The sequence below is a fragment of the Cynocephalus volans genome, chromosome 2 (genome assembly GCF_027409185.1).
Source record: "Cynocephalus volans isolate mCynVol1 chromosome 2, mCynVol1.pri, whole genome shotgun sequence".
In the NCBI taxonomy this organism is placed as follows: domain Eukaryota; kingdom Metazoa; phylum Chordata; class Mammalia; order Dermoptera; family Cynocephalidae; genus Cynocephalus; species Cynocephalus volans.
This window is the reverse complement of record NC_084461.1, coordinates 36,888,109-36,938,793: the sequence shown is the minus strand read 5'-3', so window position 1 is coordinate 36,938,793 and position 50,685 is coordinate 36,888,109. Positions and strand designations below refer to the sequence as shown.

The following is a 50,685-nucleotide window of genomic DNA, read 5'->3' as shown; positions in this document are numbered from 1 at the left end:
TGATTGCCTAACAAACACATTCTCTTTTTAACTCTGAAAGAGTGTCTTATTTTTGTTTTCTTGAGGTGGCACCTTTCTACAGCTCCCATAGTAGGGAATCTTTGCTTTAACATAGTTAGTAGGCTAAAGCACACTGGTTAAGATCAGACACTGTGCCTTAGAACACAACCCAGCATAGCCTAGTTAATTATACAATAAGGCTGACCCAAGTGGGTGTGGACCTGAAACTAGACCCAACTACTAGGGGGAAATTTTGGGAAACGTAGAACCAGCATTCCCAATTCTAAACATGTATCCTACACAAGCAGTATAACAGGGCACAAAATTATATGCCCATGGGCATTTCTTGTTTTATTATTTGTAATATAAGAAAGTAGAAACAACTAAATCCCCTAAGTAGAAGTTGAGTTAAATAAATTATGGTACATCCTTACAGTGAAATAGTAATGCAGCTATTAAAACAAGCAAACAAACCAAAACAACCAAGGTCTTACTGTAAAGCTGTAGTAGTTAAAATAGTGTAGTATTGTTTAAGAATATACATATAAATCAGTAGAACATAACAGAGTCCAGAAATAGGCTCACACATACATAGTCAATTGATTTTTAACAAAGGTGACAAGGTAATTCAATTGAGAAAATATAGTCTTTTCAATGAATGGTGCTGGAACAATTGGACATCCATATGCAAACACTAAAAAAAAAAAAAAAAAGAATCTCAAACCTTGCCTCATACTATTAAGTCAAGATGAATCAAAGATCTAAATATAAAACCTAAAACTAGCTGGCCTGTTAGCTCAGTTGGTGGTGCTGATAACACTGAGGTCCAGGGTTTGATCCCTGTACCAGCCAGCTGCCAAAAATAAACAAACAAACAAAAACCAAAAATCTATGACAAGAACATAAGTAAGTCTTTGTGACCCTGGGTTAAGCTAAGATTTCTTTTTCTTTCATTTTTTTTTTTTTTTTTTAAAGGTGACCTGTAAGGGAATCTTAACCCTTGACTTGGTGTTGTCAGCACCATGCTCTCACAAGTGAGCCAACTGGCCATCCCTATATATGGATCTGAACCCATGGCCTTGGTGTTATCAGCACCACACTCTCCCAAGTGAGCCATGGGCTGGCCCTTAAGATTTCTTAGATATGACATGAAAAGCATAACTTATAAAAGAAAAAATTGATACACTGTATTTCATCTAAAGTAAACATTCTGTTTTTCAAAAGATAAAATTAGGTAAATAAGACAAGACAGGTTTGGAGAAAATATATGCAAAATATATATGATAAATGACTAGTATTTGGAAGAACTAAATAATTCAAAAATAAACCAAATTTTTAAAATGGGCAACAAATTTGAACAGATAGTTCACCAAAGAATAAATATGTATGGTAAATAAACACATGAAGGCTGGACAGTTAGCTCAGAAAGAAGTGTCACAACACCAGGGTCAAAGGTTTGGATCCCCATACTTGCCAGCCACCACCAACAACAAAAAGAAAGCTCCAGGAGAGTTGTCTTCAAGATCAAACTGATAATATGCCTCATGCATTTCAATGTCATTAGAGATGATTTTAGACAATTGGTCGTGATTTGGGTTTAATTAATAAGTACATAGAAATCTAAAGCAAGTAAAAAACATGAGAAAGTATTCCAGACAAAACATAAAGTCTTTTAGGAAAGATCAATTATAATAATTGACCAAGAAGATCCTCTGTGCTAAACTTTCATAGTTAAGACTCATTTCGATAAAAAAAGAAAAAAATTGGAACAAATTCCTAAAACAAAGTAAATTCCCATATAAAACCTACTTAATTTCTGAAATTAAATCTCTATACATTTCACAATGTACTTGAATTTAATTGTCTTACTCTATGTAAGAGAAATAGATACAAAAAGTATGAGAATTAAATTAGTAATTCCATGTACTAATTACATATGTGTCTCAGTCTGTTCAGGCTGCTATAACAAAATACCTCAGACTGGGTAGTGTAGAAACAGCAGAAATTTATTGCTCATAGTTCCAGAGGCTGGCAAATTTAAGATCAATCCAGCAACAGGTTCAGTTTTTTTTTCAAAGATGACACCTTTTTGCTGTGCCCTCACATAGTGTAGTGGATTGAATTATATTCTCGCAAAACTCATTGGAGCTTGAACTGTGTCCCCTAAGTTTTACGTATTAGAAACTTAGCCCCCACTGTGACTGTTAAGAGGGTGGGAAATCCTATTATGGTAATTGAAAGGTGGAGCTTTGAAGAGGTGATTGGATTGTAGGACTGTGCAGAAGTGAATGGGTTAAAAATGGTGGTCAGGTGTGTGGTTATAAGGGCTTTAAAAGAAGAGGAGAGTCTGTCTTGCTCTCTCTCAGTTTTCTCTGCTTCCACCATCTTGCAATGTGAGGTCCCTGGGTCACTGTCACCACCATCAGATGGACTTTGGACTTCCTATCCTTAGAAAATGTAAGCAATACATTTTGTTTTTCTTTATAATTACCCAGTTCCGTGTGTTTTGTTATAAGAAACACAAACAGACTAATACACATAGCAAAAGAGAAAAGCAGCTCTATGGAGCCTCTTTAAAAGGGCATTAAGGGGCCGGCCCGTGGCTCACTCGGGAGAGTGCGGTGCTGAGAACACCAAGGCCTCGGGTTCGGATCCCATATACAGATGGCCGGTTCGCTCATTGGCTGAGCGTGGTGCTCACAACACCAAGTCAAGGGTTAAGATCCCCTTACCGGTCATCTTTTAAAAAATAAATAAATAAATAAATAAATAAATAAATAAATAAATAAATAAATAAAAGGGCATTAAATCCCATTCACAAGGGCAAAGTCCTCAGGACCTAACTTCCCAAAGGCCTTACCTCTTAATACCATTGGGGTTAGGTCTCAGCATATGAATTTTGGGGAGACACAAACATTCAGACCCCAGCACTATGTAAGAAATAATATTCCTTATGGAGAAAGGGGGAAAAGATCAGGTCTTCATCTCTTTTCTCTCTTTCATAATTTAGTTATTGAAGAAGCCACCAAAACCATGTAATTGTTCAGTTCTTCAGAGTATTTTCTCTTGAAATATACATTTAATGTAACTTTTAACAAAGCAGTACCATTGTAAGATTTTTTTAGAAAGTACAAAATATTTTTTTAACATTTGAGAAAATATATTTGAGTGAAGACCAGTATTTCTTAAATTTTTAAGTATTTTACATTTTGTTTGTTTGGAAAGCATTTAAGGGCAACAGAAAAGATATGGATGAAACAAATGCAAATTGCTAAGGGAAAAAAGTCAATCTGAAAAGACTACATACTATATGTTTTCAATTATATGACATTCTGAAAATTATAAAAATAGGAAAAAGAAAAGAAGGGTGGAATAGGAGAAACAGAATTGATTAGGGCAGCGAAGTATGATAATGTGATAGTGGATAAATGACATTATGCAGTTGTCAAAATCTATAGAACTTTATAGCACAGAGTTAACCTTAATAAATACAAATTTTTTTAAAAAAATTATTTATTTTTAGATTGGCATGTATTTATTATACACATTTATAGGGTACAGAGTTATATTTCAATATATGTATACAATGTGTGAGGATCAAATTTTGGAGGTTGTGATGTATGGCCTAAAATTAAGACTCAGTATTATGTGTTGCCTTGACATCTAGTGAAATCGAGAGGGTCCTAAATGGCTAACTGTAAGTTCTCCTCCCCACCTTGCTCTCATGTGTATGTTCCTCTAACCAAACAAATCTCCTTATCAAAGGGACGAGGCACAGTTCCTGCTAATCCCTGAGTAGTGGGTCTCAGTTCCCTGTTAGCTCATGGAATTATTTAATAACCAATCACATTCTCCACAGGAAAAAACCAGGGGGCACTCTACCATCTTGATACCACAAAGCCTGCCTCCCACAGCTTCTAGGTGTTTGTGCTATTCCTGACTGTAGAATGTGGCCCTAAGTGGTATGCAGTGGCCTCCTTTCCTGGACTATGAATATATGTGACTAATGGACTGCTGTTGATATCATCTGTTCTGTGTTGGCTGTTGTATTAGTCTGTTTCTGTCGGTTATAACAAAATACATGGAACTGGGTATTTTGTAAAGAAAACAAAATTTTATTGCTTACAGTTTCAGAGGCTGGAAGTCCAAAGTCCAGGGAACACATCTGGTGAAGGCTTTCTTTGGTGGTGACTTCAGTGATGCCAAGTATCACATTGCAAAAATGGTGGAGCAGAGGGAAACCTCCTCTCATGTGCTCTTCTTTTAAAGCTCTCAGAACCACACCCCTGACCACCATTTTTAATCCATTCATTAGGCCTGGTCCTCAGAATCTAATCACCTCTTCAAGGCCCCACCTTTCAATTACCATAATAGGATCTCCCACCCTCAATAGTTATAGACGGGGTTCAAACTTCAGTGAAATTGGGAGGGCATCCAATCTATAGCACGTGTTATGTGTTTCTCCATCCCCATTACCCTAAGGCAGGAATCCCTCCCTCATCAACAGAGTAAATAGAAAGCAATTAAAATGGGGTTGGGGGGACCCCAAGATGGAATGCAGATTGTGACAACATCACCAATCTGTATTTTACAGATATGAAACAATCTCACTGAAAAGGGTAAAGGGAATAGGTGCTTACCTAAGGAAATGGTGGAGTCCAATATTATCACATAGAAATGAATGGAGTCTATAAGAGGAAAAGCAAAAGTAATTGCACACAAGCACTGGACTCAAGTTAATAAAATCATTATCCACAGGGGTAAGGGTTAACAATTCTCATATTTCTATAAACGTATACTTGAATTAAACAAATAAGTAAATGGATGGTAGATGACGGAAGCTAGGTTTCCCATTGTTGGAGTGGGAATTTACACATACGCAAAGAGAGGAGGCTAGAATAATTCATGTGATAATGGATTAGAGTTGATTGTATGTATCAGTATGAAGTTATAGTTAGCTTAATATAGTTATAAAGGTCTTATGGTCTGAATGTTTGTGTCCCCCTCCAAACTCTTATGTTGAAACTTAATCGCCAATATGATATTAGGAGGTGGGGCCTTTGGGAGATGATTAGATCATGAAGGCAAAGCCTTCATGAATGGGATTAATATCCTTATAAAAGAGGCACAAGAGAGCTGCCTTGCCCTTTCCACCATGTGAATATGCAGCAAGAAGTCACCATCTATAAACCAAGAAACAGCCCTCGCCAGATACCAAATTTGCCAGCACCTTGATTTTGTACATCCCACCCTCTGGAACTGTTAGAAATAAATTTCTGTTGTTTATAAGCTACCCAGTTTATGGTATTTTGTTATAGCAGCCCAAATGAACTAAGATCATTTCCACATATAGAAATATTTATTTTTATTTTATTTTTGGCAGCTTGCCAGTATGGGGTTTTGAACCCTTGACCTTGGTGTTCTAACACTGGGCTGTAACCAACTAAGCTAACTGGCCAGCCCTCATGTACAGAAATATTTAGAGATATAAATATATTTATTTGTTAGTATACACAAATTTATTTCCTTGCTCTGTCAGGAGAGAGGGTCTAGAAGTGATGACACTCCAGAAACAATGAGCACATCCTACCACCGAATCTTGGTTTCTAATACCATTCTCTAATAATAGTAACCAGGACTCCTTGAAAAAATTGATTATTCTAAGACTGGAAATATACAAGATGAGCCTGGAGCATTTTGCAGTGGCAGAAAGTAAGGAAGTGCTAAACAAACAAACAACAAAAACTACATTGATGGAGGTATGTCAAAGGGATATAGGAGCCAACTGAAAGAGTTCCCAAAGACCAAAGTTGGAACAATTTGAGCAATAACATGAAGAGGTATTGGTTTATAACCCAGTGTTAAAATAAATGTCCATCAGTTTACATTGCCATAAATAAATGATTGATTGAATACATAAATGAGAGAGAAGAGACAAATCTCTCACGAAGAATTTTTAATAATTTATGTAGATACGCCACCCTAAAGGAGAGGGAGCATAAATCCTCAATGCTTAAGTGTAAGCTGTGTTTAGTGACTTTCTTCTAAAGATTACAGAATGGAAAGGGGGAAAAATAGTAACTTTATAGTAGAAAAACCTGACAAACACAACTTTAGCCAGAAAACCAAGGTCAACATCAACAGTGATAAATCATGTTGACATTATGTACCCCGATATGATGTGATGAAAATGGACCATTTTCTTCATATTCTTTCTCCCTAAAACCTGTAACACCGGTCTAGCCTTGAGAAAAACATGAGAAAAGATGAATTCTGATAGAGGGATATTCTACAAAATTCCTGACCAGTACAACACAATACTGTCAAGGTCGCAAAAAACAAGGAATTTCTGAAAAACTGTCATAGCCAAGAAGTGCCTAAGGAGACATGGAAACTATCTCAGGCTGCTGTGATATTGTGATATGATAAGAAATATATCTTTGGTATCTGTCTGTGGTTCCTGGCACACAGCTCCTAAAGCCCGTGTAGTTGGGGCACTAGGAAAAACTTTTCTTCTAATATTTGATCTTTGTCCTCAGTTCCTGACACAGAACTCCTAAGAACTTTGTAATTTCCTGAATGATAGGAGTGTCTGACACAGAGCTCTTAAATCCCTTGGAATTTCCTAGGTGGTAGGAGCATCTTTTGTTTGTCATCTAATAAGGCAATACTTGGTGGGCTCCTGGATAGCTTCATGATAAGGGCTGGTCACCAAGAAAACCAACCATGTGACTAGAGAATTGAAACTTTCAGTCCAACCCCCCAACCTCTGGGGAGGGGAGAGGGGCTGAAAGTTAAGTTGATCACCAATAGCCAATGATGTAATCACTCATGTTGATGTAATGATGCCTCCATAAAAACCAAAAAGGACAGGGTTTGGAGAGTTTCCAGATTGCTGAACACATGGAGGTTATTGAAGGGTGGTGTGCCTAGAGAGAACATGGAATCTCTGAGCACCTTCCCACATACTTTGTTCTATGCATATACTCCATCTGGATGTTTAAAACAGCTTCAGATTTACAAAAAATTGTGAAGCTAGTACAGAATTCTTACATATCCCATACCCACTTCCCCCTATTATCAATATCTTACATTATGTGGTACCTGTGTTACAATTAATCAACCAATATTAATATGTCATCAGTAACTAAAGTCCACAGTTTATTCTGATTTCCTTAGTTTTTACCTAGAGTACTTTTTCTGTTCTAGGATTCCATCCAGGATACCACACTACATTTAGATGTTATTATGCACTGAATGTTTGTATCCCTCCCAAAATTCATATGTTAAATTTGAACACTCAATGTGATAATATTAGGAGGTAAAGCCTTTGGAAGGTAATTAGGTCATGAGGGCAGAGCTGCCATGAATGGGTTTAGTGCCCTTATAAAACAGACAACAGAGAGCTCTCTTGCTCTCTTTCCACCATGTGAAGATACAATAAGATGTCAGCAGTCTGCAAACAAAGGAGGTCCCTCACCAGAACCTGACCATGCTGATACCGTGATATAGAACTTTCATCTTTCAGAACTGTAAGAAATATACATTCTGTTGTTTATAAGCCACTCTGTCTATGGTATTCTGTTTAACAGCTGAATAAGGTAAGAAAAAAAACCAAACTGCTTTTCATACTGTCACTCACCACTCAATGCAACAGTTTTGACACCAGATTCTCCAGCACACAGACAGAGTGTCCTGTAATTTAATTCAATTTGGACACCACCTTCCTGGAGATATCAGATCCCATAGGTTAAGGGCTCAGTCCCATAGGACTGCCCCCCTCCTTCAGTGCCAATAACAAGTCCCAGGTTGTGAGCTGTGCTTCTGAATGATCAGCTATAAATTGGGATTTCCACAACCCCCTCCTCAGGTTCAATTAAATTGGTAGAGTGGCTCACAGAACCCAGGGGAACAGTTTACTTACATGTACTGGTTTATTATAAAGGTTATTAAAAAGGATACAGATGAACATCCAGATGGAATATATGCATAGAACAAAGTATTTGGGAAGGTGCTCAGAGATTCCATGTTCTCTCTAGGCACACCACCCTTCAATAACCTCCATGTGTTCAGCAATCTGGCAGCTCTCCAAACCCTGTCCTTTTTGGTTTTTATGGAGGCATCATTACATCGACATGAGTGATTACATCATTGGCTATTGGTGATCAACTTAACTTTCAGCCCCTCTCCCCTCTCTAGAGGTCGGGGGGTTGGACTGAAAGTTTCAATTCTCTAGTCACATGGTTGGTTTTCTTGGTGACCAGTCCTTATCATGAGGCTATCCAGAAGCCCACCAAGTATTGCCTTATTAGATGACAAACAAAAGATGCTCCTACCACCTAGGAAATTCCAAGGGATTTAAGAGCTCTGTGTCAGACACTCCTATCATTCAGGAAATTACAAAGTTCTTAGGAGTTCTGTGTCAGGAACTGAGGACAAAGATCAAATATTAGAAGAAAAGTTTTTCCTAGTGCCCCGTCTACACTGGCTTTAGGAGCTGTGTGCCAGGAACCACAGGCAGATACCAAAGATATATTTCTTATCATATCGCAATATCACAGCAGCCTGAGATAGTTTCTGTGTCTCCTTAGGCACTTCTTAGCTATGACAGTTTTTCAGAAATTCCTTGTTTTTTGCGACCTTGACAGTATTGTGTTGTACCGGTCAGGAATTTTGTAGAATATCCCTCTATCAGAATTCATCTTTTCTCATGTTTTTCTCAAGGCTAGACTGGTGTTACAGGCTTTAGGGAGAAAGAACAAAGTCTATTTAGAAAAAGCATTTAGGAAGCTGCTGTGGATTGAATGTCCCCCCACAAAACTCATTGAAGCTTAATCCCCACTGTAACTGTTAAGAGGGTGGGAAATCCTATTATGATAATGCAAAGATGGGGCCTTGAACAGGTGATTAGATTGTGATGAGTATGTCCCTGTGAGTGGATTGATTCATTCACAGAGTATGGGTGTGGTTCTGATGACTTTAAAAGGACAGCGAGTGACAAACTTAGTTCTCTCTTGCTCAGCCATTTTTCCATGTAATATACCCTGTGTCACTGTAGAGTCACCACCAAGAAGGCTCTTACCAGATGTGTTTCCTGGACTTTGGACTTCCCACCTTCTGAAACTTGAAATAATATTAAATATTGTTTCTTTACAAATTATCCACTTTCAGGTATTTCTGTTATAAGCAACAGGAACAATCTAATACAAAAGATTAGAGAATAATAATATCTAACAAAACAAATAACACATAGGTCACTGGCCCATGCCCAAGCCCCAGAGAGGCCCATCCACCACTGAGCAGGAGCAGAGGCAGCGAACCACACACTCAACTGCACTGATACAAGAAGAGTCACCATCAGAGCCTACAAATAGAGGAGGAAGTCTTTCCCCTCTTATCCCACTCCAGAGTAATAGAAGAAACAAGTGTCACACTAGATGACCAAACACCAATGAAAAAATACTAGAATTATAAATAAACAAGAAGATGTGATACCACCAAAGCAATATGGTAATTTTCAAGTACCAGCCCCATAGAGCAGGAAGCCCTTGAAATGTCTGAAACGGAAATGATCTTAAGAAAACCCAAAGAGATAAGAGAAGAATCAATTACAGAACACAATCAAACAAGAAAAAAATATTCAGGATATGAAGGAGGAAATTTAAAGAGATTAATACCTTACAAAACAGTGTGGCAAAACTCCTAGAAATGAAGAATTCACTCAATGAAATAAAAAAGACAAAACAGAAATCTTGAGCTGCAGGCTAGAGCAAGCAGAAGAACACATTTCTGACCTTGAAGGTTGTCTTTTTGAAATAATCCAGCCGGACAAAAAACAAAAACAGAGAATTTTAAAAAATGAAGAAAATCCAAGAGAGCTAGAAGACAACCTCAAGTGCAAAAATATTTGAATCACAGATATTCTAGAAGGGGAGGAAAAAGGAAAAGGCATTGAAAACCTATTCAAGAAAATAATAACAGAAAACTTCCCAGGTGTAGGGAGAGATGCAGGCCTTCAGATACAGAAAGCTCAAAGATCCCCAAACAGATTCAATCCAAAAAGATCCTCTCAGACACATTATAGTCAAAATGGCAAAGCTCAAAGACAAAAGAGAGAATTCTAAAAGCAGCAAGAGAAAAGTGTCAACTCAACTATAAGGGTGTCCTCATCAGACTAACAGCAGACTTCTCAACTGAAACCTTCCAAGTCAGAAGAAAATGGGATGATATATTTAAAATACTAAAAGAAAAAAATTGCCAGCCAAGAAGGATACCCAGAAAGGTTATCCTTCAGAAATGAGGGAGAAATGGTGTATTCCCCAGACAAACAAAAGTTATGTGAGTTCACTACCACACGGCCAGCCCTGCAAGAAATTCTCAAAGGAATCCAGCATCCTGAATCTGAAATATGATAATCGCTATCACAGATTCACAAGAAAGAGAAAAACCCACCATTAAAACCAAAATGTAGATGAGAAAGATAAAGAAGCTAAATCATGTCACCTTGAAAATCCAACTAACATTGAAGATGAAAAATAAAAGGGGAAGAAATGAAGAAATGATATTTAAAACATCTAAATAAAAAGCAGTATAATGACAGGAGTAAAGCAATACTTGTCAATAACCACCCTAAATATAAATGGATTAAACTCCACATTCATTGGACACAGACTGAGTGATTGGATTAAAAAGCTAGACCCAACTATATGCCCTCTTCAAGAGACCCACCTCACCTATAAAGACACACACAGACTAAAAGTATAGGGATGGAAAAAGATACACCATGCAAATGGAAAGCAAAAATGAGCAAGAGTAGCTATTCTAATATCAGATAAAACAAACTTTAAACTAAAAATCATAAATAGAGATGAAGAAGGCCATTACATAGTGATAAAGGGATCTGTCCAAATAACAATGACAAATATGTATGTACCGAACACTGGAGCAACCATATGGTTAAAGTAAACACTCCTTCAATTAAAAAAAGTGATAAACCCTAATACAATAATAGTGTGTGACATGACCACCCTACTTTTAGCATTGGACAGATCTTTCAGGCAACAAATCAACAAAGAAACACAGGATTTAAACTACACCTTAGACCAATTGGACCTGGCAGACTCCTACAGAACATTTCATCCAACAACTACAGGATACACATTCTTCTCATCAACATTCTCCAGGAGAGACCACATGTTAGGTTACAAATCAAGTCTCAGCAAACTTTAAAACAACTGAAATCATTCCAAGTATCTTTTCAAACAATGGGTTAAAACTGGAAATCACTAACAAGCAAAACTCTGGAAACTACAGAAGTGCATGGAAACTAAACAAAAGACTCCTGAATGACCTATGGGTCCAAAAGGATATTAAAGAGGAAACCAAAATATTTTTTGAAACTAATGAAAATAAAGACACATCACACCAAAACCTATGGGACACTGCAAAAGCAGTACTAAGAGGGAAGTTTATTGCAATAAATGCTTACATCAAAAGAATGAAAAGACTTCAAATAAATGACCTAACACTACACCTCAAAGAACTAGGAACACAACGACAATCCAATCCTACAAGTAGTAGATTGAAAGAAATAATTAAGTTCAGAGGAGAAGTAAATGAAATAGAGACCCAAAAATGATACAAAAGATCAATGAAACCAAAAGTTGCTTTTTTGAGAAGGTAAATAAAATAGACAAACCATTCACTAGGTTAACAAAAAAAGTAGAGAGAAGATGCAAATAACAAAAATCAGGAATGAGAAGGGAGACATTACAACTAATACCACAAAAATACAAAGAAACATCAGAAAATATTATAAACAACTGTACATCAACAATTATGAAAACCTGGAGGAAATGGATAAATTTCTGGACACATACAAACTACCAAGACTAAACCAAGAAGAAATAGAGAATCTGAACAGACCAATAACAAGCAATGAAATTGAAGCAGTAATTAGCAATCTTCCAACAAAGAAAAGCCCAGAATCAGATGGCTTTACAGCTGCATTCTACCAAACCTTTAAAGAAGAATTAACACCAATTCTCTTCAAACTATTCCAAAAAACTGAAACAGAAGCCATTCTCCCAAACACATTCTATGAGACCAGCATCACCTTGACACCAAAACCAGGTAAAAATACAACAAAAAAGAAAATTACAGGCCAATATCCTTGATGAACATAGATGCAAAAACCCTCAACAAAATATTAGCAATCAGAATACAGCAACACATCAAAAAAATTATACACCATCATCAAGTGGATTCATCCCAGTTATGCAAGGATGTTTCAACATATGCAAGTCAATAAATGTGATACACCACATCAACAAAATCAAGGACAAAAACCATATGATTATCTCAATAGATGCAGGAAAAGCATTCAACATCCATTCATGATGAGGACTCTCAGCAAATTAGGTATAGAAGGGAATTATCTCAACACAATGAAAGCCATTTATGACAAACCAATTGCCAAAAATATCCTGGAACAAGACAAGGATGTCCACTCTCACCACTCCTATTTAATGTAGTATTGGAAGTACTAGCCAGAGCAATCAGGCAAGAGAAAGAAATAAAGGGCATCCAAATTGGAAAGAATGAAGTCAAACTGTCCCTGTTTGCAGATGACCTGACGTTATATATAGAAAAACCTAAAGACTCTACGAACAAGTTCTTAGAGCTGATTAACAATTTCAGTAATGTTGCACAATAAAAAGCCAAGGCCCCAAATCAGTTGTTTATACTTGCCAATAATGAACTAAGATAAATCAAGAAAGTAAGCCCATTTACAACAGTCACCCAAAAAATAAAATACCTAGGAATCAATTTAACCAAGGAGGTGAAAGATCTCTACAATGAGAACTACAAAACCTACTGAAAGAAATTAAAGAAGACACAAAAAGATGGAAGGACATTCCATGCTTTGGATTGGATGAATCAAAATTGTGAAAATGCCCATACTACCTAAAGCAATCTACAGATTCAATGCAATCCCTATCAAAATACCAATGGCATCCTTCACAGAAATAGAAAAAACAACCCTAATATTCATATAGAACAAGAAAAGACTCCAAATGCCAAAGCAATCCCGAGCAAAGACAATAAAGCCAGAGGCATAACACTACCTGACTTCAAATTATATTATAAAGCTGTAGTAAACAAAACAGCATGGTACTGGCATAAAAATAGACACTTGGACCAGCAGAATAGAATAGAGAACCCAGACATCAATCCAAAGATTTACAGCCAACTAATATTTGACAAAGGCAACACAAAAAAACAAAGGGGAAAAGAGTGCCTCTTCACTAAGTGGTGCTAGGAAAATTGGATATCCATATGCAGAAGAATGAAACCAGACCTGCACCTCTCACCATATACCAAAATCAACTCAAAATGGATTAAAACTTTAAGTATAAGACCTGAAACTGTAAAAGTACTAAGGGAAAATGCAGAGGAAGCACTTCAGGAACTAGGACTGGGCACAGACTTTATGAACAAGAACGCAAAAGCACAAGCAACAAAAGAAAAGTTAAATAAATGGGATTATCTCAAACTAAATTGCTTTTGCACACTAAAGAAAACAATCAACTGTTATGACAACATACAGAATGGGAGAAAATATTTGCAAACTATACATCTGACAAGGAACTAATATCCAGAATATACCAGGAACTCAAGCACCTATATAGTAAAAACACCAAATAATCCAATTTAAAAAATGGGCAAAGGAGCCGAATAGACATTTTTGCAGGAAGACATACAAATGGCCAACAGGCCACTTAAAAAATGGTCACATCACTAATCATCAGGGAATTGCAAATTAAAAACACATTGAGATGTCTCCTCACCCTAGTAAGACTGGCTATAATATAGAAAGACAGAGAACAACAAATGTTAGCGAGGGTGTGGAGAGAAGGCATGTTCCTACAGTCTTGGTGGGACTGTAAATTTGTATAGCCACAATGGAAAATGGTATGGAGGTTTCTCAGACAACTACTGATAGATCTTCCATATGATCCAGCAATCACACCTCTAGGTATATACCCAGAGGAAATGGAAATCATCATGTCGAAGGAATACCTGCACTCCATGTTCTTTGCAGCTCTATTTCCAATAGCCAAAATATGGAACCAACATAAATGTCCATCGATGGAAGACTGGATAAGAAAAATGTTGTATACATACAACATGGAATACTATTCCACCATAAAAAATTATGAATTTCTGCCATTCACAGCAACATAGATGAGCCTGGAGAAAATTATGTTGGGTGAAATAAGCCAGGCACAGAGGGAAAAATACTACATGTGCTCGCTCATAAGTGGGAGCTAAGAGAGAAAGAAGGAAGGAAAGACCACAGTGGTGCTGGCAGAGGGAGAGAGCACACCTAGGGTTGCAGGATGGGATGGGGGAAGATGGGAGGGGGAGAGAAGTCAGGGATTATTTGAGTGGGGAACACAGGGAATAATCACAATTTGTGGTAACGGGCATGCTGACATTAATGATCTGGCCATCACATCCTGGGCACTGGGGGTGACTTGTACCCTATGGATATACATAATAATAATGGTAATAATAATAATAATAATAATAATAATAATAATAATAATAATAATAATAAAGAAACTTTGGGGAAGGAAAATGTGATAAATTCAGGGAGTAGGTTAGAATACTAAAATGCATGCCATTAGCAACTACATCTTTGTTGGAGGGCTGTAAATATGGGTCAGCTGAATTGAAGAAGCTTTGCATGTTTGTTTCTTATAGCATCCATGAGCGCATTCCTGCACTGAGAACAGTGGACAACAGCAAAAAATTAGCCAGAACTGACCTGGGCAGCTGCACAGGAGCCAATCTGTAAGGTATATTACACATCTCTGGGATGCTAAAACATCATAGGAGGTTCTATTCATCTGAGCTTTTTTTTTTTTTTAAACTGAGTTCTTCTCAGAAGAATTTTGACAAACCTCTTGGGGGAGGGGAGATAAAACTTCTTCCTCCCCTCATAAAATGCATGCTTGAGCAAGTTAGGGTCTGCTTACTACAGGATCTTCCCTGGGACACCGTTCCAGCAATCCTCTTTCTTTGCCTTTCCACTTAAATAAATGCTGAACAAATTTTTAAAGAATACTGTTTTGGAAGGGGACCAAATTAGTAGCCTGAATGGATAGTCAAATAATTAGCTTTCATAAGGCATTCACAAATTTATCAGCCTGTTATATTTCCCAAGTATAATTCAGTAAAAGCAATTGTAAGCGTAACCAAAAACAGGACAGTTGATTTGTATTTCCCTCTCTCATGGTCTCAAATGATCCAAGGATAAAATTTAGACTATCAGCATATCCTTCAGGCAGCCATCCAAGGATATTATTTTTCTTAACTGATAAGAATAGGGCAGTAAATAGTTTGGAGTTACATCTTCTGGCAAATGAATATACATTGTATTGCTGATTATGAACAGATCCAAATGCCTGATAATCAGCAAATCAATTGAGGAGTGGGTAGAATTAACATCTTCTTAACACTAAAGAACCCAGTCAGGACCAACAAATCACCTCCTACTTGGAGACGGGCCAAGAGAGTCCTTGTGAACAGTACCAAGATTTCCCCCAGAAAACAGTTCTGGGCCTATTTCTACAAAGATAATTGAAACTTAAAATTCATCATGAGGGGGGTTGCAAACACTTAGCCTAAAAAAGTTTCAAACCAGGAATTAGAAATCATCTCCCTTAGCTAAGGGGAAAAAGTTATCCACAATCTAATTTTAATTACTATAACTTCTTGAGGGAGCTTCTAATATAAACTGACTGTTGTTCTGTCACTCCCATAAGTTTGTGTTGCTTCGGGATCATCTTAATTATCCATGTTTTTGAAGTAAGTGCTTTGTCCTGGGATCCCTTAACTCTACAAACTGGGCAGACTTCATCCATACTCACTGCTCTACTTCATCTGCCATCTGTTCAGTAATGACACCCAATCTGTATCTCTGGACTGACTTTTCTTTGGAGCTATAGACCTGTGTTACCAGTATCATCAAGGATATATCTTTACCTGAATGTCTTTCAGATGCCTTAGTGTTACAAATAGTACTCATCATTTCAGTTGAACCTCTATTCCCCACTTCCCCCAAATCCCACCAGCAACCTGAGAGATAACTAAGATTCTTTCCTTTCCCTCTCTCTCCACAGCAATTTCTGTGCCTTGCTAATTCCATGTTCTAAATAGGTCTTGAGTTTTTCCATTTCCTACATGGTGCCTGTCTCATTTCTTCACAGGTGATTGCAAGTCTCCTGTTTCACCACTGCTTTGGTCTTGCTCTTCTCCAGTCTATCCTCTACCCTGAAGTCAGAGTTTAAAAAATTTTTTCTAGGGCTGGCTTGTGGCTTACTCAGGAGAGTGGTGCTGATAACACCAAGGCCATGGGTTTGGATCCCACATAGGGATGGCTGGTTCACTCGCTTCGGAGAGTGTGGTGCTGACAACACCAAGTCAAGGGTTAAGATCCCTTTACCGGTCATCTTTTAAAAAAAAAAAAAATTTTTTTTTCTAAAACTTATTTTTTTTTGACTTTGTAATATATGCATAAGGTTCAAAATCAAAAAAGTTACAAAGGGGTATACAGGGAAAAGTCTGCCTCTGATTCCTAGTCACCTGGTCTCCCTTCCCAAGGCACCCATAGCTACCACTTTCTCGGGAAAAGAATGTATTTCTTTTTCTTTTCTCTCTTTTTTTTTTCTTGTGATGGCTGGCCAGTATGGAGATCTGCACCATTGAACTTGGTGTTACAAGGTGGCGCTCTAACCAGCTGAGATAACCAGCCAGTCCAAGAATGTATTTCTAAACTATTCACTTCATATCTTTTCATAGCTTATCACCCTCTACAAGATAATGTCCAAACTGAGAAGTACATGACGCCTTTCAGGACTGAGTCCTGTTTACCTCTCATTTCTTCTAACAAGGCCCTCTGAACATCCAGGTTCCATCCACTGCAAACACTAGGTCTTCCTGAAACAGCTTAAGGCTATTTCCCTTCATACTTTTGCATATACTCTTGACCTTTTCTGATATGCCTTCTCCAAGTTCCCTGCATCCTTCATGCCACTCTTTGAGTAGAGAACATCATCTCTTAATACTTCTCTGCAAACATATTCAAGATAAAGCCTTGGCAAACCTCCACAGATAAAGGTTATACCCTCCTCTCATGATGCCTGTATTAGTCCATTTCTGTTGCTTATAACAAAATCCATGCAACTGGGTATTTATAAAAAAACCAAAATTTATTGCTTAGTTTTGGAAGCTAGGGAGTCAAAAATCCAGGGAACACATCTGGTGAGAGCCTTGGTGGTGGCAACAGTGACGGCAGAGTATCACATTGCAAAAATGGTGGAGTGGAGAGAGCAAGAGACACAGACTCTCCTCTCTCTTCTTTTAACCCCCTCAGAACCATGCCCCTGACCACCATTTTTAATCCCTTCAGTACAGCACGGTTCTACAATCTAATCATCTCTTCAAGGCCCCACCTTTCAATTACCATAATAGAATTTCCCACCCTCTTAACAGCCACAGGGGTGCCAAGTTTCTAATACATAAAACTTGGGGAAATAATTCAAGCTTCAGTGAGTTTTGGGGGGACATAATTAATCCACTACAATGCCCTTAAGACCATACAGGTGTTTTTATTATAACACCTATCACATTGCTTTCTTTGCCACTAAAAGGCAGATACTGTATTCCTTTGTTTTTTTACGTCCCAAGGACCTAGCAAACTGTCCAATAAAGTTTTTGTTTAATAATTATAGAATTAGTTACAATATTACTGCAAGCTAATGAAATATTAGGCTGCATTAATAGTTTTGTAGTACTCAGAATTTTTAGTTCTGACCACCATATTTAGAGATAGACATTGAGGAAGTGTAATACCTCCCTGATCGTGTAGAGTCTAGTAATGCTGCAATGGCCTTAAGAGGAAAAGACTAAATGAAGGTTCAGCTCTCTCAGAATCTCTAAAGGGCTAAACAGGAAGCAGCTGACAACTGACTGCACAGACCGGAGGTTCTCCACTGCATTGTTGGGTCATTGTGATGTTTTATCAGTGCTGAGATGTACGGTATCCTAACTTATTTGCAATAATAAAAGTTGAAGTATTGAAGTTTGCAAACAATTTACTTTTCTCCTAGAGTGGATTCAGGTTACTTCTATAGAAGTGGACTTCCTGTCCACTTCTATTCCAATATACTTTGCTGCAAGGCGCAGAGTTACAGTAAACTGGGTGTAAGCCGTAGTATACCTTATCTTTGCCTTTGCTCTGGAAGAATGTTGAGCACGCGAACATTATCTAGCCTCCTTGGGGAGGAAATATAGGGGGCTGCCACTGTAGACCATGAACTCCTCCAGGGCAGGGACAGTGACTTTTCATTATTTTGAAAATGAAATTTGCCACAGTGTTTGACAGTTAACAAACACTTGAAGAAAAAGGGGAGTGAAGGTTTGGGGATGGATCAATGGAAAATGGAAGGAATAGAGTGTGAAGAAAAATGTGACAAAAATTTTTAAAAAGGAAAGAGTAAAAAGCAAAGGAATACAGAAGGCTTTTTATTTACTCTCTTAGAAAGTTAATCAAATTCACTATTTTTCTCTATACTATTCTCTCCCCCCCACACACATACACTATCAACCCTTCCTGTCTCCCCCCTTCCCCTGTCTGGATTTGCTTTTTAACTCAATTTAAGAAAACAAAAACAAAAAGAACCAAGCAGTTAAAGCTGCCTAAACAAAGACTACAGGAAACTGGATAAGATAACCTTTAATAGTTCCTATCCAATTTTTGATTTATGATTCTAGGTTTTATTTCCTCAATAATGCTTTTAAGTGAAAATGGCATTTAATGACTATTTATTAAATAGAATTATAATCTACAATAGTTCAAAAGAGAAACAAACTGATGTATCTGCTAAAAAAAAAGTCTGTATTAGTCTCTGAGTCTTCATAATTTCATGAAGAGATTGGCAAATGGATTTGCAAAGTTCAGCTGTAGTTTGCTTCCCTGCAAGATGCTCAGTGGCTTAACTGGCGCTGCACAGAGCTGAAGTACCTTGTGATCTTTTTCTTTTATGTTAAAAACCAAAACAAAACAAAAAAACCCAGCAGACCCTACCTGGCCTGAATTCTAAACATGATACAAATTTAAAGTAATTTAAGATGATATTTCTGCCAGAGGGAGGGAGTTAGTTTTTTGTTTTTGTTTTTGTTTATTTTTTCCCTAAGAGAATCCAGAGAGCTATTTCTGCTTTGGAGAGATCCAAAAAGCCTAAGCTGCAGAGTTTCACAAGGCAAACAGGTAAAGGTGAAGAACCAGACAGCAAAAGTTACAACAGTAACCACTGCCTGTCCCCCAAATATACACATATCAATAGTCAAAGATTTCCTAACTTCTTGCTCTTCAGAATTTGTGCAGTTCATAATACAGTAGGAACTTGATTATCCAACAGTAGTTGGGATTGTTCTCTGATTATCTGATGTAATTCTGACCTTAAAGGCAGGGACTTTTGCTTCCCCTGCAATACTTTCCTTGGAACAAAAGTGCTTATTGCACGTTATTTTGATTTCATAATTAAAAAGAGGAAAAATCAAGAGAGTTGGGTAACTGATTTCCATTGGGGAAAAACCCGACATTTTTAGTCTTTTATTTTGTTATGCAATTTTCATGGAGTCGATTTTTTTTGGCCATTGACAGTGGCCCAAATACAAAATTGAGAACATATAAACAGTTTTTTGCCTACTGTTATAGAAGTGGAACTGAGTAACAAACTCACTTAAAAATTCTATTATAAATAACTATACTTTCTTTACTCTCCTCTGTGATATGGTATGGTCGCATTTATATAGATAATACAAGTCTTAACTCATGGCAAGTACAATAAATATTTGTCAATTGATGTGATTGATGTAACTGTAAGCCTTGTTTTTGGTCCAGTGAGAGTGTAGGAGCTGTCTTCAAAAAGTTCGTGGAAAAATTAATATCTTTTAATTACATTTTTCCACGAACTTTTAAAAGTACTCTCCTACATTTTACTGATAATTTAAAACTATTAATTCCTAAACATCAAAAAGTCTGGGTAATATCTCCCTTCTCGAAGATACATACATTCACACACATCCCCAGCCTACTCCCTGCAACACAGCTTGCTTTGGGGAAGACATCTCAAGGTAGTATCCTGGAGAAAAGAGCAAGGCTGCTTGATTTGTTGGGGTGCCCAACAGCAACTTACTGCTCAAAGTTAAAAAAGAGCTGGGGGCGGGGGATAGGACTCCATCAAAGACGCAGGTGAAAGCTCCCTCCGTCTTGTAGGTTCCATCTGAGCAGGAAAGATGAAAATCAAGGTTAGAAAACATTGGCAGGGCGGTGTCCCCTGCCATGTTTCAATTCACGCTGCATAGGAACAAGCCACCTATCTGCTTTACCCGAGTGGGCTTCCCCACCGTCAACCTCCCCCTTGGAATCACAAGGAGAGTGGGACTTTCCGACCGAGGAGTGGTAATTAGAGAAACCCACTCTAGGCAGAAACTCCGTCAGAGGAGAGAGGAGCCGAGGGGCTACCACTCTACTCAGCACCCAGGAAGCCCCCTGCCGCCTAAAGGTGGGCGGGCGCCGGGGCCGAAAGGATGCGGATCAAGGAAGCGGGTACCGGTGCCCCTCTCAGCGACCCCCGCTCGCCCCGCCAGGGGGAGCGTTTGTGCCCGACGGCCAGCTGCAGGAACTGGGCAGGCGGCGCAGGGCGGCGGCTCCGCACCACGGCTGCCCTCCCGCGTCCCCACCCCCTCCCTGGCCGCCCGCCCGCCCCCGGCGCGGCCCTGCCCGCCCCCTCCGCCCCCTCCCGCGGCGCCCTGCGCAGACTCAGTTCCTGGAGAAAGATGGCGACAACCGAGAAGCAGAAACACGACGGGCGAGTGAAGATCGGCCACTACATCCTGGGAGACACGCTGGGGGTCGGCACCTTCGGCAAAGTGAAGGGTGAGACTCCCCAGGGCAAGGCTCGGACCCAGCCCCGGAGCCGGACGACTTCCGCTTTTCGCACCTCTTCATCCTCCCCCGCCCCCTGCGTTCTAGTCTCCCGGCTCTGCAGCCACTGTCCCCGCTCCGGCGGGAGCGAAGCCCGAGGCCGCCGTGGGACTGCGGCGCGGCCCTCCCAGGCGGATGGGGGTGGGCTGGGGACCGGTCGCCATGGCGACGGCGCCGCGGCTGGAGGGGCTGGTCGGTGCGAGGGGCGACGATGCGTAGGTGCAAAGTTTCCCAAATGGGGGAGTCCGGGACTGCGCCTCGCGCTCCCCGTGCTGGGTGGGGGAGCCGGGGTCTCGGGCGGTAGCCCCGGGAAGGCGACCTCTAGTTCGCCCCGATTGTGCTCCCTCGGCTCAGGGCCAGCCCATCGCTTCCCTGGCGGTCCTGGCGTTGTCCGTATTTCCTTCCTCTTTAGGAGGCTGTCGGCTTACCTGACCCTGCAGTTTCCCGAGTGTGAAATGTGTTCTCCGAAAGTAAGGTTGCTTTGAGGGTAACCTACAAAATTAAAAAAAAAAAAAAAAGGCCAACTCGTTGGAAGGGATTTCCTTCAGAGCAGTTAGTCAATATAAACTGGTCATATCTTTGCGATGCATGGTTTATATATTCTGAATGAGTCTCCGTGCCTTCAGTGTTTCTGAATTATCAGTTTTGCAGTCTCTGTGTGCCAACTTCGTAGTGCAGATGTTACTATCAGATAGTATTTATTAGTTTATGAATACAGTTCATTTCCATTTATTTTCACAGGATATTTGTATTTTAATAAACAATTTAGTACACTTTATTTGAACTTTTTTAAAAGGAAAAGTAGAATCGCTTATCCTTGTGTTTCAACACAGTATTCTGGAAATAATAAACGTACTCTCCAGTCCACCAATTATGGCACAAAAAGTTTGATTGCAAACTTTGTGAAGCATAAATTTATTTTCTTTAAAATATTTGACTTTGTTATTAGGGATGTAGAGGAAGGAAGTTTAGAATTGATAAAAATAATTCATGCATTGGCTTTGGATAAACAAGAGACTATGACTCACATATACTAAGCTCTTGGTAAATATTTGACTTGAAAGAAAAAAAGTTATGAAAGTCTGTACAATGAATTAATTAACTGAGCCTTGCTCTCCCAGAGCTAAATAAACATTTTCTGATTTTATCTAGGGTTGGAAGAGGAGAACCCTTCTTTCTCTTGCCCTTTCTGAGTCATAGAACTGGAAAATTGCTGTATAGCCCACAGGGAAGCAACTGCCTAAGCCTTCTTATGAAAATCAGCAAGGCCATCAATGTAAGGAAGTAAGAAGCAAATGCCAGAATAGGGTAATAAGCTGTTAGGGTGGGTCCATATTAGGCCAGTAAGTCCTTGAAGTTTTTTACTTATTTTTTGCTAAGCGCTTTCTTTGTTAGTGATTATAAACTGCTTTTTAGTTTCCATGTATTGGTAAGAAATGTACATTAATGCCCCCAAAATAGTGATAAGACAGTCTTGATGCCCTCATCCCTTGCCAGAAGTTCTGCTTGGTTTAGGGTGTTCATTTACCTAACGTAGACCTCAGTGGAATCACTTCTATTTTCTTATTTGCTAAGTGGCTTTTGGCATGGCAGATAGGAAAGCAAGAAGAGGTTTTTCATCTTCTGGATTTGATCTGTGATGTGGCTTTGACATGAATCACTCCAGTAACTTCACTCTTCCTTAACCTTCACTTCTCTACCCACATGTGCCTCTCTTGAAATACCATACTCTTGTCAAAGTCGACAGTCTCCCAAATATTGAAAGGCCAGTGTTAGCCAAAGCTTTTATGAACTTGGATAAATTTGTTTGTAAACAAATTGGTTGATGTTGGTCAGAATCTTCAACCACTTTATTAAATTGTTAAAACATTTGGGATGCTTTTTGCCACAAGTAATAGAAAAATCCAACCTCGCCTAGCCAAGAACATCTGTGGTTCTCTCTCCAAAGCAAGGAAGCCCAGCATACCTCTCATGAATCTCATGGGCTCATCCAGTCCCTCTGGCCAGGGATGCCATGTGCCAATTGGCTTAGGCTCGTGTTCCTAAGTAGGCACTAGCAAAGGGGATGGCATTGCCCTTGGAGGAATATGGCCCCCCCTTGGATATGTGTGTGGGGGGTCATCTTCTTCTGAAGTACTTAGTGTGGGGGAGGGCAGGGTAGACACCTACACAGAAATGGGTATTGTTAGGAGAGGGAAAGGGGGACATGGATGCTCAGTGAGCAGGCAAAAGTAGCCACTATAGTGGTGATATTGGTAACTAACACCACCCTTAATTTGACAAGAATTCTTATAAATAAGAGGATTAGCCACATATTTCAATGGAGATTATTTGGAGTAGATAGAGCTTTTAAAGTTATACACATTGGTAAATATAACATGGAAACAAGATCTAAGAGAAGATGTGATATTGATATGCAGAAAAATTTCCAATATGATATTCCATGCCTACAGGAAATTTAATTTTTAGGGGGTAGTGGGCTGTATATTCAAAGTGATTATTTTGTTTCCAGGCTAAAAACAATCCTCTGGTTACTTAATGGTAGCACTTTGAGGGGAAAGTTTAAACAGAAAACTAGGGTTAATTTGGGATTTTGCTTGGATTATCTTAATTATTTCCAAGGGTATCTTTCTTTTTTCAGGTTGTCAAGATGTTAATCTCCATGTCCTTATAGTGGGGTCTCTTCCCACCTCCTGAACAATTAAAACCATGAACAAAGAGTCATGTTACTATTACAAAAATTAAAATGGCATTTTGTTAGTTTTCCTAGAGAAGATGGTCTCTTTAGTGGGATGGGTGTGTTTTTAGCAAATGAGTTGTTTATACATATAAACTAAGTTGGTGAGTATTTCTGCATAAAACTGCAGTTTCAGGTTAATAGGTAACTGTCCTCTAGGTGACTGGATGAAACAGAAGTTATTTGAAAATTCCTTTAAATTATGTATATCCAAAACATAAATTCCTTTAAGTAAAAAAAAAAAAAAAAAAAATCTGTGTATGAACTAAAGCTGTATATATCAGCATGAATGACTCTCAAGAATATAAGGTTAGGCCTCCTTCAAAAGCAAGTTGCAGAACAATACAGTCCGATGTTATTTATGTATATTTTTAAAACACGCAAAACCACTCATATATCGCTGGTGGGAGTATAAATTGGTATCATCTCTATAAAGTGTTAGAGTACTTATTAAAATTAACCCAGCAATTCAACTTCTAGGAACTTACTCTATGGATGTGCTCATGTGTACAAAAAACTGCTTATTCATTTGCCATATTGCTTGTATATACAAATGATTGGAAGTAACCTTTCTAACAGGATAATAGTTTAGTTATGGTTTATTCATACGGTAAAATACCTTGTGAACATTAAGGAAAAAAAGTGAGGAACTTTATATAATCTAGAGAACAATTTTCAAAGTGTGTTTTTAGTGTAAAAATAGAACAGTTTGTATAGTATGCTTAACATTTATGTATAAAAGGCAGGGGCAAATATGTACCTAAGTGTGACTGCTTGTATATGTATAATGTATCTCTTTATACATACAAAACCGGGGAAGTATGTAGCTGGGGATATTGCACTATGTATCTTTTTGTACTTATGAATTGTGTGTGTAGTGGAGGTATTGTGTATTCAAAATATATAAAATAAACATGAAAAACAATGTTACTATATTGTTTATGGATTCATATATATGTAGAAAAAAATATATGAATGTCTGGGAAAGAAAAACAACAAATTCAGGGTAGTGGTTACCTCTGGGGAGAGATGATGGACAAGGGAGTCTGGGAGGAGTCATAGAGGGCTTCGATTCTATCTGTAATGTTTTCTTGCTTAAGATGGTGGTGATACATGGATATTTGGTACATCTTTTGGTATGCTTGAAATGTTTTGTTCATTTTTTCAAATTTCTATCTATAGTTTTCAGAGCTTACCCCTCTCCAAAATTAAGCTATTTTCCTAACACTTTTAGTAGTGACATTTTTATTCTTTTAATTTTAAAGTGGGAATGAAATGGTTAGATGGTTAGAATATCTTCAGTAGATGTTTGTCTTTGTGTCATCTTTAGCCTGTTAAAATCCTCTTCCAAAGTATGATCTTGTTTCACTTTAGGATTATATATCTGATAAGAAGAGCGTTTTTTACAGTGTTCTGCAGTTAGATAAAGTTCCTTTTAGAGAGCAATAACATTGATAATAACACAGCTTGCTAGCTAATGTTTAGTTGACTAATCTGCTGTTTTTGTGAAGGAGACATTGTGAACGCTGGTTAACCTTTACTGTGGGTAATGTGCAAGTCTTCCATGTCCAAAATGCCTGTCTTCTACTTCATTTAAAAGCAAAACTTTACTTTTTGAATTTAGCACTGTTGTAAAACAGTGACAGTCTGAAGAATGAAGTTTTGAGCTTTGAAAAAGGGGAGAAATCTCTTAGTAATGCATATACCTGACAGTCCCTTTACTACATTCATTGATTGACTAGGGAGCATCAATTTGGCTGCAACTGCATTTACTCAATGGAGAATCTTTAGCCCAAATTTGAGAAAACAGTTCAGGTTCTGATATTGTGCCCTTTTCCCCCTCCTACTGCACAGTGATGGTAAGGTAGAGTGAATAGATAAAAAGACTTGAAGTAAGATGTATCCCAGCTTGATCACAATAGCTTTACTTTGACAAATAACAGAATCTCTCAGAGCCTCTGTTTCTTTGTCTGTAAAATAAAATAATATCTGCATCATAGATTTATTGTGAGGCTCGAATGTGATAATGTGGGTGTTTCCTAAGCTATAAGATACTATATATTTAAAAGCATTATGCTACTGAAATTTTAATATTGAAGCATGTTGGTAATTGGGTTCAAAACAAATGTTTCTCTTCCTATAAATAAGGAAATCTTAATAGATTATAATATGATGGCCTTAAATTATCAAGGGGGAGGGAAAGAATGGGTAAGCTGGAGGGGATATTGCCTACCCTGAAAGAGAAAATATTGTAGAGTCATCAGTGTTGGAACATTACTTCAAAATCTTGGAGGAAAAAAACGTGTATCAAATTAAGATTGGGAAATACCAAGTTAAACAAAGTTTAACAGGTTTCTTTATTATAGGACTTTACAGAGTCTTCACTCTATCATAAGCATAGCGCATCTCCAAAAGGGAGAGTATATATGCTTTCCCTGACTTACTGGATTATGAAATCTTTTTCCGTGGAGAGTCTTTAGTCCTGGTTGTAGAGCATACTTTAGGAAATCTATTCTGATAATTTTAGTTTTGTGATTTTTCTAGCCCGTAGAAAATTAGAATCCCCAAAGTAGAACATTGGAGAGGGGGCTCTTAAGAGTTGATTTTGATAGGCTGTGAAGGTTAGGATGCAACTTCAAGAAAGCAGAAAATCCACAGGAGCTGGAACAGAATAGACTAGGAGCAAGAAGTCCTATCCTGCTAAATAACTCCTACTGATATCATTGTGGGAGGGCACAAGGGAGTAACTGGTTCTCATGCAAGTTGAACATTTGCTTGGTTCCCAGTCACCATGCACACTGTGTTCCATTTAAGAAATCTTGGGCTTGTTTACTACAGTTTAGAAAACCTGTTTTCAAAAAAGATTGTTGTTTATTTACTTGTTAATAAGTTTAATGCTGAATATTATATTTTAGTAAAATCACTTCTTAAAAGTTTTATTAATTGACAAATAATAATTGTATATATTTCTGGGGCACAGTGTGGTGTTTTGATAGATGTACACATTATGGACTGTTCAAAAAGGCCGATTAGCATATCCATCACCTCAAATATGAGTACTTACCATTTTTTTGTGGTGAGAACATTTAAAATCCTCCCTCTTAGCTATTTTGAAATATACAATAATTATTAACCCTAGTCACTGTATTGCACAACAGAACACCAGAACTTATTCCTTTCATCTAACTGTAATTTTGTACCCATTGATCAACTCCCACACCCCCCAACCTCTGGTAACCACCATCTGCTCTCTAATTCTGTTAAGTTTGACATATTTATTTCTTTTATTTTTATTTTTTATCATTCTTGCTCTCATCTTATGGTTTGACAATGTCCTCTAGGTTCATACATGTTGTTGCAAATGACAGAATTTCCTATTTTTTTAAGGCACAAAGGAATAATATTCCATTGTGTATATGTAATACATTTTAAAAATCCATTCATCCATTGACGGACACTTAGATTGTTTCCATATCTTGGCTGTTATAGTGCTGCAATGAACATGAAAGGGCAGACATCCCTTTAACATATTGATTTCAGTTCATGGAGGTATATACCCAGTAGTGAGACTGCTTGATCATATTGTAATTCTATTTTTAGTTTTTTGAGGAACCTCCATACTGTTTTCCAAAATGGCTGTACTAATTTAAAGTACCACCAATGGTGTGTAAGCGTTCCCTTTTCTCCATATCCTCTCCAACACTTGTTATCTTTCATTTTTTTTATAATATACAATTTAAGAGGTATGAGGTGATAACTTATTATGGTTTTAATTTGCATTTCTCTTAAGATTAGAGGCTGAGCATTTTTTCATATATCTGTTGACCATGTATGTCTTCTTTTGAGAAATGTCAAGTCCTTTGCCCATGTTTTAATAGGATCATTTGTTTTCTTGTTATGAGTAGTTTGAGTTCCTTATATATTTTTGATATTAGCCCCTTATCTGATGTATGATTTGCAGTTATGTTTTCCCTCTGTGTGTTATCTCTTCATGATATTAATTGTTTCCTTTGCTGTACGGGAGCTATTTAGCTTGATGTAATTCCATTTGTCTATTTTTGCCTTTGTTGCCTGTGCTTTTGGGATCAGATCCAGGAAGTCACTTCCCAGACCAATATCGTGGTGCTTTCCCCCTATGTTTTCTTTTAGTAGTTTTATAGTTTCAGGTCTTATGTTTAATTCTTTAATCTATTTTCAGTTGATAGTTGTATAAGGGATGAGATAATGGTCCATCTTCATTCTTCTGTATGTGGATATCCAGTTTTCCCAACACAATTTATTAAAGAGACTGTCCATTCCCCATTATGGGTTTTTGGCACCTTTGTCAAAAATCAATTGACTGTAGATGTGTGGGTTTATTTTGGGGCTCTCAAACTTGTTCTATTGGTTAATGCAACTGTTTTTATGCCAGTACCATGCTGTTTTGATTACTAAACGTTTGTAATATATTTTGAAATCTGATAGTGGGATGCCTTCAGTTTTGTTCTTTTTGGTCAAGATTGCCTTGGCTATTCAGGGTCTTTTGTGCTTCCATATGAATTTTAGGATTGCTTTTTCTATTTCTGTGAAGAATGACATTGGAATTTTGATAGGGATTGCATTGAATTTGTAGATTGCTTTGGATAGTATGGACATTTTAACAATATTCTTCCAATCCATGAACATGGGATATCTTTCCATTTATTTGTGTCATCTTCAGTTTCTTTCATCAGTGTTTTACAGTTTTTAGTGAACAGATCTTTCACTTCCTTGGTTAAATGTACTCCTAAGTATTTTATGTTTTTGATGCTATTGTAAATGGAATTGTTTTCTTAATTTCTTTTTCAGACAGTGTGTTGTTAGTGTATAGAGACACTACTGATTTTTGTAAGTTGATTTTGTCTCCTGCAGCTTTACTGAATTTGCTGGTCAGTTCTAACAGTTTTTTGATGGTGTCTTTTAGTATTTGCTACATATAAGAGCATGTCATCAGCAAACACAGGCAATTTTACTTCTTTTCTTGTTTGAATGCTTTTTATTTATTTTCTTACCTAATTTCTCTGGGTAAAACTACAAGTATTATGTTGAGCAGATGTGGTGAGAGTGGGCATCCTTGTCTTCTTCCTCATCTTGGAGGAAAAGCTTTCTACTTTTCACTGGTAAGCATGATGTTAGCTGTGGGCTTGTCATATATGTCCTTTATTATGTTGAGGGACATTCCTTTTATGCCTTATATGTTGAATATTTTTTTATTATGAAAGGATGTTGGATTTTGTCAAATGTTTTTTCTGCATCTATTCAGATGATTATATGGTTTTTGTCCTTCATTCTGTTAATATGGTGAATCACATTTATTGATTTGTGTATTTTGATCTAACCTTGTATCCCAGTGATAAATCCTACTTGATTGTGGTGAATGACCTTTTTAATATAATGTCGAATATGGTTTACTGTTATTTTGTTGAATATTTTTGCATCTGTGTTCGTCAGTGACACTACTGGCCAGTAGATTTCTTTTCTTGTAGTGACTTTGGCTTTGATATCAGGGTAAAACTGGCCTTGTAAAATGAGTTTGGAAGTATTCTTTCCTCCTCAGTTTTTTGGAAGAGTTTGAGAAGAACTGGCATTAGTACTTCTTTAAATGTTAGGTAGAATACAGCTGTTAAGCCAGCTAGCCCTTTGCCTTTCTTCAGTGGGAGACTTTTAATTACTAATTCAATCTCCTTACTTGTATTGGTCTGTTCAGATATCCAGTTTCTTCTTGATAGGTTTTATATTTCTAGGAATTTATCCATTCTTCTAACTTGTCTATTTTGTTGATGTATAATTGTTTATAGTTGTCTCTTATGATCCTTTGTATTTCTGTGTTATCAGTTGTAATGTTTTCTCTTTCATTTCTCATTTTATTTGTCTTCTCTTTTTTTCTTAGTCTAAGGGTTTGTCAATTTTGTTTGGCTTTTCAAAAAACTAACTTTTTTGTTGATCTTTTCTATTGTTTTTGTAAGTCTCTATTTTATGTATTTTTCTTCTGATCTTTGTTATTTCTTTCCTTCTGCTGATTTTGGGTTTAATTTGTTCTTTTTTTCCTACATCCTTGAGGAATAACATTATATTGCCTATTTGAGATCTTTTTTCTCTTTGGTATAGGTGTTTTGCTATAAATTTCCCTCTTAGAACTGCTTTTGCTGTGTCCCATAAGTTTTGGTATGTTGTGCTTTTATTTTCATTTGTCTGAAGATATTTTTTAATTTCCCCTTTAATTTTTTCTTTTATCCAATAGTTGTTCAGGATCATATTTGTTTACTTTCCACACATTTGTTAATTTACTATTATTCCTCTTGTTATTGATTTGTAGTTTCATACTATTGTAGTTGGAAAACACACTTTGATGTAATTTCAATTTTTAAATTCATTAAGACTTGTTTTGTGGGCTGCTGTATGTTCTATATCCTGGAGAATGTTCAGTTTGCACTTGTTAAAAATGTGTATTCTGTTGCTGTTGCATGGAATATTTTATATATATGTCTGTTAGGTCCATTTGGTCTATGGTTCAAATCCAAGGGTTTCTTAGTAATTTTCTGTTTGGATGATCTGTTCAGTGTTGAAAGTGGAATATTGAAATTCCCTACTATTATTATGTTGCAGTCTGTTTCTCCCTTCAGATCTCTTATGTTTACTTTATATATTTAAGGTGTCCAATGTTGGATGTATATGTATTTAAACTGTTACATCATCTTGATGAATTGACCCTTTTATCACTACATAATGACCTTCTCTGTCTCTTTATGCAGTTTTTCACTTAAAGTCTATTTTGTCCATCCTTTCACTTTCAGTCTATGAGTGTCCCTTAAGGTGAAGTGAATCTCTTGTAGGCAGCATATAGTTGGGTCTTCTTTTTCTAATCCATTCAGCCACTGTATGACTTTTTCTTTTTGTTTTTTTTTTCTTTTTTTTTTTGGGTGGCTGGCCATTATGGGGTGTTACTCTATGACTTTTGATTGGACAATTTAATCTATTTACATTCAAAGTAATTATTGATAGGTAAGGACTTATTAGTGCCATTTTGTTAATTGGTTTCTAGGTTTTTTGTAGATCCTTTGTTCCTTTCTTTCTCTATTACTTTCTTCCTTTGTGATTTGATGACTTTCTGTAGTGGTATGCTTTGGATCTTTTCATCTTTTGCGTATCTCTTATGGGCTTTTACTTTGTGGTTACCCCAAGGCTTGCATAAAACATATGAATAACTGGGTACTTTAAGCTAATGCCATTTTAACTTTGATTGCATACACAAACTCTACACTTTTACTCCCCCCTCTGCCTACATTTTATATCTTTGATGTTGTAATTTACATTCTAAAAATAATTCCTATCCTTAACAAATTATTGTAGATTTAGTTTTTAATAATTTTGCCTTTTATCCTTTATACTAGAGATATAATTGATTTACCTACCACCATAACAGTATTCAAAGAATGTTTGGGATTTGACAGTGTACTTACTTCTGCCACTGAGAAGTTTTATACTTTCATATGTTTTCATGTTACCATTACTGTCCTCTTCCTTCAGCTTGAAGAACTCCCTTTCACATTTCTTGTAGGGCAGGTCTAGTGGTGATAAACTCTCAGCTTTTGGTTAGCTCAGTTGGTTCAAGTGCACTTGGCTGGTTAGCTCAGTTGGTTAGAGTGCAGTTTTGTAACACCAAAGTCATGGATTTGGATCGCCATACTGGCTAGCCATCAAAAAAATATATACAGTGTAATAAACATATTTATGCACATTTTTAAATCTACTTAATTCTAACTTAAGTTCTTAGGAGGGGAGCTACAGATTTTTAAAAAATGTAATGTCACCTTTAATGTTCTCCTATGGTGTTGATTGCCATTTTGTTTTCATAAAATGTTCTGTCAGTTTACTCAGCCATGAAAAAGGAATTAGTATATTAATTTTCCATTTAAAAAACAAACAAAAAAACTAATCATATACTCTCCCTGTTTATTTCGTTCTTAACGTCTTTGTATGTGAGTGTGCCTGCGTGTGTGCTTATGAATGAATTGGAATAATCTCTTTACAGTTGCTGTCAGGGTACCTTCCCTCTCCCCACCACTGTCCTCAGTTTTTGTTTGAATACAATCATACTTTTGTTAATTTCTTCTATTGTTTCAAAAGTGAAGAAGTTATACCTCTATATTTTTTTCCAATTAATCTATAGTTTGATGAAATGTTCAAGTATTAGAAAAAAGTTTTATGGTATAACTTGATTGGGTATTGATTTTGTTCTGTTTGTTTTGTCTTTTTTTTTGGCGGTAGTGGTGGGGCTTCTATTATTTACAGGTGGAGTAATATTCTACTCCCTGTTACTCTTGAGTTGAATTATACTCAATGCCCTATTCCTTGGATTTCACCTTCCCTGGTATTCTTGCTAATTTCTTCCTCATTTTTGGTATGTGGTCCATAAAATTTCCCATCACATTACTGCTGTAACTTACGGCTTTCTAAATGATTTTAATTGTTCTGTTGTAAAATTCTTCTTGCTCTGTTCTTATCATAACTCCTTTTATCACCCTGAATGTAGTTAATAATTTTTGCTAAAATATTCGTGCATTTCTTGGGTGAGTTTAATGTCTTTTTTTTTTTTTGTATTGTAAGATATTTTGCTTTTTCTTACCTTACATTTGGGTCATCTTCACAGAATAGGTAGGTCCCAGGACCCAGTTTGCTTTTGATCAGTACTGTTTTCCCCAGCAGCATTAACCAGCATATAGGAGATGCTCAGTACATAATGCCAAGTGAATGAATTTGAGAGAATGCTTTGAATCTCCTATTCCAGTTCCTTATAAAATGACAGAATATATGTCCAGAGTTTTGGATAAGCCCAAATCATTTTTTAAAGTTAATTGGGGTTGAAATTCACTTGAGCAGGGTATGATATGAGACTGGTTGGTGTGATGAATTGGAGTTCAGGACCAAATAGATTCTGTCTTAGTGTTCTTCCCAAGTCTGAGGCTATCAGTATTACCCAGTATTGTGGCTATTTCCCACTTCGGTTTCAGTTGTGCAGCTAACAGGAGAAGGTTCACACTAAGCCAGAGTTTGGAGATTTAGAGGATGAGATTAGGACACCTTCTCAGATATCAATAACCTAGTTCTCAGAAAGAAGTTACTTCCTGAATCGGGGTTTAACAGTCAAGTTGGCTGCTCTTAATTACATCTAATTACTATTGGAGATTGGAAAAAGCCTTATTAGAAATTAGAGTGTACTTGATTTCCACAGTTCATTTCAGCTATGATTATAGATTTTTCTTCCCTTTTTATTTCTCTTATATGTTCTATACCCCCATCCTCCTAATATAGTTGTATTATACTATTAGAAAGTCCATATTTGGGGCCGGCCTGTGGCTCACTTGGGAGAGTATGGTGCTGATAACACCAAGGCCACGGGTTCGGATCCCTATATAGGGATGGCCGGTTATCTCACTTGGGAGAGTGTGGTGCTGACAGCACCAAGTCAAGGGTTAAGATCCCCTTACCAGTCATCTTTTTTTTAAAAAAGGCCATATTTGGTGTTTTCATAATCATGACTGTAAATACTATTTGCTAAGCCAATATCTATGATTATATTTTGTTTCTTATAGAACTTTTAATTTTTCCTGGAGTTAAAAATTTACCTAATTTTTCCATCTGCTTAGTTTTTTTTGAAACTCAGGCTAAATTTCCAACATGGTCCAGTGCCTTTGTTAAATCTTTCTCATTATAATATTCCATACTTTCAAACCTATCTTTCAAAGACAATTTGTTTACCCCTTGCCCCTCCAACTATTCTTGGATCTTGGATCCTCTGATACATTTCTATCTGGATTTGTTGTCTTCTACATGTTTGTTACCTGTGACTTTGCTTCATCACCATTTTGGGGATTCTTAGTTTTTCTCCTGTATGTATCCCTTCTTTACTGGATTCCATGTCATCTTTCTTAGTTTTTTTTTTCCCCCTGATTTTGATGGAAAATATATTCTCCAGTAGATTCTTCAAAGAGTGCATAGAGACATAGAGGATAAATTTTTGGAGACTTTGTCTCTACAATAATATCCAGCTTCTGCTATTACCACTGACTAGGCATAGCATTCAAAATTGAAAGATAAAAATCACTTAATTTTTTTTTTTCTTATTTTTAGCTTCATTTAAAAAAATACAAACACATGCATGAACCAAAATTTAAAAGGTGCAAAGGGTTATGGATAGGGGAAGTATGTCTATAGCACAGGGGAGTTTTTTGGGATGAATGGAATTGTTCTTTTTCTGATTATAATGGTGTTATAATTTCTACATGTGTTACAATCCATAGAACTGTATACCAAAATAAAAAAATATAATTTATATGTATGATAGTTTAAAAAATGAAAAATAAATGAAAAGAATTTAAAAGTACAAAAAGGTATACAGCAGAAAAGGAAGTCTCTTTTCTTTCTCTCTACCCTTAGCCTTCCAGCTTTCCTTTCTGGAAGAAACCTGTATTACCAGTTTCTTATGTAGTTTCCTACTTAATTACTGTTGAACATCTAACCACTTTATTTTTATTATTATGGGTTTTTTTTTTTTTAATTTTTGGTGGCTGGCTAGTATGGAGTCTTGAACATCTAAACATTTGGGGGTAAATTGGGCAGAAGAGCAAGGAACTTAAATGTATTCAAGTATTTTCTGAGAATGCTAAAATTACTACTCTGAGAATATGTCTAAATATATTCCTAATCAAGCCTGGTACTAATTTATCGAAATTATTTCTCCTACAGTTGGCAAACATGAATTGACCGGACATAAAGTTGCTGTGAAGATACTCAATCGACAGAAGATTCGAAGCCTTGATGTGGTAGGAAAAATCCGCAGAGAAATTCAGAACCTCAAGCTTTTCAGGCATCCTCATATAATTAAATTGTAAGACATGTTTATATTAAATATGGTCCAATCATCTTTTCATCATTTTTGTTAACTTCCTTAATCTGATAAGTGGGAAAGATGACTGACAGTTCTTTCTGTTTCCTGGGGGTTTTGAAAAGTTTCTTCCTGTTCATGTATTTATCTAACCCCATTCATGATGAGTTAAGCTACATTCATGTTTTTTTGTGTTTTTCAGCTGTTATCCTTCTCATTCTTTCCTGTCTTCTGGACAGATGACTTTCTAATCAATGATGTTCAGGGCCCCTGTAGCTGTAGAACCAACAATGATCTGCTAGTAAAACCTCTCAACTTCCAAATTCCTACATAACATCTGTTAGCCTCAGTAGAGAAAATGCAGTGGAAAGGGTTTTCTCCTATGCTGCTTATATCTGATCATACAAATAAAATTTAAGGAATCTAATGTTTCAAAAGGGCAGTAATCTTAAAGTTGTTTGATACTTGCCAGTTGTAGGGTCTACAGATAATTTATTTACTGCTCAGCTCCTGCTTTATCATGCAGGCTATAACTTCAGTTGCTTTGGCTTTTCTACTGAATTGGCTTACTCAAAATTTGTTTCACTGTCACGTCTTCTAATTTGTTGAGGTGCCATGGTTTTTAATACCATATGTTGAGACCAGTACTATACGTTGATGACCCCTAAATGTACATCTCCTGCTTTGAAAGGTCTTCTCTGAACTCCAGACCCATATGCCCATTGCCAACTTTATACTTCCATTTGGAAGGCCACGGCGTATTTCATATTCAACATGGTCCAAACTGAAGTCTTTGAATTCTTTTTTTTTTTCCCATAGCTGGCTGGTATGGGGATTCGAACCCCTGACCCAAACTGAACTGTTCATTACTCTCCCAAACCTGTTCTTCCTATAGTTTTCACTATCTCAGTTAATAGTCAGTTACCCAGGGCAAAAATTTAGTAACTATCTTTAACTCCCCTATTTCTCTCACTTGCTACCATCCATCCCATCTCTTCCTTCAAAGTATATCTAGCATCTCACTGTTTCTCAGTTCTTTTATCACCATCACCCTGGTCTGAGCCACCTCTCAAGGACTACTGCAATAGCCTCCTGCTTCCACCTTTACTGTCCACTTCTCACTGCATCATAGTTCTTTTAATATGCCAGATTGCATGACTACTCCGTTTAAAGCCTTCAACAGCTTTTCATCTTTTTTAGAGTAAAGGCCAAAGCCTTATCATGGCATGTAAAGTTCTGTGTCCTCTGGCCTCCAGTTATGTCTTTGACTCCACATCCTATTTCTGTCTCCCAGTTTACTCTGCTCTAGTCTTCTTACCATTCCTTGAACATGCCAAGCAGGCTTCCACCTGTGGAGCTTTGCACTTGCTGCCTGGTTCATCTTCCTCCTGGATGATGGCATAATTTGCTCCCTTTCTTCCCTTAGGCTCTCCTCAAATGTTACTTTAACAGAGGCCTTCCTTGAGTCTCTACATAAAAGATTACTCTTAGTTTGCTTTCTCTTCATAGCATGTTCCACTACCTGAGACACTTCTTATTTAGTGTCTGTTTTCTGATTCCTGGAACACGAACTCATGAAAGGAGAGTATTTGTTTTGTTATCTGCAGCATTCCCAGCTCCTACTCCAGTAGCTGGTATATTATGGGTGTTTAGTATGTATTTATTGAATGAATGAATATACATGCTTTAATATCAGTAGAAAATGTTTTCTCTCACCAGGTACCAGGTCATCAGTACACCATCTGATATTTTCATGGTGATGGAATATGTCTCAGGAGGAGAGCTATTTGATTATATCTGTAAAAATGGAAGGGTAAGAAGTTCTGATTTAATCCTGTTTATATTTTTTAACTCCCCTTATCCCTTACTAGCATCAGAATGTTGGAAAGCAATTTAAGAGGTCTATTTAATAACCAGTTCCCTTAGTCTTATATTTGTTTAGGATCATACACTATTTGAGCTATAAAGGACCTTAAAGATTATCTTCCTACTGTATTTGTACAGATGTGGATACTGAGCCTTACAGTTTATTTTTTTTTTATTTTTATTTATTTATTTATTTTGGTCTTTTTTGTGACCGGCACTCAGCCAGTGAGTGCACCGGCCATTCCTATACAGGATCCGAACCTGCGGCGGGAGCGTCGCTGCGTTCCCAGCGCCGCACTCTCCCGAGTGCGCCACAGGCTCGGCCCAAGCCTTACAGTTTATATGTTTGCTCAAGGTCATATGATTTATTAATAACAGAGGTGGATTGAGACCCCAGAACTCGTAATCCTGAGATTTATGTTTTTGGGGTATACAATACTTTTAATATGTATCTTAAAGTATATAGTTAATCCTTACAAAATATATTAAATGCTTAAAAATCTAGGCTTTGCTAGTCAAACCTAGCCATATTTAAATTGCATTCATTTTTTGGTTTCAGAAATCTGATGTATGTGGAATAGTAAGAACAGGCTCCATGAATGAGGTAGTAATTAGACTTAAAGAATTTAGAGCTGGAAGGAACTTTAGAAGACATTTGAAAAGGACCTTCAGTTAATACAAAAACTGAACACTGCCCCTTGCCCATAATTTTTCTCATACCCAGGTTATGTGGCATTCAAAAGCCACTTTATTGCAGAGCTGTATTTAGCACTGACAAAGACAATTTTTCTCATTCTAAATCTAAAGCTATTTAATTATTCATTCATTTTCATTTGTTCTGTATAACATGTTTACTTTAATCAAAATCAAACCCATTAACCAAATTAATTTTGATTCGATTATTTCTTAACATGGTTCATTTCCATTTCAGGTATTCCCTGTCTCTACTTCACCTTCTGCAAACCAAAAAAAAAAAAAAAAAAACCAGGTTCTGCTTGAAAAAATGGAAACAGGCACAAGTTGAACTGATACCTTGTTTTCTTATCTTTTTCTCTTCCATTTTTTATTTCTTGGTCATTTTGTTTTACATTGTGGATATTTCTTCGGTTTTACCTGTTGAAAATCAAAATTTTGCTGTCATATTTTCTATTTCAAAGATCCTTCCTGTTTTCTGAAAACTTTTTTAATAGCCTGCTGTTTTTGATTCCACAGATGTAATAACCATATCTGTCTGAGAATGACAGTTTTTTTTTTTAAGTTTTCTTCTTTCCTTGCATTGTTTCTATATTTTCTGTGCTCTCTGCTCCCCATTTTTTTTTTTTTTCTGTTCATTTTATTTGTCTTTGTCTTTTGTGCATGGCCCTTCCTCATATATCTGGTGATTCTTGGTTGTCCACTTAATGTTTAAGAGTGAGGTACTAAATCCAAGCTCATATGGGTGGGACTTACTGATAGGTGGGCCTTCCCATAGGTTGAAGAGACAGGGACCTGTACATTTTATTAGGGTATACCAAATATCAATAATAACAAGTATTTTTTCTTAGATCAGATATTTGCTCCAGAAGAAACCCTTCCAGTTTTTTTAAGATATTAGCTTAACTACTAGTGTTCCACCAGCTGAGTGGGGAAGTGGACTGTAAGTCTCACTCGTTAGTATGTTGACTTTCACTTATCCCCATGTTTTTCTCAAAATACCTCATCCCTGCCTTGCTATTATTGAGAACAGAGCTGGTTCATCCTTACTTCTCCACAAGAGGTGAGTTTGAAAGCTTCTTGCTTTCAACCAGTTGTCCTGTTTTCAGTCCACTTCTCACTTCTGCATTCAGAAGTTCCCAATGCTTCCAATTTCTAGGCCTTTCCAGGGTTCTGTGTGCAGATGAGTTTAAGGTTTCAGTTTTCTCTTGTTGGCCAATGCTTTATCACTGCTCATCTACTGTCCAGCTTGGTGAATCTTCTTGTTGTCTCTTCTTTTGTCCTTTTTGCCTTTATATGCCTCTTTTATTACTGATGTCATTTTAGTGATGTTTCATGGATTGGAGACAAAAGATTCAATCTGCCATGTATAACTGGAAATATGTTTTGACTTTCCTAATCTTCCTTTATAGACATCCCTCTTTCATCCTTTGGTATTGTATTTGTTATGAATATAGTATAATTTTTCATTTTTGTAGCATATCTAGTTATTTTACCTCTTACATTTTGTTTAATCAATTAAGTTTTCTCCTATTCTTTCATATTTTGAACAAATATTCTTTTTTTCCCATGAACCTACATTTCTTTTAAAAATAAAATTGTTAGACTGCTAAAGGATTAGTATTTTTTTCTAGAGTAAGGATATTTCCTAGTACTTAATAGTTTTAATTTTGCTTTCAAAGAAATTACTAGTTTGTCTTTTCTCCCAGATTAACCATGCCATTTAAAATGTGAAAGTTTGATTTTAGAATGCTAATTAATGACCTTTATTAGAGATTTGCATATTACAGTCCTTCACCTAGAAGATTAGTAGCTTATTAATTAAATGACATCTTGGGAGCAGCGTGTCCAAATAATGGTTATCACTTGTGTTAGAAAAAAAATCATAAAATGAGAAAATATGAATAGAAAGAGAAGTTTTAAATAATATTTTAAGCATAAGATATAATTTTTTTTTATCAAACATACTAAAGATAAATGCTTTTATATTTTATAAAACAAATTAAGGGTTTTCTTTTGTTAAAATTAAAATGCCTTTTTTTTTTTTTTATGACCAGTAAGGGGATCACAACCCTCGGCACGGTGTGGTCTGCACCACGCTCAGCCAGTGAGCGCACTGGCCACCCCTATATAGGATCCGAACCTGCAGCCTCGGTGCTACCAGTGCTGCACTCTCCCAAGTGAGCCACAGGGCCGGCCCTAAAATGTCTTTTATTTCAGGACATATAATAACAAAGTTGCTAATTCATTAACAGTGCTTAAATGTTACTTCCTCATAGCTTAAAATAGTATTCCCACCCCAACATCACTCTGTAGTCTTATTCTGCTTTATTTTTCTTCAAAGCACTGTCCCTCCTTGATGTTATATCCATTTGTTTATTGTCTATTTTTATAAACTAGATTAGGGTCTTTGTTTAATTCACTGTTATGTCATGAATGTCTAAAACAGTGTGTAGCACACTGAAGATGTTCAACATATATCTGTTAAAGGAATATAGGGTGAAACATTTCTAATTTATAGGAGAAAACATGCCTAGTTTCAAGCAGAAATTGAAAGTATTTGAAATAGCTTTAATAGGCAAGCTATTACAATATAGTCTTATGCAGATGACAATATTAGAAAGTTGAGTTACTGATTTGGGTTCCAAGATTCCCTTACCATTTCTGTTTTGTGCTGCATGTATCGCCTTCTCATTTCAAAAGCATCTCATGAGTGAAGTTCATTTGCAATGTTTTATGCATTTTGACAGTTTTATAGGTTGGAGAATTATAGGCAGGAGAATTTATTTTGAAAGACATACCTTTAAGACGCCTCTTTACTTTTCTTAGCTGGATGAAAAAGAAAGTCGACGACTATTCCAACAAATCCTTTCTGGTGTGGATTATTGCCATAGGCATATGGTAGTCCATAGAGATTTGAAACCTGAAAATGTCCTGCTTGATGCACACATGAATGCAAAGATAGCTGATTTTGGTAAGGATATTTTTTGTAGTTTCATATGTTCATTATATTTAACAAATATAAGTAGCATTCTTCAGATAACTTTTATTTTATGTAATTGACTGATTATCCCAAAGTCTCCTCACCATTTTGTCTGTGAGCATACAAAAAGAAGAAAAGCTAAGGAATTCTTTTTCTTAGCTTTCTGTCTTTAAAATTGAGTTTTATGGTAGGTAAACAATTTAAGCTGGCAGCATTAGAGAGATCATTTTAAAAGAGACAATTATTTGTGAAGGAGAAGGTAGAAGCCTTATTTATTTTCAGTATGTTCTTTTGGGTTAAGTATGGGGAAAAAGGAAAGTGGGGTGGAATTATTCAAAACTTTGAAAGCCAGAAGGTGAACTATATGAGCAAAATTATATATATAAAATGTAAAATATTTTAAATGATAGAAAATCATAATTTCAGCTGAAGGAACATTATTTTGATAATGTTAAAAATGAATTTATTTTTCCTTTGTTTCCTTTATAAATTGTTTTCCCATATAAATTTTTTTCTTATATAAATTGCCATTGACATTTTTAAATCTAAGAGAAAAATGAATCTCTGCAACTATCTTTTGGTTGGCTTTATTTCAAATCAGAGGAAACTCTTGTAAATATTTTCCTCAGTTTTGAATATATATATTTTAAAATTTATATTCACTGAACAGTGCCAACCAAACCTGAGCTTTTTGGGGGGGGGGGGTAACTGCTTACATTATTTGACTTCCTTATTGCTCAGTTGTAATAATTATTTTTATACAGTGCATTTCTAATGGGGCAAAGGTTTCTTTTTGGAGTAAAGCTATGAGGGAACTTTAAAATTATTTTTTTTTCTTAAAGAATCAGAACAAGGTTAATAGAAACATTGAATTTTAATCCTTCTATTCATCTGTTCTATGTTATTTTCCCTAGTAATTTCCATATTAATAAAACTGAAACATGACAAGTTTATTCCAGTGAGCAAAATAACCAGCAGCTTAATATATACTCATTAAACTCCCAACAATGCACTAACTTTAAATGTTGAAATAGATTACATATTTTAGGGCATAATGACAGAATATCTGGGAACAGTAAAGACTATAGGAGATTGTTGAAGCAAAGAACAAAGTGATGATTTATCACTTTAATGCAGGCTCAATTTTATTGTTTAATAGGGTTTTGTTTTTATTTTTGTCCTTGGGAAATCTTTAGTAGCTGATTTTGTGCACTTTCAGGTCTTTCAAACATGATGTCAGATGGTGAATTTTTAAGAACAAGTTGTGGCTCACCCAACTATGCTGCACCAGAAGTAATTTCAGGAAGGTAGTATTTGATACCCTCCCGCCCCCAATACATTTGTCTTTTTCTCCTAGATTTTGCTAGTCTATGATGTCATATTTAATTCTAGTGAAAAGAAAGAAATATAAGGCTTGTTCTTTTATCTGAAAGTGTTCTGTTTTAAGAAGAAAATATTATAAGTGAAGATGGGTTAAGGACTCCATTTATAAAAGAGAATGTTGGTTTGCAAGTCAATATTAAAGTAGTTAGAAGAAAGTACTTCAGTTTTTTTCCTTGGTGGAAGAAATTAAAGGTTTAAAACTAGCGAGTTTTAAAGGTAGGTAACATGCTGAAAACTTGAATAATTCAGAAATATCTAGTAGTTAGAAATGATTTACTATTTACTTAGAAGAATTACAAGTGTAACATGTAGCTTTGATTTTTTAAATAGATGGCATTTTGTAGTAGCTTTAGGTTTTGTGATAAGAAGTGTCTTGGGGAATTGGACTACAGTATTGATAAAATCTTCAGACTTCATTTATGTTGAATCTTCATTCTTTAAATCTTTTAGAGAGTGCAAAATTGTAAGAATTCTAACTTCTCAATTTACTAACCACCAGCATTGAGAACTTGAGGATATCTGTACAGTGCAGCTTTTTTTAATAGTTTAGAAAACAGGATAATTTAATTTTTTTAAGAGTAACTCTTCGTTCTTTGCTATACCACTGAAATTGAAAACAGAGAAGCTTAAGTTTTTTTTTTTTTTTTTGTCATTTTTTTCGTGACCGGCACTCAGCCAGTGAGTGCACCGGTCATTCCTATATAGGATCCGAACCCGCAGCGGGAGCGTTGCTGCGCTCCCAGCGCAGCACTCTACCGAGTGCGCCACGGGCTCGGCCCGAGAAGCTTAAGTTTGTTCACTAGCTTTCATAATTAGCTTTTAATAACTTTTCATCCAAACCACATTTCTTTGAATGTTTCACATCTTGATTAACTGAGAATGCAGAAATATTGTAGTATTTTCTTTCTGTTTTCATAAGCTTGCTTGCCTAGACTGCTCGAAGAAATTATATATGAGCATGGCTCAATAATAAGGCAGGAGTAACTAATTTTAGATATATCAAGTTTCATCATCATCTTTTTATGTTAATTGTCCAAAATTCTTTTTTAAATTATTATTTCATTTGTGTTTTATATCTTAATTCTTTGAGAAGAAAACAATTCAGGACCTGGATGCAGGGAGCAGTGTTAAAGAAATTAAAAGAAATGTGTTATAATTATGCATTATGCAATGGGCTATTACTGAAATCTAATTTTCCTAATTTGGATAAGGTCTTTCTTCAAGGTCTGGGTGAATGGGAACTTTTAATTTCAAAAGGGTACTTATTGATCAGTTGAGCAATTTATTTTATCAATGTAAAGAAATCCTTTTGCGGAAGCCAGACTTTGAATCGGTGATCTAACTACCTGCAGCTAGTTAAGTTAGTTGGCTACAGTGTACTACAGTATTTGTGAACCGGTTTGGCTTTCTTCCACAGCCTCAGGTTCCTTTTACCTTGGTAGGAGGTCTTGGGTTATTGGGGAGAGCAGGTTCAGAGTCCATCAGTAAAGAACATTCTCAGTTGATAAAAGATAATTTAATCTCTGTTCTGTAACCAAAACCCAGTGGTTTTAAATTCAATAGTGATATGTTTGTTCACGGTTTGGTCTTATTGGTTGGATCCCTTGAAGGCCATAGTAAGTAGTAAGAGCAGAATTTTAGCCATGGTCCATAACTTACAAAACTTCTTGACTTTTGTTTTCAAAGATAATACTGATGGAATTAATATCTTTATGTATAGTATGAAGCAATAGCTATAAAAACCATAGTCTCACTACTAATTCTTTCTGAAATATCCTTATTTGAAATTTTTGACTACTTGATTGACTCTTAAGTTACTAATGATTATTTAATCCAGTTAGTATTTCCTGTTACAGATTGTATGCAGGCCCAGAGGTAGATATATGGAGCAGTGGGGTTATTCTCTATGCTTTATTATGTGGAACGCTTCCATTTGATGATGATCATGTGCCAACTCTTTTTAAGAAGATATGTGATGGGATCTTTTATACCCCTCAGTATTTAAATCCTTCCGTGATTAGCCTTTTGAAACATATGCTACAGGTGGATCCCATGAAGAGGGCCACAATCAGAGATATCAGGTAATAAAGCAATTTGAAAATTATCACATCTAATGGTATCCATGATATAAGTTAAGTGAAAGAAAAACTTTTAGAACAGAATATATATATATATATATATATATATATATATATATATATATATATATATATATATATATATATATATAATATCCTCCGTTTATGTGAAAAAAATACGGTATATAGACACATTTATTTATTTTATTTTGGATTAAAAATACACACTAAACTGGTTACCTTAGGGAAGTAAGGTTGGTGGGACAGAGGGCTTTCACTTTTTATTTATGCATCTTTGTTTTGAAATTGTTACAGTGAACATTATATTATTTTTTAAGTTAAATAAAAAAAGCTAATGAAAAATAAAAGGGACCCTGGTGGGGGGGGTTAATTAAATTTTGTAGTGGTTCTTTAGGATTTTCTATAGTATGCTTCATACTTGACTTTAATGTATTCTCATTAGGATTAATACTTTCTAGTACTAAATTTGTGTGTTGCTATTTGAATTCTGATCTCATGAATTATTGTGTTTTTTTACTTTTGTTAATCTCAAGGGATGAGGAAATTTTAATTTAATCAATGATATGTTTTTCCTAGTAGTATACATTTGAATCACATATGAAGTTGCTATTTTGTAGGTTAAAGTCAGTATTGCCAGTTTCATGTTTCAACTAATAGTTTAAATAAGGCAGAAGTGATGACACAAATCTATTTTTCAAATTTGGGCAAGCCATTTCTGATGAAGACTTAAAAAATTCACTGCAAACTTTGTTTCTTCTAACATCATTGTTTCATTCCTTTTTTTTCCCTCTGTGCAAATTTCTCTGTTGGTCTTATAATGGCTAGATCACACATTTCTCTGGAATGGAGGGAAAAGGAAGAAAGAAGTCAGATATGGATCTAGGAATAATAAATAAGAAAGCATTAGGGTAATGAAGAAGGAAAGATTATGTGGAACTTGAAGCTTTGTTACTTGCCATTTACTCCATATGCTTTAAGATTACGTAAAAAAGAGACCCTGACTGGCAGGGCATGATTTTACCACCAAAGGAAAAGGACAAATCATTCTCTAAAATTTATATTTAATATGTCTCAGTGTGTGTGTTTTTGCTTGTTTTACATATTTTTTTCTAATTAAAATGTAATATATTACAATTGGAAAAAACTTAGAAAAATGCCAAATAAATAGAAAAGAGAATAAAAATTATCTTTAATCTTTTCACTCAGAAGATACCCATTGTCCTTTTGGGTGTTTTCCTGTGTATTTTTTTTTTTTTTTTTTCTAGTTTTAGCATAGTTTTTGACATAGATCTGGTCTAACATATCCTTTTATATATGAAGTTAGGGAATTGGAACAAGAAATCATTCAGAGCATGACCTTTTGAGGCATACAGAACTAGGTTGTAGTCATATTCTGCCACTTACTGTCTTTGGGACTTTGAGCAAGTTCCTTAATCTGCTTCAGCCTCAGTTCCTTCATTTAAAACAGGTATTACTTCATAGAATAATTTTGAGGATGAGGGAAGATAATGTATATGAAGTGTTTAGCATAAAACCAAGCACATAGTACGTAGTCAATGAGTGGTAGTGAGAGAGGAAAAAACACAACCTGTTTTTTCTCTGCTTTCACAGCACAGTCAACAACACAGAATACAAACTTCTGTGAACAAATGTTTGGAGATTTCTCCTCACCACCAAGCAAGTCAGAAATTCTAAGGCGAACACCAGTTGAGTGCCCTCTAATCTAATTCAGTTCTGACATTATCAACGTGGAGATAGTGTCAGATCCCACAGGTTGAGGACTCCCCTAAACTATCCCCCACTTTAGGTGTCAGTTGCAAGCCCAGGCCTCTGGAACCTTTGACCAACCAGTTATAAATCAGAGTTCCCACAACCCCGCTCCTGGAATTTGATTAGTTTGCTAGAGCAGTTCATAGAACTCAGGGAAACACATACTTTCATTTACCAGTTTATTAAAAAAGATAGTTCAAAGGATACAGATGAAGAGATGCGTAGGACGAGGCATGGGGGAAGGGGCACGGACCTTCTGTGTCCTCCCCAGGTGTGCCACCTCCATGTGTTCAGCTATGCGGAAGCTCCCCGAACCCTATGCTCTTGGGTTTTCATGTATTGAAGCATGGGCAACCATGTAGAAATGTGATTGGCCAAAAAGCGTATGATCTAACACTAACAGACTGGATGGTGAAACCCAGTAAGGCCTGCTTGTTCAGGTTCTTCTCAGTCTCTCTGTGCAGCATTATAGGTGATAGGATGCTACCCTTTTGGAATGGAGGTCTTATCACCTACAATCAGACAAGGGAGGTCAGTGAATTTCTTTATGGCCAGCTCCAAGACAGAAAGGCAGGGCAAGATTAGAGTTCTGCCCTGGGGAGCCAGAAACTGTGAACAGAAACCACTATATGTATATCATAATATCACAGGTAGTTGTCTACTATTTTTGTTCTTATTACATTCTTCTCAACTACATATCAGAAGAGTATTATAATGAAGCTACATAATATGTTCTCTTTCTGAGCTAGAAATAAGCTGTTCTCTGTCACTGTCATTTTTTCCAAAACCTTAAAAATGTAGACTTTTCCTGTTGCTACATCAGTGCTTTCTCCCTCTTAAAGTCAGAGTGAGGCTGCAACATTTCCCTCGATATATACAATGAAGTGTGAGGTAGAAGAGGAAAATCTGTTTGTAAAACTGATAATAATAATACAGTATGGGTATAAATACAAATGAATTCATATCCTAAATTCGCCAAACTGTTACTTTCAGTCTCAGCTCTACTCAAAATCCTTCTCCTGATCATGCCATTTTCTCCCAGGGAACATGAATGGTTTAAACAGGACCTTCCAAAATATCTCTTTCCTGAGGATCCATCATACAGTTCGACCATGATTGATGATGAAGCCTTAAAAGAAGTATGTGAAAAATTTGAATGCTCAGAAGAGGAGGTTCTCAGCTGCCTTTATAACAGAAATCACCAGGACCCTTTGGCAGTTGCCTACCACCTCATAATAGATAACAGGAGAATAATGAATGAAGCCAAAGATTTCTATTTGGCAACAAGCCCGCCTGATTCTTTTCTCGATGATCACCATTTGACTCGGCCCCACCCTGAAAGAGTACCATTCTTGGTTGCTGAAACACCAAGGGCACGTCATACCCTCGATGAATTAAACCCACAGAAATCCAAACACCAAGGTGTAAGGAAAGCAAAATGGCATTTGGGAATCAGAAGTCAAAGTCGACCAAATGATATCATGGCAGAAGTATGTAGAGCAATTAAACAATTGGATTATGAATGGAAGGTAAGAAAGACAGTGTTCTGATTAGTAGCTTATATGACAAATCTGTAGTCCATAAAATGTTTTATAGAAGAATTGCTTTTGACTCTGTTTTTGTCCATACCATATGCTAGGTTGTAAACCCATATTATTTGCGTGTACGAAGGATGAATCCTGTGACAAGCACATACTCCAAAATGAGTCTGCAGTTATACCAAGTGGATAGTAGAACTTACTTATTGGATTTCCGTAGTATTGATGGTATGTACATCATACAAAACAATGTATATGACATGTTAGACCTTGACACCTAACTTGGTTTTTTAGTCTTTGATTCTTTTGAAGCTTCTTGACTTGTTCCTAGTATATAAAAGGTGGCTTTCTGTGCCTTCATGATATTAATGTTTGTGAATCTTGTTGTTCATGTAATCTTATGGTGTATTGTCCTTTTAAGATTATCTTCTTGTAAAATCCTTAAAGCCAGATGCAGTCTGATACTAAAGTGATAGTTTCCTGTCACATTTCTGATTTTCTCGTGTGGTTGATTTTGGTAAGATAAAATGTTTTATTTAGAAATAAATGTTGACCTTTTTATACATTTTTATTTATTATTAAAGAATTTTTAAATTAAGTAGAAGATTTTGGCAAATTCTTCATTGGCCAAATCAATTGTGTTAAGATACAGTGCCACCTTTGTTTATGGAGGATTGTACGGAATTATTAGATGAGGTTCACTGATGTATTTTTTTCTTCTTTATAAACTCAAAAGTAGTACCTACATAGTATCAGAAAGACAGGTTTAGGCTGTGATATGCTAGCCAAACATGTTTGCCTGGTTATCTTTATGTCTAGACAGTATGTATCTGCTAACACATACCAATGCAGTCTGAGATATGGAATGGGTTTTATTTTTCTTATATTTTGGGTCAACTTTGCAACCTTAGATTTAGTTGCACCTGGGTTTACCAATCGATTGACCATTTATTGTTTTTGTACTGTGTTCCCAACATTAGTTTTTCTTTGATTTTTGTTCATTAGAGTTGTTGCTCTTTTTTATGAAATCTTAAAGCACTGTGCTGAGAGTTTGGAGATTTGGGTTCTAGGCTTTTCTGTTCATTTGTTACTTTGTCACTTAACTTCTCTGGGTTGTTGTTTTCTTATCAATAAAATGAGGGCTTGAATGAGATGATTTCCAAGACAACTTCTAAATTTCACAGGCATTGATTCTATGATTTTAATATAGAGGGACTAGTTATTATTGCTAGGGAATGATGTTTATTAAGCCCCAGATTATTAGTTTACTGGGCTTGTAATCTTGGATTGCAAGACTGACGAGTAGTTACATACTGTACCCAATCTTGATTAGCCATCACAAGAATATATGCTGTGTGTTTAAAGGTGAGTGGTTTAACACAGACTTGTTGCTTCTATTTTAGAAAGTATTTAAAATAACATGCTCTTGATAGCTGGTGATTAGTAGTCTCACTTAAAGAAGCAAATTCACTACTGTTCAAAAAAATTGGGGGGAAGGCTGTAGATTATAATAAATTGAAATTCTTTTTACCCAGATGAAATTACAGAAGCCAAATCTGGGACTGCTACTCCACAGAGATCGGGATCAGTTAGCAACTATCGATCTTGCCAAAGGAATGATTCAGATGCTGAGGCTCAAGGAAAATCCTCAGAAGTTTCTCTTACCTCATCTGTGACCTCACTTGACTCTTCTCCTGTTGACTTAACTCCAAGACCTGGAAGTCACACAATAGAATTTTTTGAGATGTGTGCAAATCTAATTAAAATTCTTGCACAGTAAACCTAAAACTTTGCTTATTTCTTTGATAGCAATAAGCAGACATAATAAATCATAGCCAAATGCTTCCATTTATAATCAAGTTATACATAATTATAACTGAGGATTGGCATTCTGAAACGCAAGTTACACAGGGATTGGAATGTGATTAATAGTTAAAAGCCTAATGTGCAGAAATGAATTAAGATCATTTTGTTGTTCATTATTCAGAAGGCATATAGTGTAATATAATATGTACAATGAATTATAGGTCTCTCAGGCTCACTTGATTTTTGGCTATTTTATATTTAGTGTACACAGGACTTTGAGAATATTAATTTACCATAAAGGCCTTCGTATATTATTACATGTTTATGTGTTACATATTTGCTTCACAAATTTGTTCAGTAAATATTTGCCTAGAATTCCCAGAGACCTTTTATAGGTGATTTTGTTTTCTGGGCTTCTTAACTTCTTAAATAGCTAGTATCTTTCAACAGTAGTAACAGTCTGGATAACTTCTTCCATATCCCCCTCTTAAAATTCTGTAGTATATGTAAGTCATATCAGATATTAGACCCAATTACATTTTTTAAAAATTTTTTAATTCCAAAAACGTACAGAATTCATATATTCACATACTCTAGGCACTAAGTTTAATCTTACAATTTGTCCCACTATATTCTGTACGTAAAGTGTTCTTTTTTTTTTACAAGAGCTGAGTTGTATACACTGTAAATAAATAATTGTTTTTGCCAATTTCACAAATTCCCCTGGCTCATCATGTCAGTCAGTATTGAATGTATGCAAAAATTTCTATTCGATTATGTATCTTTTAAATTGATTCAATGCATAGAAAGACCATCTTTTATAAACTTTAAAAGCTTGGTTATTATTTTTTCCCCCAAATTCTATTATGAATATCTTTAAAAACAGAAAAATTGAAAACTGTAGAGTGATCACACATGTATCTACCATTTAGATTCAACAATTATTAACCCTTTGCTATATTTGCTTTTTCTATATATGTATAAAGATAGTTATGCATATATATGTGTGTAATATGTTTTTTCCTGAACCATAATGTCAGACACTTATCACCCCCATGTACTTCAAACATCTCCTAAAAATAATGACATTCTCCTAAAAAACCATATACCATTACGAAATTAATAATTCCCTAATATCTAATACTCAGTCCATATTTAAATTTCTCCAGTGATCCTCCAAATTTCTCTTATAGCTGGTTATTTCAAATCAGGATCCAATTAAAGTTTTCACATGGCATTTGGTTATATCTTTTTAGTCAGATATAACATTATTATTATTATTTTGATAAAATATGAAACAGATCAGTTATTCTAAATGGTTAACATTTATCTTGGGTTTTAATTATTTTTTAAAAAATTAACATTATGGGAACTGTCTAAAGATGTTTAATCTTCCTAAGCTCTCTGATTTAATTTATATTTTCTTTTTCTCGCTCTTAGTAATAGCATCATATAATAGGTATAAATGAAGATTTAATTTAAAGTCACCTCAGATAAAATTAGTATCATGTGTATGCTAATAAAAAATAAATATTCTGTCACCCTATTTGCCTTACATTATTTTAGCTTCAAGAAATTGACTTTTTTTTTTTTTGGTATTAATCATTTCCCATTACAACAGAACTATCTTTTTTCTGTTTTAAGAATCATTGTATTTTAGGATTGTTTTTGGAAAATACAGTGAGCACCTATGTAACTAAATGATAATGTACTCAAATCTCATGACAGCTTGCATAAATGCTTACTGTAGTGAAGATTTGACTCCAGCACCTCTAGAATCATGCACTGAATTGAAAAGAAAAATTTTGCTTCTTTTTGTCCAGGGCTTATTCTATTCAACTTTAAA

General features: G+C 36.1%; 1 protein-coding gene across 1 annotated transcript; it reads left to right on the top strand.

The window, feature by feature from the left end:
- The first annotated feature begins 20,664 nt into the window (after positions 1–20,664).
- On the top strand, positions 20,665–50,069 carry PRKAA1 (protein kinase AMP-activated catalytic subunit alpha 1). The gene is made up of 9 exons (XM_063087550.1): positions 20,665–21,013; positions 34,563–34,704; positions 36,421–36,514; positions 40,090–40,234; positions 41,463–41,550; positions 43,483–43,707; positions 46,538–47,024; positions 47,135–47,261; positions 48,569–50,069. The coding sequence occupies exons 1-9, from the start codon at positions 20,665–20,667 to the stop codon at positions 48,811–48,813; spliced, it is 1,902 nt and encodes a 633-aa protein (XP_062943620.1). The 3' UTR covers positions 48,814–50,069.
- The last annotated feature ends 616 nt before the right edge of the window (positions 50,070–50,685 follow it).

Excerpts from the sequence above, each read along its gene's own strand:
- PRKAA1 (XM_063087550.1), top strand. The coding sequence starts at position 20,665 with ATGCGGATCAAGGAAGCGGGTACCGGTGCCCCTCTCAGCGACCCCCGC. Across the intron at positions 36,515-40,089 it reads ATATCTGTAAAAATGGAAGG|CTGGATGAAAAAGAAAGTCG; the intron begins GTAAGAAGTTCT and ends TACTTTTCTTAG. Across the intron at positions 43,708-46,537 it reads GCCACAATCAGAGATATCAG|GGAACATGAATGGTTTAAAC; the intron begins GTAATAAAGCAA and ends ATTTTCTCCCAG.